At 37.3% G+C, this 72,089-nt stretch overlaps 1 protein-coding gene across 3 annotated transcripts; it reads right to left on the bottom strand.

The window, feature by feature from the left end:
- Positions 1–34,301: 34,301 nt before the first annotated feature.
- LOC131076407 (serine/arginine-rich splicing factor SC35) lies at positions 34,302–65,386 on the bottom strand. 3 transcript variants are annotated; one of them, XR_009113346.2, is made up of 8 exons: positions 65,121–65,382; positions 49,722–49,800; positions 49,511–49,590; positions 36,752–36,818; positions 36,270–36,341; positions 35,844–36,110; positions 35,269–35,688; positions 34,302–34,931 (listed from the first exon to the last, which is right to left on the bottom strand). XR_009113346.2 is itself a non-coding variant. In XM_058013571.2 (7 exons), the coding sequence occupies exons 1-7, from the start codon at positions 65,194–65,196 to the stop codon at positions 35,460–35,462; spliced, it is 870 nt and encodes a 289-aa protein (XP_057869554.2). In that variant the 5' UTR covers positions 65,197–65,382; the 3' UTR covers positions 35,006–35,459. The 3 variants fall into 3 exon arrangements, 2 of the variants coding, with proteins under 2 accessions (XP_057869554.2, XP_057869555.2); XM_058013571.2 differs by lacking the exon at positions 34,302–34,931 and having other exon boundaries at positions 35,006–35,688; XM_058013572.2 differs by lacking the exons at positions 34,302–34,931; positions 36,270–36,341 and having other exon boundaries at positions 35,006–35,688; positions 65,121–65,386.
- Positions 65,387–72,089: the final 6,703 nt, after the last annotated feature.

Below are 72,089 nucleotides of genomic sequence, written 5' to 3'. Positions count from 1 at the left end.
GAAATCATACCCAACCCCAAGGGAGGGGTACAAGCCAATCTTCAGTCGGTGATCCCTTATTGCTCTTCAATGCCTTCAAAGCCCTAAATGGATTAATGAAATTGATAGATGCTTGATGGATGGATGTTGAATGTTGTTGAAGTCTTCAAAGATCTGCTCTTTCGCTGCATAGAAGGTTCCTGAAAACAAAATTCGGATCCTTTCAAATAAAGAAAGAGAGCTCTTATATATGAAACCCTAGGTCTTAATTTCAACTTTTGGCCGACCTAGAGATTGAATCTCCCGCCAATTTCTTGGGGTTAAGCTTTATTTTATGATTGGATCGCGCTCCTAAAATTTCGGGAAAAATGTCCGGGACCGTGTGCACTCCGGGCGCCATGGTCCCGGCAACTTTTCACCAAATTTTCAGGGCCGTCGGATATGATGATTTTAGAGAGAATCCCGAAATTACAGGTGATTTCGAGATGTTTTGACCCCCGAAATCAAGCCCCCAAGTTCAAAATAGGACCTAATTAGGGTTTTTGATTAAATGATGTATTGGAAGAATAAAGTGAAAAGGGGCACACTTTAATGAAAGGGCCCAACTTTATGATGTGGAAGATGATGAAATAGAACCTTAGACCTAATTAATTTGATTAATTAAGTGCTAAAGGGGAAATGCAATGCCAATGCAAAATGCGCCAAGGCGGGTGCTAAACTAGGTGTGAAATTGTACTGCTTTAGCAAGTGCGTACAATTTATGACGTTACAAAAGTGTTGTTCATATTATCACTCCCTATTCATCACAAAGTGCTGCTCATATTTGTACTCCCTGTTCATCACAAAGTACTATCTTGGTACTCACTATTCATCACAAAGTGCCTTGATCTATTCTAGTCTTCCCTAGAGGACCTGCTTGAGTGAATCCTCTCAGCAGCTTATCTAATTGACTGCGTATGTTTATCACAAAACTGTCAATTTGGCGTCAAAGACATAAACACGCTTTCAAGACACAAACACGCACATGACGCAGACACGCCTTGACGTTTTTACCCCGCTTGACATTTTTTAACATTATCCTAAAGCGCATTTATTGCACTACCTAGCATGCATTAATGACAACAATTAATGCGGCAAAGTACAAGGATGTTTCAATGCAATACTTACTGGCTCTCCTGCATCTGTTGGCCTCTGAAATCGGCGAACGCAATCAAATCTGTGAATCAAAGCCATCGCTACTGACTGCTGCTGCTCTATTTTCTCTCGGCACTCTGATCTCTTGGATGTGTGGATGACAATAAGGATGTACTCCCCTCGTGGTCTATTTTATAGACTACCCTAGCCCTATCCCTAGCCCTCATTTCCCGAGTCAGTCTTCATTATCTCGTGACTCTATCACTTTATCCGGTCAGTCCATTCTATCCCGTCTGTCTTATCGAGAGATTGTCTGTGATCTTTCCAGACATATTCATCCAATCTCTCGAGGGGGCATATCATTTCCATCTTGGGGCAACTTTGTATCAGTTCATATTATCTTCTTTGAAACAATGCAACAAGCTGCATCGTATCAAAGAGGGGCAAAATGTAGACACCTAAAATTGTCCTGTCTAAATAAATAAATTATTTTATTTATTTAATTATTTTAGCCTAATTCTTCTATTAATTAAATAAATATTTATTTATTTAATTAATTCATTTATCCTCTTCTAGCCTTATTTCTCATTTAAATAAATACCTTTATTTATTTAAATTATCCTTTTCTTAAATTAAATAAATATCTTATTTATTTAATTGATCCCACTTCTTCTATTAATTAAATAAATCTTTATTTATTTAATTAATTCATTAACCTTTTCTACCTATAACACATTTCATTCATCTCTTAATTCATACACTACCTACCTTCTCATTATTTTCTTATTTTCTCTACCTACCCTTTAATCATAGCCGACCATTTATCTTTTACACCTCTCAATCTTATCCCTCCATTTCATTTAGTGCCTTCTATATAAGGAGATACTTCCTTCATTATCAACCCTAATCAATCAATCATTCTAATCAATCTATGCACCCTGACAAAAACTCAATGTCCATTCAGCCCGACTACGCTTTCGAACTTGCATATGCAATCAAGCCTACTTGCAACCACATTTCCGTTCTTTGTTGAGCTCTTGTGCACATATAAAATCTGAGACCAAATATATCAAGCAAGATCAATGGAGATAGGAAGAATGGAGATCCAAACCCTATTGGACATGTGATGGTATAATCTTTGTGATTTCATTTGATTTGCATTGTCTTAGGTAATCTTCATATGTTATGGTGGATCTTTGTTGTTGTTAGGCTAGGGTTTTGTAGTTGAATTCATTTAGTCTTTCAATATTGTTATCCATTTTCACCATATACAGGAATAAATTGGATAAAGAAGGAAAGATTGTAAGAAATAAAGCAAAGTTAGTCTGCAAAGGGTATGCTTAAGAGGAAGGTGAGGATTATGGTGAAACATTTGCACCTGTTGATATATTAGGAGTAAGAATTTTGTTGGTATTTGTTGCATATAAGGGAGTCAAAGTTTACCAAATGGATGTAAAGTCAACCTTTCTAAATGGGATTCTAGAAGAAGAAGTATGCATTGAACAGCCGGACGGATTTTCCTTGACCGATGATAAGGACATGGTGCGCAAATTGCACAAAGAACTGTATGGTCTAAAGCAGGCACCGAGAGCATGGTATGAGAGATTACATGCACATTTGATCAAAATTGGATTCCAACATACTACTGAGGACAACAACATTTATTTGAAGACTGATGGAGACAAGATGTTGATAGCAGAAGTGTTTGTTGATGACATAATTTTCGGTGGAAATGCTAATTGTATGGACTTTGCTGATATAACGGAAAAGGAATTTGAAATGTCTCTAATCGGTGAAATAAAAATCTTTATTGGCTTACAAGTTCAACAATTGTATGGTATTTTTATTTGTTAGACCAAGTATATCAAAGAGGTATTGAAGACTTTGGGTATGGAAGACTACAAACAGGTAGGAACATCGATGGTGATGGGCTGCAAGTTGTCAAAGGAAGATGATTCCCCTGATGTTAGTGAAAAAGAGTATAGATTTATGATTGGCAAGCTACACTATGTTGTCCATAGCAGATTAGACATTGCTAATGTTGTTGGTTTAGTGGCTAGATTTCAAATAGAGCCTAAAGAGAGTAACATGGTGGTTGTGAAGAGGATTTTTCGGTATCTCAAAGGCACAGTAGACTATGGTTTATGGTATCCCTATAAAGGAGATTTTACTTTGGATGTCTTTATTGATGTTGATTGGGCAGGTAATGTGGATGATCGGAAAAAAAAAACCGGTGGAGATTTTCTACTTGGAGGAAGATTAGCGGCATCGATGAGCAAGAAACAAACGTGTGTTTCTCAATCTACAATTGAAGCAAAGTATGTAGTTGCATCCATGAATTGCACGAAAACAATATAGATGAGACATGTGCTAGAAGGATTCAAGATAGATGTGTCTGAACCGGTGACTATCTATTGTGATAATACAAGTGCAATAAACATTCTAAGAATCTTGTACTTCATTCTAGAACCAAGCACATTGAATTGAAGTATGACTTCCTAAGGGAAATACTTCAAGAAAAAGAGGTGAAGATGGAATAAGTGAAGAGTAAAGATCAGTAAGCTGAAATATTTACTAAGCCCTTACCGAAGGCTACCTTTGAGTTTCTTAGAGATAAACTAGGGGTTAGACCCCTAAACCGGAAGAACTAAAATGATGGGGATCCATCAATCCTGTAGATTTCATGTTTATTTTTCACTAAGGATTGATGAAGGTGCAGGCTACTCATTTGGGGGAGCAAGACTGATGTAAAGTTCTGATTTAATGCTCTATTATATTTTTTCTCATTTGGGTAGCAGAGATGATGGAAGAGGCAACAGCAGGATTGAAGATAAGTGATGCATTTACATCTTTGGCATTGTTATCAAAGGGGGAGAAGAAAAGAAAAGAAATCAGATATGGGAGAAGAGAAAATATCAGATTGAGAGATGCATTGGTTAAGGGGGAGATGAAAAAAGGAGAACTGGTAGATGATGTGATATCAACAAGCAAGTTGCAGATGATGATGTTACTCTGATTTGTAATGAAGAGATTGAGATTCTATGAATAGATGACATGATCAATTATTTGTGTTGTCATTGATGGCAACTGATGTCAAATGATGTTCCTGATGTATTGTTTTGTCATCTAAGTGATTTGGTTTACCGGAAGACAGAGTTTATCAGTAGGGAACTAAAGTCTGTGAAATAGGATTTTAACCGGTAAAGCAGAGATGTTTTGATTGAATCAGTCGATCAGCGATGATTGGTGATTTCTGGTTTGGATGGTGAACTTGTATCATGGAAAGGTGTGTCTGATTAGAATCAGAACTTGTGAAGATTATCGAAAGGCGTGTTTCAAATTTCTGATGAAGTTTTGCTAAGGTTTTAGTAGCGTTTAAGATTGGTAAAAAAATCATCAAACCGATAATGATTTCTGGTATGGCGGTGATTGACGACAAGTATACATGAAGTTGGTAACACTGCACAACCCACGTGAAAGATTTGATTCATGTTTTGGCATGATTCAAGGAAGAATTTCTTGGGAATCAACGAAATGATTAGTAAAGTGTTTTGAGGATACAGATCGGATTTTTGTGATGGGTTACGATCAACCAACGGTTGATATTGCATTATAAATTGTTGTAATGATCTGTATATCAATCTATGATGATCTCTTATGATTTGAATTGTAAATTCAAGATGTAATTAGGGTTTTGTGGCTGACCTAGTTGAGATGGTTATTTAGGATGACACAGTTGATATTTATTGTGTCGATGGTCTTAGAGAATGTGTTAAGTCATCCAAGTGAAGTGTGAGATCTTCCTGAGAGTTGCAGAGTGTTGAGTATAACTAGATCTGATCAAGCAAGCAAAGGAGTTCAAGTAAATAGATAATTTTCTTACTGTTGCAGCAGGTTAAATCCCTTAACTAGGTAGGTCCTACCAGGCCTTAAACATTTAAGTCCCCTAATAGGACAGCTCTCAAAAGAGTGTTAAATCCTCTCACAAGGTTGATCCTAATAGATCATCAAGCTCCTAACTAGGTTGCAAGGAAAATCCCTTAATTGGGTGACTCCTAATAGGGTTTGCTCCTAACCGGACCTATTGTAAGCTCCTAACAGGGCGTACTTCAAAAGAGTACAAATATTTGTGGGTGCCAACTCCCACCATGGTTTTTCCCTATTTGGGTTTCCACATCAAAAACTTATGATGTTCATGTGTGGAATGTTTTTCATGTTATGTTCTTGTTTATGTTTCATTTCATGCACTATTTCTGAGACACCTATTATGATGTTTTATCAGAAGTTTATCAGAGGTTACCAATACTGATAAGGAGTTGTTTGAGAAAGTTTTTGATCTGATTAATAAGGTTAATGAGTTGGTAAATGATCAAATTTATATGATTTATTTGGTGGTGAAAGTATTGATAGTTGTGGTAAATGATTTGATTAATGTGTTAAGAAAATCTAATAAAGAGGTTATTAGATCTGATTAAAGAAGTTGAGATATTTGTTAAATGGTTTCAGATTTGAGATAAGTTTGTTTTTGGGTGTAAAGTTTCAATTGGTCTTAATATTGATTCACCCCCCTCCCTCTCAGTATTAACTGGATCCTCATAGGATTAACATCCCTGGGCAGAGCATTCCTCAACAAATCTTCAATTCATATAATTGATGATGATATTTACTATTCTTGAACTTATTTAGCCTTAAGTCCCCTATATACCCCTCAGGGTCATAATTCCTAGCAATTCTCACCTTGTGTTAATTCTATAAGGATCCGGTTAATACTAAGAGGGGGCTGAATCAGTATTAATACCAATTCTAAACTTTAAACCCAAATGAAACTTACAACAAATCCAACTTCATTTACCACATATGACAATTCATTAAACAGTACCAGTAACCACTGATAAATCTTTGATAAACTGCTATAACCAATGTATTCAGAAATAATGAAGAAACAAAAAATAATCAACAACATCACATGAAAACCATTCCACACATGAACACCATATTTTTTACATGGAAACCCAAATAGAGAAAAACCACAATGGGAGTTAGTACCCACAAATATTTGTACTCTTTTGAAGTACGCCCTGTTAGGAGTCACCCGGTTCAGGGATTTGGATGTGCAGCCCGGTTAGGAGCTTAATGACTTGTTAGGATCAACCTCATGAGAGGATTTACCACTCTTTTTTAGAGCTACCCTGTTAGGGGATTTACAAGATTAAAGCATGTCATGACCTACCCGGTTAAGGGATTTAATCTGTTGTAATTGTTAGAGAACAATGGTGAAAAAGTGATATGTTACTTGCACTTCTCAGCTTGCTAAATCAGATCCAATTATGCTCCACTATCTTCAACTCTCAGGAAGATCTCACTCTTCTCTGGTATGGCTTCACACTCTTCTCTAAGACCACTGACACAATGAACATCAACTAAGCCAATATAAAAAAATGCATTCCACTAGGTCTACCATAAAACCCTAAATTACATCATAGATCATCACAGATCTTTACAACTCATTACATGTCATCATATGGATCATTACAATCAATTACAAATCAATATCAATTGTTGATTGATCATAAGTCATCACAGTAAGTCAATCTGGTACAAAGTCAAACCCTTAGCTCATTCCGCTAAGCACTTTGCACATTTCCAATAAATTCACTCTCCAAACGAGCCAAAATATCTTTCAAACATTTCACGTAGTTTGTGTCACATTATCATCAACATGTAGACTTGATGTCGATCACTACCATACCAAAAATCATTACCGGTTTAATGATTTCTTCACCGGTTCTAAAACCCTAGCAAAACTTCATCAAAAATTAGAAACATGCCTTCCGATAGTCATCATAAGATGCAATTCCGGTCATATACTCATTACCATGATAAAAGCTTATATTCCAAACTGCAAATCACCAATCATCACCAATCATCCATTTCAAGTAAAACATCTCTGCATATATCGGTTAAAGTCCTATTTCACAATCTTTTGTATATTGCTAGTAAACCATGTCTCTGGTAGACTAAATCACTTAAATGACAAACCAAACATCAAATAACATCATTAATCATTAGTTGCAATCAATGACAAAACAAATAATTGATCAAGTCGTCTAATCACAAAATCTCAATCTCTTCATCACAATTAGTCTGCTATCCTCTACCAGTTCAGTCATCAGTCTTTAACTGCATCATCTCATCTGCATTAGTTATGCCAATCATGCCAACACCTTGAATCTGTAGTTTCTAACCAAAAAATATTGGATCTTTTCCAAGTTATCACAACCAATTTTAAATTCTTTGGATACAGTGGCTCCTCTGGATACAGTGGCTCTAGGGAGATGTTGTTGGCCATTTTGTGGAATTGATTATGTGTTGTATTGATGTTTTGTCATTGATGCCAACACTAGTTGTTCAGATGCTTTTGTCGAACATCTTTGATGAATTGCATAAGTGGTGTTGGTGTAGCTTCAGGTATGGTTTCTAGATGTTGTTGGTGATCATGTTCGAGACTTGGTGGATGGAGATCATTGTTGTAGCGTGTGGAACTATATTGGGTCTCAGTTGGTCTAGGTTATGGACCGGCTTTAATGAAGCATGTGGATTGGACTTCTCAATGTGTTTCTGGGATGTCTTATGTGTTGGATATTATTTGTTTGGTCTAAGGCCGACATGTTTTGTAATTATGTAATTGGTTTATTGTCTGGTGGCCGACCTGATTGTTTATCGTCGAGGGTTTATATGTGTGGTCATGGGATGGTAATGTTAATGGTAAAGGGATGTAATGTGTGAATAATGTAATATCATTCAGGTAGAGGATTTTGTCGATCATTGGAGATCGAATTGGATTTATGCAGAGGATTTAGTCCTTCGGTATTGAGCTTAATCGGAACTGCACTCTGGCATAGGAGATGTTATCTTTGCAGTTCAAACACATCTTTGGATTGTAGTCTATATTTCTATGTAGTCAATGAGGCTCCTTTTGTAATGAGAAGTACACTCTACGTTGTTGGCCTTCCTGCAAGTGCAGGCCCCTCAATTGTATTTCACAGACTTACTACAAAAGTATTATCTAACTGTGGGTAGGTTTCCCACCATGGTTTTTCCCTTTACCGTGTTTTCCACATATAAATCTTGGTGTCATGTGGATGGTATTTATTCTGTGATTATTGTTTATGCTTAATTGGTTTAACTATTATTCCGGTATTTGGTTTAAGCATTTTGGTATTAATGTTTTGGATTTCAGTATTCAAGTTTTAATTGCTAATGGTTCTGGTAATCTGAGACAACTGATTCACCCCCCCCCCCCTCTCAGTTGTCTTTCGGTTATTTGAACTGTCTAACAATTGGTATCAAAGCATTGGTCCTCTCTGCAGAAAGATTAACCACTTGAAGAAGATCCTATGGCATCTAACAGTTCAAGTTCATCTAGTTCATCTAGAGCTATCTTTCGGAGAGATATTCCTAGGCTTGATGGAACAAATTACACATTATGGAAGATTTAGATGGAGACTCATCTAAGATGTCTTGGCAAGGAAATTTGGGAGATCACACAGAATGGTGTCACACCTCATATTCTGACATCTAGCAATCCTCCTCTGGCAAACCTGGATAAGGAGCTTGAGAATGGATAAACAATGTCAAATGGGTAAACAAGTTAGAACCTCTTTTAGGAGTATACAAGATAAATCTAATGATGTTCTTGATCTTATTCATACTAATTTGTGTGGCCCTGCTAGAGTTAAAAGTTTTCAAGGTGATAGATATTTCATGCTAATCATTGATGATTATTCTAGAATGATGTGGGTTACTTTTCTAAAATAAAAATCTGAGGCATTTGAAAAGTCTAAGATCTTTAAGGCTAAAGTAGAAATTGAGACAGGATTAAAGATTAAATGTTTGAGGTCAGATCATGGTGGAGAATTCACATCCGGTGAGTTTAATAAATTTTGTGAGAAGCATGGTATAAGGAGACAATTTTTTGCCTCCCAAACACCTCAGCAGAATGGAGTTGTGGAAAGGAAGAATAGAACTATCTTGGATGTTGCTAGAACAATGATGATGGAAGCTAGTCTACCTCATATCTACTGGAGAGAAGCACTGAGCACAGCGGTTTATACATTCAACAGAGTACATATCAAAGGAGAAACCGGTAAGACACCTTATTAATTATGGTTTGGCAATACACCTACAGTTAAGTATTTCAAAATATTTGGTAGTAAATGTTATATCAGGAGATTGCAAACAATTTGATCCTAGATGTGATGAAGGCATATTTCTTGGTTAATCTAATGAAGAAAGGCATATAGATGTTATAACAAGAGATTGCAGACAATTGTGCAGAGTGCTAATGTCAAAGTGGGTAAGTTGAATAGAGGTCAAATCAGAGTTTATGAGAAGGAACCGGCAGTGGAAATGATTATATCTAAACCGGTAGCACCTTTACTGAAACAGAGTGTTGAACCAGTTACTCTAGTAGTATCAGAGAATTCTATAGTAACTGAAGAATGGGGAAGAGGAACAGAGAATCAGATGACTCCTAGGTATGTGAGATTGAATCATTCAATAGATCGGATCATTGGGGATAAGAACAATGGAGTGATGACAAGAAGAAGACTGGCAACTAATTAGGTATGTTTAATTTCACAAGTTGAACCGCTATCAGTAATTGAGGCATGTAAAGATGAATATTGGTTGAAAGCTATGGAAGAAGAATTAGGTCAGATTGAGAAAAATAACACATGGACTTTGGTTCCCCGGCCTAAAAATAAGAATGTTATTGGAACTAAATGGGTTTTTAGGAATAAATAAAATGAGGATGGTCAAGTTATAAGGAATAAGGCTAGATTGGTTTGTAAATGATATTCTCATAAGGAAGGAATTGATTATGGAGAGACTTTTACACCAGTAGCTAGGATTGAAGTTGTAAGATTATTTATTGCCTATGATGCTCATAAGAACTACAAGGTTTATCAGATGGATGTTAAATGTGCATTTTTGAATGGAGATCTTGATGAGGAAGTTTATATTGAGCAACCTGATGGTTTTTCACTATCAAATGATACAAATATGGTTTGCAGGTTAAGGAAAGCTTTATATGGATTGAAACAGGCACCTAGAGCTTGGTATGCAAGGTTGGATAAATATCTTTTGAAGCTTGGTTTTACTAAGGTCAGTGCTGATAGTAATTTATATTATAAAATCATTGATGATGATATACTTATTATTGAAGTATTTACTGATGACATTATTTTTGGAGGTGAAGATATGTTATGCATGGAATTTTCTAAGAATATGGAGAAAGAATATGAAATGTCTATGATTGGAGAGATGAAATTTTTCTTAGGTTTCCAGATTACTCAGACTAATAAAGGTATTTTCATCTATCAAACTAAGTATGCTAAGGAATTGAAGAAGAAATTTGGTATGGGAGATTCTAAACCGGTAAGTACTCCTATCGTTACAAGTGAGAAATTGACAAGAAAAGATGTTTCTGCACCGATAAATCCTACAAGATACAAATCTATGATTGGATGTCTTCTTTATTTGACTCAGACTAGGCCTGACATAATGAATGTTGTTTGTATTGTATCAAGATTTCAGAGTGATCCTAAAGAAAATCATAAGTGTACAGTGAAAAGGATTTTTAGATACTTGCAAGGTACATCGAAATATGGTTTGTGGTACCCTAAGGATGATAACTTTACTTTATGTGCATATACAGATGTTGATTGGGCTGGAGATGTTGATGACTGGAAAAGTACTTCTAGTGGAGCTTTCTTTCTTGAAAAGAAGTTGGTTTCATGGATCAGCGAGAAACAATCATGTACTTTTTTATCTATTGTTGAAGCTGAGTATGTTGTTGCTGCTACTAACTGTATGCAAGTTTTATGGATGAAGAAAATGTTGAAGGATATAAAGGTGGATTGTAATGGACCGATAGTTATTCATTGTGATAACTCTGCTGCTATTGATATATCAAAGAATCCAGTATTTCATTCTAAAACAAAGCACATATCTATCGAGTATAACTTTTTGAAGGAAAAGGTGGAAGAAAATGAATTTAGACCGGTTTATGTGAACACTAAAGAGCAGATTGCAGATATTTTCACTAAACCTTTGCCTAAGGAATCATTTGAGTACTTGAGAGACAGATTGGGGGTTTCTACCCCTCCAATAGAGACTTGATTGATGCGGTTTGGCATCAGTCAGGTATGCATTATCAGAGATACTATTCATTCTGGCACTGATGTGGGGATGCTATTTCTCAAGGGAGTAGTCAGCTTTGTGATTCAGTGGTTTATGTTTTTGCTTTGATATTTTTGTCATATTTCTGGCATTGATGTCAAAGGGGGAGAGATATTGTTGTAAAAAAGAAAAAGTAAAGGGGAGAGATATTGATAGTGGGAGAGATATATGTATAACTCAGAGCTCTACAAAGATATTATTCACAGGGGGAGTTTGGTCTTTGTTTTGGAACCTCATTGCTACATTTGTATGTGGGAGATCGTTGGTTGTCTTCCATTGGGAGAGACTTGTTTGGCATTTCTTGGCACTTAGATGTTTTTCATATCTAGTGTTGCCATCAATGCCAAAGGGGGATATTGTTGGCCATTTTGTGGAATTGATTATGTGTTGCATTGATGTTTTGTCATTGATGCCAACACTAGTTGTTTGGATTCTTTACCGGCACCCTTCTGGTCCCAGTAGGTTGAGTGGTTTCTGGTTGATTTGGATCCGGCATGATTCGATAGGCTCCGGTATGATTTGGTTATGGAATTGGCTTGTTCATGATACTCATGTTCATATTCAGTAAGTTGGTTCTGGTATGGTGATCGGATTCTATCTTGTTTCCTTAGAAGCCTAGTTTCTCGTTCAAGCGATGGTTTCACCGGTAGAGCTTTTGTTGAAGATCTTTGATGAATTGCATAAGTGGTGTTGGTGCAGCTTCCGGTATGGTTTCAGGATGTTGTTGGTGAGCATGTTCGAGACTTGGCGGATGGAGATCATTGTTGTAGTGTGTGGAACTATATTGGGTCTCGATTGGTCTAGGTTATGGACTAGCTTTAATGAAGTGTGTGGATAGGACTTCTCGATGTGTTTTCAGGATGTCTTATGTGTTACATATTATTTATTTTGTCTAAGGCCGACATGTTTTGTAATTATGTAATTGGTTTATTGTCTGGTGGCCGACCTGATTGTTTATGGTCGAGGGTTTATATATATGGTCATGGGATGGTAATGTTAATGGTAAACGAATGTAATGTGTGAATAATGTAATATCATTCAGGAAGAGGATCTAGTCGATCATTGGAGATCAAATTGGGTTTATGTAGAGGATTTAGTCCTCTGGTATTGAACTTAACTGGAACTGTACTCTGGCATGGGAGATGTTATCTTTGCAGTTCAAACACTTCTCCAAATTATAGTCTCGATTTCTATGTAGTCATTGAGGCTCCTTTTGTGATGAGCAGTGCGCTCTAGGCTGTTGGTCTTCCTGCAAGTGCAGGCCCCTCAATTGTAATTCACATACTTACTACAGAAGTATTATCTGACTGTGGGTAGGCTTCCCACCGTGGTTTTTCCCTTTACCGGGTTTTCCATGTATAAATCTTGGTGTCATGTGGATGGTATTTATTATGTGATTATTGTTTATTCTTAATTGGTTTAACTGCTATTCTGGTATTTTGTTTAAGCATTCTGGTATTAATGTTTTGGGTTCCGGTATTAAAGTTTTAATTGCTAATGGTTTTGGTAATTTGAGACAGCTGATTCACCCCCCCCCCCCCCTCTCTCAGTTGTCTTCCAGTTATTTGAACTGTCTAATAGATGCCTCCCCTTCCTCTCTGGGATTTTATCCTTTTCAACCCACATCATTTGCCACATGAATTCTAAGAATGCAATCCTAGGAGAAACAAAAATGGCCAACCTATGGGGAGCTTTTTCAAAACCATAGCACGTAATGATGGTGCAGTCCTAATAGAAAAAGAAGTCTCCAAAATTATGGCTAGAAGGCCCCTCTACATATTGTACATTGGAAGCTTTGCATGCCTGAATTCTCAACACTTTAACTATATGCTCGGGCAGCCTTGGCAATTCAACACTCAACATATCCAAAATCTTCTTGACAATATAATCAAAGAATAAACAATAGTCTCCAAACAAAGAGTCCTTGTCCCACACTTGTGTCCATCTCTAAACCGGCCATGGCAACCCTGTATGTGGATCCAGCATCCCGATATTCAGCTTTGGGGACCAGACTGGCATGTTCTAATACAAAAGGAGATGGCAGACCAAAGAATAGTGCTTGAAATTCGGTGCAGTATTTTCATCTTTTTCTTTAACCAAGCTCTCACAAAACTTGGTTTGAAGAATGGTTGTAAAGTCAAAAAACACATTGGTAGTTGAATGTTGAATGAATATTGCTAGCATCATGTAATCCACCGGCAACAATGTGAGCCCACAATCCTCTCCCAAGAACTGACACAAGGCATAATATGTTATTATAAAATATCTTTCAAATTTGTCCAATGCAAATGGCTCTGTCTCAGATGGCAAAATGTAGTTGGGGGTGAACTTGGAGAGCTTTCTTAAAAAAATTGGCAGATATTCTCTTCTTATCCTTCCCTTGTTCTTTTCATATATTTTCAACAAGGCCTCCTTGTTGATCCCCTTGATGGTTGTCCCATCCATCCCAAAACATTATGTGATAGCTTTATGAGATATGTCCAAAATAACCTGCCCCTGAAGGTTTCTGACAGTGAGGCTTGAAGTGTCAAACTTCTTGGCCAATTCTCTGATCATTATTGGCTCCACAAACACATTTGGGACCACCATCTTCCCTATGTTTAGCTTCCATGGGTTGCAGATTCAGCTTGGTTAGTCTCTATTTTCATAAAACACATGAAAAACATCCCGCCCCATGTTCCCTATGATGGCATCTCTGCACCCAACCGCCTTGTCTCCCCATCTTATCTTTGTCAACTCTAATATGCTCAAGTCGGGGAACAACTCCAGCAAATCTTGGCTTAGGACCTAGGTTGCTATGGTTTGCTTTTGGGCTAATTCCTCTAATCTTATCACAGTGTCCCTCTCAACCTCAGCAGTTGTTTCGGGAGGCTTAGTTGAGGCAATTGTTTCTTCATGGGACTGTTGGGTTTCTTCTGCAATGGAGATAGACTCAGCCTTATTTTTGGGAAGGGTATTCTTCTTCACCTCCTTTCTCTTTAGTGTTTATTTTGCCTTCCTCAGTTGGCTTCTCTGTAACTTCCTCCTTCTCAGTCACTGGAGGGGTCTGTTATATGGGTGCTTCCTCTACGGAAGCCTTTGCCTCGCCATCTTTATTTGATTTTCTCTTCTTGGGAGTTGGCTTTCTTTCCTTTGGGGTCAATGTTTCCTCTGCAATGAAGGTAGACTTTGCCTTCTTTTTGGGAGGGGTCTTCTTCTTCACATCCTTTTTCTTTGGTGTTTCCTCCTCTAATCCCTCCAACACCTCAATTATCGCCTTCCTCAAACCCTCTTCCTTTTTTCTTTCTTTGGGGGAGCACTAGTCTCACCCTCCTTAGTTTGGGCAGGAGTTGCTTCAGACTTGGGCTCAGGGTTTGATTCTACAGCAGGGGTATCTTGCAGCTCTTGCAATGGGGAAACCATGCTTATAGGAATGGTCGAGGTAATTTTTGGGTCACTAGAACTGGCTTCAGCTTCCTCGAATTTCTCAGTAATGGAGCTAGCAGCTTTCTCAATGGGGAGGCCATGACTAAACTTGTAGAGAGCAAAAAATAAAACCTAGGGCTCTGAAAACACTTGCAATTCCTACGGGTACTTCAACTAAAAACACACACAGAAAAATATTGAATTGCACTTATTGGTTTGCTACTCATGATTGGACACCTTTGAACTGGTTGAATTCTCCCTTTTCCTGCTCTGCAAATGCTCTTTGATCACCTGAATGCTTCACAAAGATGAATGCGGCAGAGTTCTTTCTTTTATTGTGACGCCATTTAATTCCTCCATGCGAAGCAAAGTGGTCGTTAGCTCAGAAGTTTGAATTTCCATCGTTGATGATCAATCGAATGGCCATGATCATCCCTTGACTCCCTCTAGACCACTGAGTTTCCACCATTCTCTTTCGCCACCTGAATTTCGTGTCAATCACCACGAGGGGCAAAAAAAGCCTTGAATTCGCTGTGTTTACTTATCCCACGCGATCTTTTGCAACTTTACTCACTACTCCGGGATAAAATTTCACTATCTCTGGCTTTTTTTTTATCCCAGGGCTCTTCTCTCTGTCTTTCGCATCTCTCCGAGATAAAATTTACATTGAGTTTCATTATTTTCTTATCCAGGAGCAGAGCTTTGTCTTTCATTTATTTATTCTCACTGAAACCCAAAATCCAGTCGCCACTACACCTTGTGCCTCCCGAAATAACTTTTCACTTAGCCTCGTTTGTTATTTTTATCCCGTAGTTTCTCAGGATACCTTTCTCTGCCCCCAGGGATAAGCCTTCTTTTGTATTTCTCTTCACTTCTTTATCCCGGATCATCTTCCTTTGATCTACGCTACCCTCCAGGATAAAGATTTAACTGCTTATTTACTAACTCCCTTATCCCGAAGCCTCAATTACCATATGCATATTCTCACTGAAATCCAAAATCTGGCTCTGTGTATTCTCTCTCCCTCTGGAGTAAATTTTTCTTAGTTATCCTTTATATTATTATCTTGGGTCCACCAAAAATGCTTTGCTAACCGCCTCAGGATAAAGCTCTCTTTGTCTCTCGCTTTACATTTTTTACCCTGGGCCCCGCTTTATTTTCCTCTGGAACCTTCCGAGATAACCTTTTCCCATAATATTTTCTTATCTCAAGGCACAGTCTTTAACCTTGAAAATTCCATCGGGGAAAGGAAAGCACTCCACATCTATTTGTATTCTAGGCCCTTTCGGAACCAACTTGACATCTCCCCATGGCAACTTTTATTCGTTGACTTGACTCTTAGGAAGTTCGACTCTCTAGGGCAAGATATGAGATAAGCAAAAGCGCATTGCTTATCCTGGGGGACTAGAAGGGTTAAAGAAATGGGGCCCGGGATAAGAAAGCAGAGTAAAACAAAGAGAAAAATCTTATCCCGTGGGGATCATAATGATACATGATGAGTCAATAAAAAATGGTGTCAATAACATGATGTGTCAATAACATGACGAGTCAATAACATGACGTGTCAATAACTTGACGAGTCAATAACATGACGTTTCAATAACATGGCATGTCAAAACTTGACGAGTCAATAACAAGTCAATAATATGACGTGTCAATAACTCAACATGTCAATAACATGACGTGTCAATAACTCGACGAGTCAATAACATGACGTGTAATAAGGGTCTCCAGTATGTTGCCCAGAATAAGAAAATATTGGAGCAGAGAAGGAAAAGTTATCCCAGGGAGCGAAGAACGACATCCAAAGGTCGTCTGGAATAAATCTTATTGAGAGATCACGAAGAAGGAAATTTTCCCCGAGGAAGTCTCTAGTCAGTCCCCATAGGCCCCAAGATAATTTTACAAAGGAACGAGGAATGCTTTCCTTGCCCCAGGCGGCTTTTCAAAGTCAAAGACTGTGCTCTGGGATAAGGAAATACAAAGGAAAGGGTTATCTTGTGGGGTTCAAAGAAAAGGGAAAGAAGAGCTTGGGATAAAAATATAAAGCCATAGGCACGGAGGAAAATACCCCAGATCGGGTAGTGAAGTATTTTAAATGATCCCAAGATAATGATAAAGAGGAAATCTAAGCGGAGAATTATCCCGGAGGAAGAAAATATACACGGAGTTAGTTTCAATATGCTGATGTCCAGGATAAGGAAAAGGAATAATAAACACAAAAAGCCTTATCCCGAAAGGCCGCAAAGACTAAAATCAAATGGCCCAGGATAAGGAAGCGAAAGAAATACAAAGGAAAGCTTATCCCGAGGGGCTAAGAGGAGCATCATTTGAGGCTCTGGGGTAAAGATAACGAAGAAAGACAAGGTGAGAGTTATCCCAGGGGGCGAAGGGCGTAGTGTTCAATAAGTATAAGTGACAAAGATGAAAGCAATGCTCTGAGATAAAAGAACGGTGATTTCCAAAGTAATTCTTATCCCAGAAGGATGCAATAGATAGAGAAGAGGGGCTCGAGATAAAAAGCAAAGCTAGAAACGATGAAAAGTTATCCTGGAGCAATGAGAAAAGGTGAAAAGCGACGCCTAAGATAAGGAAACACGGTGATTTCAGAGCCTTTATTGCCCCGTGTGGTGATTGACACAACGTAAAAAAGAAGAGATGACAATTATGTGAATTCCCCGAAGTTTAAGTCTTTTTGGCTTAAAGAAAAACTAAGAAATGCAGCTCTGGGGGAAGAAGTAAATATTGACCCCAATAACATGACTGGTCAATAACATGACATGTCAATAACATGACAAGTCAATAACATGGCGGTTCAATAACATGACATGTCAATAACTCTACGACCCATTAACATGATGATTCAATAACATGGTGTGTCAATAACTCGACAAGTCAATAACATTACGTGTCAATTATGTCTCAAAGTTGTCATGTGAAAGTTGTCAAAAGTTGTCAAGTTTGGTCTCTGACGTACATTTGGTTTGAAAAGTGGTTAAGGGAAGCTATACCTGCCATCAAAAGGCTTCAATAGGCCTTGGATGGTCGTCCATGAGGAATTGTTGAAATATTTTTAATGTATTGAAGAGCAATCAATAGAAAACACAAACATTTATGGACTTTCCTTCTTGTTATCTCGTAACAGTTTGATCTAAGCCTTCAAATCATTTTGATTCCTCATTATTTTGTTGTGCAAATCAATTGGGAATGATACATTTAAGAGTTCTCTACCATTTTCTATTCGTTTCCTGTGATTTGGTTTTAAATTGAAAGAGATCTAACATTTTTTGTCAAAACTGTTAAAACCCTAATCTAGGGTAAACAACAACATTTAGAATCTGTATCTTTCATGTTTTTTGGCTAATAAGCCCACCAATGGGCACAAACCTGTATTATGTTGTGTTCTATCATTATCTTAAAATTAAAGGGGTATTACAAATAGATTGCACGTGGGTTTGAAGAGATTTGATGATTGTTCTATCTCTCAATCAGAGAAAGAGCAGTGTTGAGAGGGTTTGGTGTCAACGTGTGTGTCGGATGATCATTGTGTGTGGATGCTCTGCATCATGATGTAATATAAAAAGGCAGTAAAAATATCCATGAAAGATGTTTAAATTCCCTGAATACGATAAAACATTCAAAATGTATAAATCAGCTCATTCTAATGCATTGAATATTGTAACCATTCAAGGTGTTTAAATGAACTCAATCAGATTTGTAACTAGTGAATATGTGTAAATGTAATCTATCATATTTCTTTTTAATAACAATTGAAAATGTTCAAATCAAAACAATCTGTTTTATTGAAAATAAGCATACAAAAAACTAGTTAAGGTGTTCAAAATAACTCAATCTGATTTATTCAAAATTACCATTGAATATGTTTAAATGAAATCAATTTGTTATGTTGAAAATAACCATTCAATTTGTTTAAATTAACTTCAATATGATTTACATAGAATAACCATACATGATACAATAAACATGGGATTCATTGAAATATAACATTCCCATATCAATTCAAAATGTCTTTTTAATTTTTGGCAAATAGTCTGCATCATTTCTGACGTCTTATTGAAGAGAAGCCAGTCATATAATCTAGAAAAATTTTATAGTAGACAAGCCTCTTATGAAGGCTAACAACAACTAATTAATAAAAAAAATTAGTCCCCCACTCCTCACGGTAACAGGAGGCACACCCTTTTCATCAACTTCATCGCTTGCCAGACCAGTTGTCTCCTTCAACCTTTGTTTCCAGTGTTCAATGTTTGTCTCACATGCATCCAACATGTTATTAAACTGGTCAACTAAAAATGTGTTATGTTACGTTATCGCCTCACATGCTACCTCCACTTTCTCCGTCAACATCTGGTGTTTACACACTTCCATCTCCAACTAGACATTCCTATCGGTCAACTCCATGATATTCTTCGTGAGTTCACTGCATCTCCTTTCCAGTTCAGTAACCTTCTCCTTCATCCTTTCACTTTCAGCGTCGATAATTTGAACCTTGTTCATTAGCAGTTGTACATGTAGGGCGTCAAACTTCAGATTGGCCATGCAATGAGGGCTCTGGAAATCCTTCGACTCTGGCAAGGGGGGTGTTGCTTTTGTTGTCATCTTCCCTAAACCATGAGAGGTGATAACATTGGAAGGCCCATGCTTGGGTGTTGCTTTTGTTGTCGTCTTCCCTTTCTCATCAGAGGTGCAAACATCCGAGGCCCCGAGCTTGGGTGAACTCTTTGCAGGCTTTCTATCCACCTCAAGATGTGTTTTAGTGACCTTTCTTTTGCCTGCCCCTGCTTTTCCCATTGTCATTCCTGCAAACATTAACAAAAGAAGGCATATTAGTAGACAACAAAGAAAGAAAATGTAAAAGACAATGAAAGATGCATGAAAGAAAAGTGTAGACAAACATGAAATGACCAAGTTTGTCTTCCATTTTTGTCTGAAAATGAGAAACTATAATTCTGAACTAAAGATGTGATGCTCAGTGGCCCAACAATCAGGGTTGCAGCTACTCTGCCTCCAAAATCTTAAAATCGTACATCGTGTTATTGACATTTCGCAAAATCACAGCACTTACACATAAAATCAATGGGCAATAATGCGCGAAAAGGTTAATAACATGATGTATGATTTTAACATTTTGGATGCAAAATAGCTGTCGGGGGGAGGGGGCAGTGGGTGCCATGTTACCTTGCAATTGGGAATGCACTTCTGCGGAAACTGACTCCATCACTCACTGTTCCTTCGCCTGTTGTTTTCAATCGACTCATTAAACTTCTTTTTCATGAAAGTTTTGTGTTGGTCTCATAATTTTGTGTGTTTATATTGTTAATTTAAATTATTAATTCGTTTCAAATGGTATGTTTAAAAACAGTCAATAAGAAAAGTTTATTCAACTGTCATAACTTACAACAAAAACAGGACATGTTTGACAATTACAACAAACAAATTCAGCATACACTTGGACAAAAGAAGAGACATGGAAAACATGGCAGTAACATATATGAAAACAGATTATAGCAACACGGAGAAATTTGTGAAGTACGATAAATTGAGAAAAAGGATATGTTGCATTATATTACAAGGCAGATTAGGATGTTGCACCACGGTATCCCCTGGGATGCATTACAATATACACACAAACAATGAAAAAATGCACAAATAATTATTCACATGTGAGCACAAACAAAGAATAAATGCAAAAATAATTGTTCACAGATACACACAATGATTAAACAAATTTCAACTTCCAAGCAGCTGAGATAGGGTGCAAATGGTTTATGAAGAGTATTCTTCCACTAGAGTATCTGGCTATAATTATTACTGTCTATTGTCTGAGCTTTCAAGCTTCTATTTTGAGTCCCATAAGGGGGACAGACACAGGAAAAATATATTTATCGCCTCCTCTGCCTATTTTGTGCAACGGAGTTAACAGAGTAGAAGACTTGATGCTTCTTCAGGTTCTTATGTAACTCAAGAGGGGTGATGCCAAGTATTTGTAGCCTCGCACTTGTCCATCTGATCGCAGGATTGCATTTAATATCCCAATTTTCTGGCTCAATAGTTTTGACAACTATAACCTACCACATAAAAAGCGACATCAAATGACTGCTACCAATATTGTTGCATTCGAAAAAGTTAAATGGTCGCATGAGAGAACAGAGGAAAGGATCTTGCAATCTAAATGCAGATGGGACACGGAGAAGGTCTTTGATATCCCATACCTCCCACGACTTAAGGGAGTTCGATAATGACTCGGAGAAGAAATGTGGAGAAGGCAACGAGGCATTGCCATCAAACACATCCACGATTCGGACTTTAGCACACCCTCGTTGGAGCGGATTGTCATAACATCGCACACCCCTCCCAACCCCATCAATAATACCTTTACCAGCAACTTTCCCATCAAGTTGAAGGTGCACTTCATCTCCAACAGCAAGAGTGGGCCCATCTTCATCGATACAGTATTCCTCGTCTTGCACAGTTGGTTGCATGAGTAACGTATCCATGTGCTAATGTAAATAACATATTTTTATAGTTGGCCATCAACATTACTAAATCAATTCATGTCAACGCAATAGAACGATACCAAAATAGGTGGCTGACACAAATTATCCCCTTCATCCCCATCGTGGTCTGCAGTTGCAAAGTCATTGTCGTTTCTCGTGGAATGTTTCTTTCCATCAACGTTTTCTTCTGCGGCAATATGCTGCAAAAGAGCGCACATTCAAAAGGAGTCTAACTACAGAATGAAACCATATGAAACCATATGAGGGAAAACTAGCTGCAAAACTGTCCATCAATAACACGAAAATCCGAAAACACGAAATCTTTCAAAAATTAGAGAACCTTGATTTAGCAGCGGCTTTTTTTTTGGAAAATATTTAGAAAAGTGAGTAACAAGAGATTTATATCTCCTTTTGCAACCAGTTTAGCTGCATAAAACTGCCTGTATTACCTGTTGATATTTGCTTGTATCCTCCAATGTTTGCCACAAATCAGGAGACTACCCTACATTCTTCTCGTCTCTAGGTGCACTCAACTTTTTGTTCATCATCTCCTTTTGTCGCTTCGTCCTAATGGACGTCTGAGGTTTGCGGGATACTTTTTCTGGCCCACTACATACAGTGTCAGCCAAAACTCCAGACAACTACGGGCTCCCTCCACTAACCCCATCAACATCTGCCTAACATCACAAGGATGGAACAATCAATGTAGAAGCCTATGGAGTACAAAGAATAATATGCAATGCAAACACATATATGAAGAGACATTCACCTTTGATGACAAATATTTGACCTCAACTGAAGTCGACCTTTTTTTCATGGCAGTCTTCGTCTTCTTTTGCCTCCCCAACGAAGAAGGTGGACGGTCGTTGAGTCACACATTTGTTCCAGCCAGTGCATACAATCCCATATTCACTTCAATATCGGCTCCGCTGTTACAAACCACCTGCCCAACAACCTAAGATAGCTCAATTATGCGTACTTTGGAAAATTACATCCATTATAGTGAAGTATAAAATAAAACAATCACTAGGAATTACCTCTCTTCCAAGATTCTTTCTTTCCATTAACTGTAAAACCTTCTTCAATCTCTCCTCCCTCAATAGACTGCTATTGTACACCCACATTGCTTCGTTTATCTCTTCCTTCGCTTCGGCAGGAAGCTCATCAAATGTTTATGTCCCATAATCTTTGCACACTCGATCAGTGACACGCTTTTTTTGCATATTGTATTGTATTATCATATGGTACTCGACATCACCCACCTTCTTATTCACGTATCTTCTTGTTGTCTCTACGTGGTGCTGGCTGTGTTTATTGGTAGCGCGCGGTGCACAACCACATCTTAGGGCCTCCAATAACGGGAGGTTGTGCACTAACAATCTATGCAGGTTCAACCTCCCCATATCCCAAAATCTACGGCCTCCATTATACGAACATTCGCCGAAGAGACAAAAGTAGAACAACCTGCCATCGACATATTATCTTTTGTGGTCGGAATTTTGTTGCACAAACCGTACACGACAAAACATCACGTTCAATTTTGTTGGAATAAAGTAGTATAGAAATGATACGAAATATAATAACAAATAGTACACCTCAATATTGCCCCCTCGTTATCCTTGTTTGTGACCATCAACACCCTTCCCTTCGTTGTCCCCGATCGTAGCCTCGTAATCGCTACGGACGTCCTCTTTTTCACTATCACCACAATCCTCAACCATATTCTCACACTTCTCTACATTCCCAATGGCCTCATCTTCCCCACCAACAGACATGTTATCATGTTGTTGTTAAATTAAAAAGAAGACATCAGTAGTGCTTTTAACTCCATAAAGTAGTCTATTTTTCCACTTATGAAGCCCTACTTCCAGTAATCATAGCACACACGTGGAAATAAATTGTAATACAAACAAGAGACATGATTACCGATATGGTCATGCAGTCAGTTTGAAGACCACCTTGATGGCTTCAAAATCGAACAGCCAACTATCGCCTGCTTCAGATTTGAAGCCTCGGCTCACTCCTGAGTATACAAATTCGACCTCCCAATCACAAGACTTAAAAAGGATGACAAAATCAAGAAAAAGTACATGTCTCATCGATTGAATCTATTGCACTTACATGCAAGCAGGTGTCATATGACACAACCAACCGGGCAACGCGGCCAACTCTTGGTGTGTCATCTGGTTTAGAGAGAGGTGAAGCAATAGTAGTAGCTTCTTTGAACATAGCTATTGAACGCATGTGACGGCTAAGAATGTCATGTTCATATAGATAAATATTTTATTTAATTAATTATTATATCCTAAGTATTGTAATAATCATACATTTTAAATGGCTTGTTCTTTCCAGCAGCGTGGCTTTTAGCTATTTTAAAGAAATGAGGTTGTATTTATTGGTTTGTCTTGTCAAAGTTGAGTTGACAACACAAAGATGGTTCTAAATATGTTGGCATTCTAAGCCCGACTCACATAGAAAATTGTAATCGAGTGCTTTAGATTTGGGATTAAATTTTTAAAGCTTTGGACAGAGAATTGCAAAGATTTTTCCTGGATTTCCAGTATGTTCTAGATGTTCATCGGCCTTATATAGAGAACAGGTTGGAGAGGACAGGAGCATACAAGTTTTTTATAGTGCAGGAGCCGAAGAGAGGGCATAGAAGATGGTGAACTTTGTACGGCTCAATTGCTAGAATTGTGAGGAGCTTCTAGAAGTCCAAATCAGAGATCCTATTGTCACAAAAAAATATTTATGATGCAATGTGTGGCATGGTGGAAGACTCTTTGAACGTAGATAGGCACTGGTGTGATGGGTTTATATATGAGGTTTTGTTGGTTCCTCTGGTGGACATATTAGAGTCAAGAGAAAGGTGTGTCGAGTTAATGGAGGGATTCGTGAAAGGAGTTAACGGAGATGTTGTGGCGGAATCCAGTTTTGAGTTGCATGAAGGGGCTAAAGAGAGTCACCTGAAAGTATACTACAACGCTGAAAATTATTTCTCCTTGGATTTGGATGAAGGTAGTGAATCAAGTGGGTCTGAAGAAGGCAACGAGGAGGATTCAGACGATAGTGAGAAAGAGAGGGTAAGAAGAGAGAAGAGGGAAAGGGAGGCTGAGAAGGAGAGGATAAGAAATTTTGGGGAGGAGGCATGGGAAGTGTTCAGATGTGTAGTGATGAATGGCAACGTACCTCTTTTTCGTAGGCTCGAGAACTCAAAGGATTGGTGGATTTCAGAGGCATCTACAGAAAAATATCTTCAATTTGAGTGAGTATGCAACGCTAATCCTCCAGTTCATGAGAGGTTAGGAACTGTTTGAATGCAGACTTTCGTGTGGGCTTTAAAATGTAGCGGCTAAGGCCTGAATGCAGAGTATTGATGATAGGATTTGTAAATTGTGTTATGTAAGTGTGTCTTAGAAGGTTGTGTAGTGAATGATAGTGAGGTTGATTGTGTGTTTAAGTATGTTTGTGTCTAGTTAGGGAAGGATGGTCGGTATTTCAAACTGCTAGTATGAGTCAAGTTGAAATATGTAATTTCTTTTTTGAAGCAATATAGGGAGCTATCCCCATTCTATAGATAGCATTTATCTCAAAAGAAAAAATATTATAATTTTTAATTTATATAATTAATTCATTTTTCCTCTTCTAAGCCTTTCATCATTCAAATAAATATTTTATTTTGTTTCAATCATCATTTTCATAAATGAAATAAATATTTTATTTATTAAATTGCTCCCACTTCCTCTATTAAATAAATAAATTTTTATTTTGACAATTAAATCATTTACTTTTCAGTCTATGACACATGACATTTATCTCTTAATCTTCATTTGCCCAACCCCTTCATTATTTTATTATTTCTTCTACATGCCAGCTTATTATTTAATCATTTTGTATACGTACCCTTTAATCCTAGCCAACCATCTTAATTCTATCCCTCCATTTTCTAAAAGGTCTTGTATATAACAAGATTCTTTCATCTTCGTCAATCCTAATACGCAATTTAGTAATATGCCGATCTAGCATTGGAGCCTACTCTATGCATTCTAGCATTTTTTTTTTGCATATGTCATATTTCATAGATTCATTGACCATAGATTCTTGTGCATGTGCTTTTCAGAGCATCATTTTTTTAACACAAGGCCTTTGGTGATATAAGTGCAATGGAGTATATTTTACTATATGTGTGTATTGCTTACTTCATTTGTCTTTGCATTGTGTGGGTATTGCAGGTTCTCTATTGATGATGATCAAGTAAGTCCATATCTTGTCTCCTAAATTTTCAAATATATTTTTCTCTATACACCTCAATAACATTGCACGTTGAAGACAAAGGTCGGAATGGCAACACAACCGGTTATTCGCACATTGCGAAATGAGGCTCGCAGATGCCTATGTTATATACGACCAGCAAGCAGTGATCATTCTAAGTATTTGTATGCCTGCCACTCGAGATCATCGTTAACAGTAATAAGGAATGGTTTCATTTCATTTGCAACAAATAATGGATTATGATCCATCGGGCATCCATCGGGCATCTTCTCAAAAAGGGTGCATGTGATGTCCCCATCCAAATTATAGTACAGTCACTATACTTCGTTAACGATCAATAAAAAAGCATACAAAACACTGATAATCATTCCATCACAATCTACTGCATAGCGATTCAGTTCCTCCCTCTTTGACGCTAATTTTTTTTTAGTCGATAAATAGCTAGATAGGTCAGCACCTTGTATTGATGTGTAGGAAAAATTTACAGGAATCAGAGGTGTTTGTATGTTGTTAAAACCTCTGTCAAAGCAAAAATGCCCACAGACTCCTCATGCAGGCTATATCCTGTAGATTATAAACTTTTAGCAGAGGTGTCTATGTACGGTTATCCCTCTATCACACACATGATAAAACAAATAGTAAGAAACCATAGCATTTCGCCTGCTCAAAGTGAGCATAGGGAACAAAAAGAGAGCCAGTATGCTCCATATCTAGTAGTAACCGCTTAAAGTCCAAAGATTACAAAAAACTTTCTAAAACCAACCAACAAGAAAAAGTAATAGATCTAAACACAGGGAAAGAGAGGGCCAGCATCATTCCTCGTTGCCGGAGGAGTCAGATATAGCTTCATGCACCATCTGTACAGCATGAGCTTCCACGATCAACGGGCAATCCATTATGCAGTTCACATGGGTCGGACCAGCAACAATTTCTTCAATGAGTCTCATGTCCTCTGGTATCCACATTTCACCTAGGCCCAAACCCCAATTGTTTCCCTCCTCAATCTGACCATCCTCGGTCACACCAATATCTTGCCTCCCCTGAAGATTTTTATGACAAACAAACTACCCCATGTCAGAGAAATCCAGGTGCGTTATACAGTCTGCTACATAAAGCAGGAAATTCAAATTGTGTTGTCTTTCCAGCCTGTTCCGGTTGAAATCCTCTAGTTCCATGGTGTGAATTAATTGGAACTTCCTAACTTCATTCACTCCCAACATGTAATACTGATTAGCCATGGGGATACGTTTTTGATCATCAATGTTGTCCAACACCGAGTCAATTTCCCCCAAAAAATAGTGGCGAAAGAACTTCAGGCACAATACCTTCGTTTTGGGTTTCCTGACCCCCCCATTTCGATGCATAGAGCCAAAACATAAAGGTAATATTCGTGTTCACTCAATATCTATGCTTGGCACGAAGAAATTCTTGCCCTAGCACCTTTTCAATGGCATGAAGAACCAGAGGATGATTTGACACCAGAACCATCAACAAGCGCTTGTCTGAAATATTCCCAAGAAAAGACATTTGTTGCTTTGTGGATTCCAGCAGAACAGGAGTGTCCATCACGACAGCGTCCAAACTCAGAAAACACTCTTTGATGCTTATTAAGGTCAATAAAGAGCACCAATTCATTATTGGAAAGACATGTCTCTTTCGAAATAAGTATCTATTCTAAAGATTCTATCTCTTACTTGTTATGGGGATATTATTAATAACCTGCTATGAATGATTCAATGTAGAAAAAAGAAGAACAAGGATGATAGACAGATGAGGAGGGCTCGATCAAGGATCTCCACAACTGCAACAGCATGCATACAATATCCCCTCATCTCCCACCGCACTCCACATATCATTTCAAATCGGTATTGAAATGTCAAAAACACATGGTACTCTTCCGTTGAGGAACATTGCTAAGCTATATTTACGCAAACAGTCAGATGAATGTAAACTCTCTTATCCAGATGAATATCATATATACGGAATAGTTGTTGCAATGCACACATCATCTGCAAGAATTCGGATATAGGGTTCATGTAACTAACATTGGTTTCATGAGGCCAATTTCCATAAATAACATTTCTACGGATTTCAAAACGGGGAATAATATCTTATTATCTAAGATGCACATGTACAAAAAAGACTATAAGGCAGCACGCAACTGCATTGATGGTTTTCTTCATTCACTAATGTGTTAATCTAAGGACCATCAATATTACTTGATAAAATACATGAATTTTATTCAAACATTTCTACCGAATGAAAGAATAATATGCATCAATATATATAAAAAAAAACCTCTTATAAGAAATTACACAAGCCCTGAACATTATTAATAAGGAGACAGTACAGTGCAAGTAATATCAAAGCACGTAGCAGGAGCAAAAGCCTAGAAATTTTGGACGTTTCAATGGACTTCTCAATCGTCCTTCGAAATGAAGAACCCACATGGATAACTAGTGTTAGTGGTAGTCTACAGTGGGAAGTAAATGCAATTCAAGACACATAAAATAAACCTACATGCTCAAATCTGAAATTGCATTTAACATTCAATATAAACTAACACTAAGTAATGCATATTGACAAAATTATGTGTCGGTTAGCCATAGTGCCAGAGTTATGACGAAGATAGTGTACAAATGCGTTTGGTATAAGTGCTTAAAACATAATACAAATCTAATGTGTCCTAATAAGCTAGCAGTGAAAAAGACAAATATTATTAGTCCATGAACAATGAATACAACGAATAATAAAAAAAGTAAACACAAACATAACAAGACCATAACTGTCTCTATGCAGCCCATCTTGGATTTTCCTTCCCCACTTGCAATGCAGCCAGTCCTTTGCCCCTGCAATCATGCAAGCTTGTGCATTGACAATCCATCCACATTCAACTTCACCAGATCCCATAATTTACAGACTCCTCAATTTCTAGTCACAACCCTGACGATTTGCAAAAGACTCATTGCGTGTTATACGCACCCAAAAATTCGACAACCTGATATACGGTGTGGACGTTTTTTATGCCGAGTCCACATCATCAGGGCCCATGTGATGTCCACATCGTCACTACACATGTGATGGACATTCTTGCCTTCCAAGTTAATGGCTTTGCATGTTATTGACCACACAACATGAAGAGATAAACATTAAATGCGTTGTTATTGAAGTAACCCTAACAAAGTCAAGTCTCCAAGTTATTGTCTCCAATTACCTGTGTGTTATAGTACGACATCAGTTGTGGGAGACAGTTCTCTCCCACTACTTTCCCGCCCGCCCAACAAAGCACTTTGCGATCTCCTAAGGGTTTGACCGATTGCGTGTTTTACGCCCCTCCAAACCAAGAAACATGACGTGTTGTGTGGACGTCCTTTCTGGCGAGTCCATGTCGTCACAACCCTGATAAATTTATAAAGCACTGAGAGGGGGGAGTGAATCGGTGAAAGCAAAAATAGTAACACTTTAATTGCAGACTGGTAAAAACATTTAACCAATTTACCAATGACTTTGCATATAATCCATAGTGTTATAAAAGTATTCACCACAAGCAAAATATTCACCATAACACAGATTTCTACGTGGAAAACCCAACTGGGAAAAACCATGGTGAGATGGAACTCACGAGTTAACTATCTGCAATATAGATAACTGACCAGTTAAGGTCTACAAATGCTCTGTTAGGAGCAGATCCTGTTAGAGATCTCAAGCCCTGTTAGGAGTTATACCTAGTTAAAGGTAACCTCAGTGGAGGATTTAGATCCAAGTTAATGAATCACCTTGTTAGAGGATTTATTCAAAGAAGCTTGTTAGAGGTTACCCAATTAAAGGATTTTACTGTTGTAGTGGTTAGAGAACAACAATTGGATTGATCTAAGAATAGCACTTTCTGCTAGTTTAGATCCTTTTCTGCGCATACATTATTGTATCACCAACATACTCTCCAATTCCTTCAACAAATTGCATCAACTTCAACTCATATCATAACTTGTATCTTCTATATAAAATAACTCATCACAACATCTTTATATAGATATTAGATTTCATGTCGGCCCTTGAACCTTGACACAATTTCCTAAATTCAATGAATCAAGACAATCTTCCTTAACACAACACAAATCACCGTCATAGTGTCGGTCGGTGGTAACACATCACAATCGGTGATAACTCATCACACAAACTGGGAAAACCGGTTAGAACGCCGATATCGGTTCAGTGTTGACCACTTCAAATAAAATATTAACTCACATACCGATTCACTTTGAATTCATACTGGGTGATTGTCTCCACGCTCCTCCTTGACTTTATCTACTGCATCTCAAAACCGGTAACTCTGGAACTAATCAAAACCAATTGACTTATCTACATATATCAGTTATCTACATATGCCGGTTTAGACATCTTCATACCGGTTAACAATACAATGACTCAAATATACCGGTTTACCTTAACTGGTATACAAAGATGACTATGACAATCAAAACAGATGTGCCATCAATGACAATACATGAAGTCATCAAATACAAAAATCATCATCAAGCCAACATTCTCCCCCTTTGGCATTGATGGCAACACTTACAGAAAATGTTGACAACTAAGTGTGCTTACAAAAATGTAGAGACTTTAAAGACTCCCCTTAGCATAAGATTCTCCCTTGAAAATCATACATGATTACATACAAAATTTTCACATATATTACTCCCCCTTTGACACCAATGACAAAGGTATGCAAAAACATGAATAGATAAAGCATCATAATCGGTGGTCACTGTGAAACAAATGTCATTCTCAAAATGTTTGACCACTTCATCCGATGACCTCATTCTCATACTCATTTTCTTCTGAAATCCATTGAAATAATTGTTCGTAACAATTGGAAATGTGTTCTTAACAACCTTTATACAATTTTTGATCTGAGTTGAAACATGTGTATCTTTCGACCATTGATATCTCCAATACCAGGAATAAAGTTCTAAAAATAGAAAAACAAACCGATCAAAAGTTGCCCAAACTTGAACTTAGGATTGTTATCCTTGATTGATTCCAGATTCAACATTAATTGACTCTGCATTGCCTCACACAGATCATAATCTGCATTTTCCTTTATCATCTAGCAGGCAGCATGTACGACAATCAATGGCACACTATTCATTTGGCTAGAATGAAATACCTTGTAATGGATAACCGTTGTAGCATATTTTACTCCTTCGTCTTCAATGCCATTCACAGACATTGCACAACCATCACAAGTGGCCTTTGTCAGTTGAATAACAATATTCTGCGAAATTTTCCTCAACTTGGGAACTTCATCGGTTTGGCATAATCCGATCACAGCATGAATGGCCTCTTTGGTGATAGTAGGTCCTCCTTGACTTTATTTGTTGCATCTCAAAACTGGTAACTCTGGAACTGATCAAAACTAATTGACTTATCTACATATACCGGTTATCTACCTATACCGGTTTAGACATCTTCATATCAGTTAACAATACAATGACTCAAATCTACCGGTTTACCTTAATTGGTATACTAAGATAACTATGACAATCAAAACAGATGTGCCATCAATGACAACACATGAAATCATCAAATACAAAAATCATCATCAAGCCAACAAGCTCGTGCATGGGCCCACCTGCAATTGGGCATGGGTATGCATGTATGTTATGCATGCCATTGGTACAACACTAACATTTTGGAGCCCGGATAGCTACCTCATCTAGGGCTAAAGTGGCTCCAAAACCGCACGTCAATAACACAAAAAAATTAATAATGCACAAATTTTGAAAAAGTACAGATCGTTAATAGTGATCAACAGAATTAGCTAGCTTTGATTTTTAAAACAATTTCGAAAAACTCAATAACATGAGTTCCATAACACCATTTTCGACCTAATTTTGTTGATCACAATCAACCATCTCAAATCTTTTGACAAATTTCGGGTTATTGACTTTTCCTGCCTTTTTCGAGCCAGTTTAGCCGGGGAGTGCCTGGAATAAGTGGTAAGAAACTTCGTGTTATTGACATTTCCAAAAATCACAGATAGTTATTTGTGATAGGCAGAACAAGATATTTTTAATGTTCCTAGTCATCCAATGATGCATATGTCTGTGTCTGTGTCTGTGTTTGTGTCTGTGTCATTCTCCGTATATATAACATGTAACATATAATTGTCTATGTATATATGTATGTTAATGTATGTGCGTGCCCATGTGCATGACATAGAGAGAGAGAGAGAGAGAGAGAGAGAGACATATGCATAATTGGCTGAGTAGAGAAACGGAACACTAGAGTACTAATGGATTGAACAGGAAGGTTAGTCAGTTGTTTTGGAGCACATAGGCAATGGCAAACACACATTATACGAACAGTGGCGACAACAAGGGCAAACGTGCATTATACGAACGGTGGCAACAGCAAGGGCAGACACGGGTTTGTGCATGATATATATAAACAGAGACTGAAAGACATACAATCACACAAATATACACACATACATGTGCATAATTGTATGACTACAAAAATAGAACACTAAAAAACATGGCACATTACACCAAGGTTACTAGGTAGATTGAATCATTTTTCGTGCCAAGCTTTAATGTTTACTAAGTAGGCTGTTAATATGAGATTTACTTGTCTGTACCGATGAGGGATTATGTTGCATAGGTGAGGTCGTCAGAAACTTTGATATTTATGTGTATATATGCATGTTAATGTGTGTGAGTGCATATGACATATAGAGAGAAAGAATCACAGACACATAAACACATATACACACAAACATATGCATCAACACGATTTTTTTGTGGCATTTTGTTTCTTAAGTAGCAAAAATTAAAGAACATAACTTTGATAACCAACACAAGGATTGAAGAGGAATGTTTCATTTGTGTATATATGTATGTTTATGTGTGTGTGCATGATATATAGAGAGAGAACAACAGACATAGACACATATACACAAACATATGCATAGTTAGTTGACTAGATGAACATAACACTTACAAAGATGAGGCATTACAACAATTTCAAAGTTATACAAAGCCAATATAACAAATAAAACAACATGTTGGGCCCCATCATCTAACCTTTCGACAAATAAAACAACATCGCTCTATTTGGTTGGCACAAGGAAACAACAGACACTTTCCAAAAAATCCAATTTTAACATACAGAAAACGAAAAAAATGGCATTTCATCTTTCACAACTCCGCTCACTATGGAAAACTAGCACATGTGATTAGGCAAATATACACTCCTTTATACTCTTCTTCACCCAGACACCAGACAATCATGCACACTTGGCTTCCTCACACCACCACTTCAATGATGCAAATTACAAACAAAATTCACAATGAACAAAGTAAATGCTAGAAAACAAAAGAATGTCATGTTATCCATTAGGGTTTCAACTACTTTCACAGAACATGAAATTCACTGTGAACACGGTAAGGTAAATGTTTAAAAATTAAAAAAATGTCGTGTTGTGTTATGGTTTAAACTATTTTCGCACAACTTGTGTTACTCGAAAAGATTTTGCACAACTTGAGTAATACTCATGTCATCTGTTAGGGTTTGAACTTACCACTGTCACCAAACCCAAATCGTCGATCTCGACACCTACCCAAACCTGCGCTACAATGCCTCCTCCCTGCACATGAAAAACACACGTGTTAGCAGGTGATAACAATAATCGCATACAACTTGCCTTGTTGTTGTGGCCGACTTTGTCCTCACCTTCACAAATACCTCCACTGGATACGCAAGTCCCTCACTCCGTGATTCAACGGCTTCCTGATTCAATCAAAGACATTCAACCTAAACGATCGAGATGATCTCGACATCCCTTGCGACGCAGCGTTTGCGTCGCGCATGCAGCATGCATACAAAAATAATCCGAAAATTTCAAATGACCGTGTTATTGACTCTTTCTACCGGTTGGACATTTTTAAAAATATAATTTTTCAGCATACATGATACAACGCCCGTAACCGCGAGAGCGACGAGGTTTAAATTTTAGTTGCGTGCCTGTAACCTCGAGGACAACCAACGAAGTGGTACCTACGTGGAAGTTTTTCTGTCGAAACAAAAACGGCAACATTATCCACATCATGGGACCCCAAGTTCCGTCCACGTCAACGGTGGGTCCCAAGTAGCTACAGCCTGATTGCTTCAATGTGTTCACCAAAAATCTGTAGCTTAAGCAAGCTGTAGATCGCAACTCTACTCGAATGTGTTCAAAACAACCCTTTACTTAAATTCATCAGCATCTATATATAAAATAACATAATAAGTAAAATAATGTCTGAACATGTTTTGAATAGTTACAAAAATTAACTATATATTAAATTTACAATTACATAATTAATGTACTATATATACCTCGACATGTTTTATATAATATATTTAAAATCTCCCTTAATTGCTTATGCGAGTGCTCTACTCATTTAATTCGCCTATCTACTGTTTAAAAAAAAATTCTGTTTTGTTCTGTTAATTACATGCTTAATAATATTAGCGAAGTCAAAATTAAATTACCCACCAGTTCACGATTAACTCTGATCACTACATGCATCAAAATAAAACAATATCTGAGAGAAAAATAAAAATTACGATCGGACGATAGCAATGATAACAGTCAAATATCACATTTCCTCATTGTAAATCAAGGTATTTTAATAAGTATAAATGCAAAAATGGCATATTAGAGATTGAAATATGCAATAAGTAACCCTCACCAAATAAACACCAAGATAAAGGTTGCTAAACATCAGTCCAGCATTCATCCAAAAGGACAACATAAATTAAATTATCCACAATCTGCTAGAATAATTTAAAAGACAGAGAGGCCTGATCTAGACTTCTGAATTTTCCTGCACAGGGACTCTATTCCATTAGAAAGAGCTAATAAAAGAGAGACTGCAAACCAAATATTCATGAAATAGCCTCCACAACGTTCGAAGTATTCACCATCCAAGCAAAATAAAAACGCGCAATAGTAGAGTTGCATAATAGGCCAAAAACAATTATAAATGTTTTTTTTTGTATAATAATCTTTCTAAAACTCCTAGCCTTGTCACTACATGCTCAGCAATGTTGTCCAGCAAGTAATCCAACAGAAATGCAGCACTACATCTAAGAGTTACTGTCATCTCACACCGTGCAAAAGCTATGCATCCCAACATCACAGGGAACCCATCCCTCAAGAAACCTTTGCCTCATAAGACTGCACCACAAGATTTTAAAAACAGGATCAAAGTGAACAGATAAAATTTTGTTCAACCTACAACAGCATCACCAACGGTCAGGTATACAAGGATCGGCTACGACACCATCGTCATGGTCAGGTATACATGGATCAGAGCACCATCACAGGGAACACAGCTACGAGCAGTTTCCCGACCCCACATGCAATCACAGTGCATGGCATAATAAAGAAAAGTCATAATTAGGACATGTTAAACAGCATAACACAGGTCCTTTATTAGTTTTCAAAATAAATTCAAGTAAAAAATCCCACCAATTCTTAGTTAATGAATATTTTGAAGAAATAACATATATTTCTCGAAGATGCAGTTGCATTCCCCTGATCAATAGGCTGCACCAATTCAATTGTACTGACAATATCTGTGAGCATCCTAACCCTATCATACTAAGAATAACTGGATCTAGGTAATTGAGATCAGTCATAAAGCATATTAAAATATGTAGTATATCTAACCAGCTGAGTGACGCTCTCAACCAGCAGCACCAGCACATGAAACCTTGGGATTTAAATTAACAACAGATTCACTCCACCAGTGCAAGAATAAGAGATGACATGCTTCGTTTAATAATCCTGCACAAGAGGGAAGCCCAACAACATGATTATGGATGTATTAATCAAAATAAGAGTCATTCTGAGGTGAACGACTAAAATGTGTCTTGTGATCGACTGCGAGAATCTGCGTCTCGACGGGGTGAATGTGGTGAATGACCACGAGAATCTTCATGCTGACTTGGAGCTTCTGGTGATCGACTACGAGAATCTGCAGATCGGCTTTGTGCTTCTGGAGACCTTCTTGCAGTCCCAGGTGACCTTGCTGGTGGGCTTTGAGAAGCACTCCGAGGCGAAGGAGAGGCACTTCTGGCTGGAAGTGGACTGCAACAAGAAAAATATCCACAAACAAGAATAAACACATTAATTGTAGTTTCAATTTTCAATAATTTTTTCTGCAGCAGCATTAAACAAAACCATGCCAGCCTCTGTGTATTTTGAATTTAAAAACAAATTAACTATACCGTAAGGATGAATACCTTTCTACAGACCGACTTCTTGATCTTTGCTTCTCCGTATCATTCATTCTGCTCCTACTACGACTTCTGCTTCGGCTGCGACTGGAGCTATAATGACGGTAACCCTTGGACTTCTCATGGTGTCTTTCACCCTCATATCTATCACGACTCCTTGATCTTGGTCTTCTATAATCTCTATCTCTGTAATGATCGCTTTTGTAATCCCTGTCTCGATAGTCATCAGACCTCCTGTAATACTTGTCTCGGTAATCATCATCATACCTCCGTCTGCAAGACATCAGTCCATGAAATAGACAATCAATGATATGATAAAGAAAGATTGGCTAGTAATTGCAGAGTAAATTAGCACAATTAACAGACAAGCTTCACAAAACAAAAAATCTGCCAGGCATCAATTGATTGCAAATGAGACAATGCACTTCTGACCTAGACAATGAGGGACTGAAACTCCTAGATCTGCCCCTCCTTGAATTCTCCACAGCAATTCTTCCCCTGTTACTGCAATTTGTTTGAAAAAAGTGAAACTGAATTGAATTGAATTGAGCTACATTAATCAAAATATATCCAAGACATATAAAATTTGCATTTCCTCACTTGTTTACCCCTAGCACCTATATTGAGCGACATAAATCTAAATACAAACAGAAAGTTACTCCGCCCCATTATAAAAATTTTGTCAAGACAAGCAGCCAAAAAAGAATCTATATCCAAGTCATAGCCAAATCAATTTGCCTGTTTAGAAAACATGTTTCAAAAAGTTGCTTCACTCCAATATATCCAGCTCGCATAATTTAAGAATCTATACCCATGTCATAAGCCAAAACAATTTGCATTTTTAAAAAACATAATTTTGAAATGTCGATTCAGGCCAATCAACAGACGATAAGGAATTACTAAACCAAACTCACATTTTTTCTGCATTAGGCCCATATTTTGCAAACTGTACCATGATATTTCTTCCATCCACATTCCTGCCTGCATATAAACAATGTATGCTGGATTACTAAAAAATGTTCACATTTCTTTTCTTGACCACACTTCACAAACTAGGTATTATGTTTGGCCGTAAGAACATTATCAGCCATAACATGAACACAATAAAAAGGCCTCAAGCTACAGATGTGCCTCATCAAATCAGGGATAAAAATGTCAAATACAAACTACGAAGCAGTTGTTGAGTAACAACACTGAATCATAGGAATGTCACATGAATAAAATATTGTAGCAAATCATATCTACAGTTACAATGCGTGGCCAAAGAGAAACATGAGCAGGTGACTGTGTGCAAATAACATTTAATTTCTTAATGTCTGAATAGATGAAAACGACTATTCATTTAAAATTGGTTTCTGGATTTTATCCAATAGACTAACTGTTAGAAATTAATCCACCAAGCAAAAGATTGTCTTGCCTTCCCATATGGTTTAAGGGATCCTTTGCAAATCATATACATGAAAAATAAATTGAATGAATGATTCAATAATCGGATAATCTATTCAACAATATACAAGCGTATATAAAGAGATTACAAGGATGATGTTCTAAATTAAAAACAAGTCGTTTAAAGTGAACTACTAAAAAGCTAAACGCTAAATAAAGCTTAAAAGCTAATTAACTAAAAAGAAAAGGCTAAATGCTAAATAAAGCTTAAAAGCTAATTAACTAAAAAGCTAAATGACCATTAAACAAGGAATTAAATATAGGTGACTAAAATATAATTAAATATTCTAATACCCTCCCTTAATGGTCATTCTATCTACTAACTACCCTACAGAAGACACTGCGGGTTTTTTGATCACAAATGAAAAGAACACTCTGCTGCGGTAGAGACCCTCCCTGGATTTGAAAAGTGTTAATGACCAAGAATACCAAAATCCATCCAACTTGACGTTGGGTAACCAAACAAAAACCTAAAACCATGATTTTGAGGAAAAATCGGCAAACCCTCCAAAACTGAAGATACAAATCATCATTTTTGTGGAAAAAAATGGTAAAAACTCTTGAAACGTCGCGCGGTAAACCCCAAGCATCATGTGGTAAAACACTAGTCATCATGCGGCAAGACACCAAACATCACATGGCAAAAAAGCAAACATCATGTGGTAAAACAGCAAACCTCACGCAGCAACATAGCAAACATCACGTGGTAAAACAACACTCCCTGATTTTTGAGGAAAATCAAGCAAAACCCTCCCATGATTTTTTGTGGAGAAAAATCAGAAAACCCACGCAAGCTTTGCGGATGACAGGGAATAATTTTTAAGGAAAAAATTCGGAACCTTGCGAACAATTTCTGAGGAAAAACAAATGTGAAAACCAACCAAATAGGAAATTTGCTTATCACAAAGCATAGAAGGCTGACTCCTTCTCTCCAAAATGCTTTGCAACATGAGCCTGCTCCTATTCCTGATACCCTCCCAGCCTAGATTGCACGGATGCCAACAATTTTCTGCAATCTTTCTGATACCATGAAAAATATAAACGATGTTTTTTTTTTAAAACGCAAAAAAAAAATAGATGCAAAAACCCTAGGTCGAATGTACAGCATAAACAGTGCCCAGAAAACACCAAAATTCCTGACGTCCACAGAATTAGCAGAAATCGAAGACTGATTTTAAATTCCAAGGTAAATTCACTGGCACAAAATTTGAGGCACGAAAAACAAGGCATCCAAAAAAATGAGACCAACTCAGAAAAGATCTCGAAAAACCCACCAAGAATCTAAAATCAGAATGTAGATCCGAAAGCTCAAAAATTGAGGCACGGAAACGATGCACCCAGAAAAATTTGACGATGACCCAATTGAGGTCTCGAAAAACCCACCAAGAATCTGCAATCAGAATAAAATTTTGACTTGAATTGAAAGGTCAAAACTCTAGTTGAAAATTGCAGAAACCCTAGGAAAATTTTCAACCTGCAAAAAAAAAATACGCCCAAGAAGAGAAAAAGAACCTGCTCTTTTTTTTTTTAAAAAACAGTTTTAAAAAAATCTCTTAAATAAAAACTTCAAAAAATTTTAATGACAAACTTTCAAAAATTTTAATTTCCATGCTCTGATACCATGAAAAATAAATTGAATGAATAATTCAATAATTGGCTAATCTATTCAACAAGCGTATATAAAGAGATTACAAGGACGACATTCTAAATTAAGAACAAGTTGTTTAAAATGAACTACTAAAAAGCTAAACACTAAATAAAGCTTAAAAGCTAATTAACTAAAAAGAAAAAGCTAAATGTTAAATAAAGCTTAGCTAATTAACTAAAAAGCTAAATGACCATTAAACAAGGAACTAAATATAGGTGACTAAAATATAATTAAATATTCTAATAATATAAGGCAATAGAAAAAGCATGTTTGTGTTTGTAATCTTGAAACTAAACATGCACCAAATACCTTGAAACGTGTGAAAAGATCCTTATTGCATTACTACAATTCACTCCCATCACTTTAATTACATCCATGAAAACTACTCTCTACAATATTAGAGGGTTGCTCCCTCTAAGCAGAGAGCAAATAGATGCAAAGGCTTACAAAACCTCAAGTCTAATGCGAACAGAAACACAACTAGATAAAAAATAACATGATCCAAATACCTTGAAACATGTGGAAAGCTCCTCATTGCATGACTACAATTCGCTCCCAGGGGTAGTGACATTACAACATCCTGGTAATTCCAAGTTATGTTTATTTGAAACAGGTCAACAGAAGCCATGGATAGCAGCTTATCACTCAACCCTCTTCACCCTGCGTTGAATTTGAGCTTCTATCATTTGCATATTAGCTCTGGATTTAGAAGCCAGTTTCATCATGTTGCAATAGTCATTGGAATGAAGAACATAATGTGTGTAGATGTGGGAAATGAATCTGTCCAATATTCCAACCTTCTGGCAAGGCAAACATTTATCGAATAGAAACTACATACAGAACAGCAGAAGGCATAAAAAGCAGCCTATTACACAAGTCACTTATAACACACTAGGTGAGTGGCCATTATTTGTATGTTAATTCTAGGGCACAAATAGATTATCAGAAAGTATTTCCGACAAATGAAAGAGCTGTAACCCAAGGTATTTAAATTGACAACCGATTTAAAGTCACCATTGCATATATGATTGTCGACTTTGTGCTTGTGGTGGTGCTTCCCAAAAGCAGGTGAGTTTGTAAATTTCAACACAAGACAATAACTAAGATTTGCATGAAAATGGATATGTAAACAGATAACAAGTATTTTCAAGGCCGTGAATATTGATATGGCTGGATATTCATAAAACACACACATAAATGCATATAGGTGTGCATATATTCATAAAGTTAGATTTGTGCCTCTTACCTAATCCCTCTACCTTTATAGTGGGTCAGACAGGTCTGGCTGGATCTGTCTCTCCCTTCCATCAGTAGAAAGATGTTGAGACATTGTAGTAGGGTAATCTCTCCCTCCCTCCAGTCGGTCTCCTAGGTGGGGGTAGAGATATGTATGTCTCGCCCTGCCACCCACAGGTGGATAAGGGGGTCAATAAAGAGAGGTCGGGTAGAAATTAGAGCCAAGGCAGGCAGTCAAGACCATAAATACAATCAAAATTTCATAAAATTATAAATTGAATTGAAGTATCTAATCCCTCATTCCACGGGGACGCGTCCCCCCCCTTATTGGGCGCGTCCCCCCATCAGAAACGTCTTGGGGACGGGGACGCGACGTCCCCCGCCGTCCCGCCACCGCCACCCAAGCGCCGCCGGGACGCGGAGATATCCCTGCGTCCCCGCGTCTCCCAGGGAGACGAGGAGATGTGGAGACATCTGGGCGTCTCCCAAAGAGACATGGAGACGCCTCCACGTCTCCTTGGGAGACGTTTGGGCGTCTCCTCGTCTTTCGAGAGACGTGCAGACGTCTCTCCAAAGACGGGGAGACGCCCAGACGTCTCCTGTCGCCCCCATGTATATGCAATATTTAATATTAAATTTTTTTTTTAAAAAAGTGACTTTTTAAGTTTTTTGAGGGTTAAGGGGTAACTCTAATTGGACGTGGGCCAAAAGAAAAATAACACCCGACGCCTTTAGAAAATAATAAAAGTATTTTTGGCCTCGCGGGGCGCTGCCCCTCGACCCCGCCCTGTATCGCGACAGGGAACACGCAAGGGGCGCTGCCCCTTGACCCCAACTTGGGGGCGCTGCCCCCAAACCCCCGTTGAAAAATATAGGGGGAAACCGCGCCGATAGAAGTAGGGAAAATCTGATTAGGATCCATATAACAACACAACTTAGAAATCTTGGTATTTAGATTTAGTATTTCAAATTCCCCCTAGTCTCATTTGAAATATAATTCTTACACTGTAATACTGTCATACATCTTTTCAAAACTAGTTTTTCAAGTACTATATGTATATGTATAACTATATCAGCACCACCACCCCGCGACCCCCCCGCCGCCGTCCCCCCGTCGTCCCCAAACTTAGGCCCTTGGTCCCCCGTCCCGGAAACGCATCCCCCCGTCCCCAACGCCCGTGGAACACTGATCTAATCTTATATTATCTACTTTCCACGGGGGCATGTCCCCTGTGCTGGTACCCCCGTTCCCATACCGAGGACCGTATGGGGACTTGGGGACGGCTTTTAGAAGTACCCTAGCCATCCCCAAATCGAGCAGAGTTCCAAAAACATTACTAATCTTCTCCGATTATCCTGTCACTGTAAGTAGTTATACTAGTGTTGGGCATTCATAAATTTTAATATAATTTCTTTTTTCTTTTTAAATTTTTGTATCTTCTATTAAATACACACAAACCCCCAAAGATGGTGTCTCCATTTGAACGCTTTATCTCAATCTCGGTAAAACCTTCCAGCAATTCCATTGTAATGTTCACTTTTTATCAGTCTTCCAATAGGAAGATTCAAATCCAGTCTGGGAGTCTTGGAACCTCCCAAAGACTTGATGAAAAAATATTACACAAGACAAATTTGTTGACCTCTTAACAACATTCTTCTGATGTCAGAATAAATAACATCAAAAACAAAGAAAAAAGTTCCATATTTAAAATATAAAATTAATACTAGTACAATATAATACAACAAAAGGTTTTGTGCATAATTCTATAAATATTAAAAATATCTATTCCACACGCCTTATATGTTTCAGATACATGTCAAATCTTTGTGTTGCATACCAATGGGTGCTACTAAAATCTAACACGATGCATTAACATCAAAGGTGCTTCCAAAGTTGACTCACTTGAAATTTTTGTGTTCCAACATCACATGTTTTGACAAGCACACTGTTGAATCCAAAAGATAAAAGCCACAACATACTCTTGCCAAGCTCAGTGGTATCCATTAAGGATTGACTGCAATTTACACATCAACAACAAGTGAGCTCTCCATAGCATGAATGTGTATCATCGGGGCAATCCCACATACCTCCACAATAAAACTTGTATCATCTAATTGTGCAACAGCTAATTTTTGCACTTCTTCACATCCTTGCAAGAAACCCACTCTTTTATCCAATGTCATTGCAGCCACCAGAACCATGGAACTACAAAATTTTGAAAGATGCTTGTTTGCGAGGCTACATATTCATGACAATTTTTCTCAGCAAAATTGCTGTCAAAATAAGATTTTTAATTTCATGGTTGAAGCAATAATTCTTTCGTAAAATGAGCTACCATGAAAACAGCATAAGCACTTCATTGTCAGCAATCATCACAATCTTTTTTCAGCAAAATTGCTATCAAAAATTAGATTTTGATTGCATCAGTTGAAGCAATAATCCTTTCATAAAATCAGCAACCACGTAAACAGCATAAACACTTCATTGTCAGGATGATCAAAACTCCTTCAGGTTGGGATGTACCTTCAGGAAATGTCAACTATTATTAACTTCCACAAATTATCCTCCGTTACGTCTAGTTATACCCTCCAGTGCCATTTACCTAACATGGACATTTGTGAAATGAGAAAAAATTCTTTTTTTGATTTTTTTCTATCTTCTACTAATTCAAAATCCCCCCAAAATAGTTTCCACATTTTAACTCCCGAAGTCCAATCTCAACAAAATCTTCCCATAGATTGACTATAATTCTCCCCCTTTACACATCTTTCAATAGAAATATCTGCATCCAGTTTGGGAGTGCCTTGATTGTTTGAAACTTCCTAAAACCGATGCCCTGTAATAAATAAGCATATATTTGAAAGAGTGAAGTTTTGCTAATATTTGTCAGTGACTGAATTAACTAGATAATACTTGAGTAAATCAGATACGGTACAAAATTCTCCAACACTTAATATGCTAATTGCTTTCAGACTGCACTTCCAATACTTAAATATTGACCAAATAAAAAAAAAAAAAGTAATGATAAATATTTACAAGAAAAGTGTGAGATTATGCCAAGATCAAGGGCACAATGAAAAGCATAAAGAGAAACAATAGAATGACAAGAACAAACTGTATTCTCATCAATATACAAATGATCAACTGGATTAACCAATACAATGAATATGAGCTTGCTTATATAGGCAAGGCCATATGGATATACGAACACACAATCATGACATGTGGCTCAATGAGAAACAAGGGTAGGTAAGAAATATTAGGGGCCGAATGTGGAAGTGTAACAGCAAAATAAGACCACAAAAGGTGGAATTTCTCCTACAAGCTATATCCCTATGTGCGCCCTTCCCTAAGTGTCTCATATCCAAACTACGAAAAGATGCATTATCCTAAGTTAACTTAAGTAAAGTGTAATAATATCCATGATGAATATTTTTTTACACCAACACCCCCCCTTAAGTGCAACTTAGGGGAATGAAGACTCAAGTCAACAATGCAAGATGGGTCCTGGCTACTAGGCCATGATAGGTACCCATGTACAATATGCAAATGCAAGCAAAACTATGCAATGCAATCTCTCACAAATGAAAAAAGGGAGAAAACCCGATAGGAAAAAACTCCCCCCCAAAAGAGAGATGAATGTACAAAAGACTCTCAAAGAAGGACAAAACCTCAAAGGAAAAAGTCCCCCCCATAAGAGAGGAAGGAGAAGTCAGCTGACCCCCCCCCTAATGAGACATCCTGCACCCCCAAGAGAGCTCTCAACTATTGGAACTTACTCTCGATGAAAGGTTTGGTGAATATGTTTGCAACCTGCTCTGTTGTAGAACAATACTTCAAATCAATGACCTGCTCCTGAATCAGCTCTCGGATATAGTGCATATGGATCTCGATGTGTTTGGTCCGCTGGTGCTGGACCAAGTTCTTCGAGATTGCAATAACACTCTGATTGTCACAATGTAGAACTGTCGAGCGTGGAATCGTGAACCCAAACTCTATGAGAATTTGTTGAAGCCAAATGGTCTCAGTTGTTGCGTTAACAGCTCCTCAATACTCAGCCTTAGTCGAAGAGAGAGCAATAGCATGCTGCTTCTTGCTCTGCCAACAAATGGGGCCCGAACCAAGGTGAAAGTTATAACCTGAAGTAGACTTACGATCATCAAGATCGCCAACCCAATCAGAGTCTGTGTAACCAACCAAGCGAAGTCTTGTGCCCGCTGCATAGTGAATCCCATAGTGATGTGTACCCTGGATGTAATGAAGGATGCATATGGCGGCTTTCCAATGAAGCTCATGTGGTTCCTGCATGAAGCGGGAAACCATGCCAACTGCAAATGAAATATCAGGGTGGGTGTGAGTCAAGTAGATGAGACTACCCACAAGCTGTCGATACAATGTCGCATCAATTGGTGGAGAAGAGCACTGAGCCTCAAGCTTGACTCCTGAAAGAAAGGGAGTCGGTGAAGGCTTACAATCAGCCATATGAAAGCGTGCAAGTAGATCAAGAGCATACTTGGGTTGCAATAGTGTAATCCCGGAAGGTGACTGTGAAATCTCTATCCCGAGAAAGTAGTGCAAAAGACCCAAGTCAATCATAGCAAATCTATCATGCAAAGCAGATTTGACCCTGCTAATGATGGATGCGGTGCTCCCTGTAATGATCAAATCATCAACATAGAGCACAAGTATCAAGTGAGAGTCATCTTGTCGCAAAATATAGACATTCGGATCGGAATGACACCTGGTGAACCCTGCTGAGAGAAGAAAGGAATCCATCTTGGCGTACCAAGCCTTAGGGGCTTGCTTAAGGCCATAGAGAGATTTCCTTAGTCTGCAAACCAAGGAAGAATCCTAGATGAAACCCTGTGGCTACTCCATATAAATCTCCTCATCAAGATCCCCATGAAGAAAAGCACTCTTCACATCCATCTGATGTACAGCCCAACAATGAGCTGCAGCAATAGCAAGTGTCAAGCGAATGGAGTTCATCTTGGCTACGAGCGCAAAGGTCTCAGTATAATCAACACCTGGAACCTGAGAGAAACCTTTCGCAACAAGCCAAGCCTTATACTTATCCACACTACCATCTGCTGCAAACTTGGTCCAATAGATCCACTTACATCGAACCATATTTCTCCCCTTAGGGAGAGGGACTAACTCCCATGTGTTGTTCCTCATCAAGGAACTATACTCTTCCTCCATAGCTTGGTCCCACTCAGGAACCCCCGATGCTTCCGGAAATGTCTGTGGATCGGAAACGGTAGCAATGAATGCATGTGGAAGGTCCTGATGCTGTGATCGAGTCCTCTGTTTATCTGAAGGACCCCCAACAAGAGAACCCACTGAGACAAGTGTTTGTCGAGCCCAACGAAGTCTAGGTGGAGGTGGAGAACGAGGCTCCTCAACTGCAAGTGGACCCTACGGACGTGTAACCCTACGAGTCGGAGTTGAAGGAGTCTCATCATCTGAATCACTAGCATTACTATCCACAATGGAGGAAGGTAGAGGAGGTAGCGAGGCTAAGCTAGGAGAGCTTTCCTCAAAGTGAACACTCCTCTCAATAAACACCTCATGTGTCTCAAGATCCATCAAGCTATATGCCTTAACACCCTCAGGATATCCAACAAATATGCAAGGTCTACTCTGAGGTTCCAATGCCTTGCGTTTCTACCGAAGTATGCGAGCCCATGCTAGACACCCAAAGACTCTGAAATGTCTCACAATCGGTTTCCTACCAGCCCAAGCCTCAAAAGGAGTAATACCCTACAAAGCTTTGTGAGGAACCCGATTCTAGATGTGTGTGGCACAACTGATAGCCTCTACCCAAAAGGCAAGATCAAGAGAACGTGCATGTATCATACAGCTAGCCATTTCTTTGAGAGTTCTATTCTTGCACTCTGCAACTGCGTTCTGCTGTGGAGTGTATGCAACAGAATGCTGAAGATCAATCCCCTCAAATGTACAAAAATCCTCAAGTCTTTTGTTCACATATTCCCTTCCATTATCTGTGCGAAGAATCTTGACCACTTTCTCAGATTGCTTCTCCACACGAGTCTTGAAGTCCTGAAATCTGTCAAATACTTCACTCTTATGAATAAGAAAGTAGACCCAAGTGAAGTGGGAGTAGTCATCAATGAAGGTGAGGACATAGCGAGCTTTACTAAATGAAGGTGTTGGAAATTGACCTGCTACATCGCTGTGAACAAGTTAAAGAACTTCCAAAGCTCTCCAAGCTTTCCCCTTATCAAACTTCTCCTCGGGATGCTTGCCCATGGAACAACCTGAACATACACCCTCTGAAAAACTGATTCGAGGTAGACCTATGACCATGTCTTTATTGTTGAGCTGTTGAAGATAGCGGTAGTTGAGGCGACCAAATCGCTCATGCCATAGCTTACTTTTTGAATTTGAATGAGTAAGCAAGGCTCTAGCAGGAGAACTTGGCACAAAGTGGGAGAATGAATAAAGCCTTGAGTTGTCATTGACTTGTCCCACTGCGACCAAGGCATCATCATCAAGTTCCTTTACCACAACTGAATCAGGTGTAAACTCAACCTTTTTCTCATTCCCATAGTGAGTGATTTGGTAGATAGAGAGAAGGTTGGTAGACAAGTTAGGAACATAAAGAACATTCTCAAATGTTCCATCATCCATGTCAACTGAACCTTTCCCTTCAACCTCAACTTGAGTGTCATCTCCTATGTAAATGTGAGGTACCTTTGATGGCTCCAATGAAGAAAACTGCTCCTTTGTAGAACCCATGTGATAAGAGGCACCCGAGTCAAGTATCCACTTCTGTGAAGAACCTGTTGTTATCACAAATGCTTGCCCTTTTCTCTTAGACTGGGAGGAAGAGGAAGGAGATGAATCCTTAAGAAGATTTGTCAACTTATCAATTTGCTTGGTGTGGCATCGATGCTCATCATGACCATACTTCTTGCAATAAGCACAAGTTGGCTTATCCTTCTTAGGTGGAGTCCCCTTCTTGGAAGAGGATGAAAAATCGGCTTGTGATGGAGAGGATTATTGCCCTGTTTCCAGATGTGGCTTTGACTTAGTTTGCTTCTTCTTATTGGAATCTTTGCCTTGACTCCCTTGACTCCCTTGATTAGCCACCAAAGCCTTGAATTTGAAGACTTGAGAAGCCCCATGTTCAACAACTTAGATTGTTCCAATATCCACATTTTTGTGAAAGCATCAAATGAAGGCACAGTGTACGAACTCCCCATTGTCAAATGATGAGTTTGGAAGCTTGAAAGAAATGCTGCATATTCTGGTGCAAGCTTGTCCAACAAGTTGAATATCAACTGAGCATCCTTTTTTGTCAATTCCACAATCCTTAAGCTTTGCTCTTAGCTCATTTGCTTTGGTGACATAATCTTGGATTGTATCAAAATTCTTGGGATCCAAGTTGGTGAGCTCATTGTCAATCTTGTAACCTCTGATTTCATCAACTTGACCATACAATTTCTAAAACATATCCCAAGCCTCTTTGATTGTAGTACACTTCTCAATGTGAAAAATGAGGTCAACTGATACATACTTACGCAAAGTTCCAAGAGCCATGCAATTCTTAGTGAGACATTCTAACTGAGCATTAGGATCAGCCTTAGGATCAGGTGGTGTTGCTATTGTTCCATCTATGGAATGCGTGAGACATTTTTCCATTAATTTGCTCCATACTTTAATTTTCCATGATGCATAATTATGTGGAGTTTGGAAATTTATGAGGACTCATTGCAACAAAAACGAAAGAGTACAAGGAAAGAGAGGCGCAATCACACAAGACACCTCCCAAAATTCACTCAATCAAAGAATCCCCCCCCCCCCCCAAATGATAATTTGGCACTTTATACTTAGTGCGTGTACAATGGGCCACTTGCAAAAAATGACAAAGTGGACTTCTGATTTCAACTTTACAACTGCCTTAATAAGGCCAAAGGAGACTCAAACTAATAATGCAAGTGATCTAAACAAAGATCCAAGCAAATTACAAGTACCAAATAAGCCAAAAAAGACCAATATCTGAAAGTACAATATCCACTCAAAATCTTTGAAAAACTGATCATAGATTATGAAAATAGACAAAAAAAAATATGCACTTTCAAAAAAAAAAGGCACCTGAAAAGGAGGTCGTCTAAGCTCAAACGAAGCCTTTGAAGTTGCAAAATTGAAGATTGGACAAGTAAAACTAAAGAGAATCTGAAAATTCCAAAAAAACCTATGCACCAAAATCAGAAAATAACCACACCACTGCGAAGAGCACGAAAAAGTAGCCCAAATCAAAAAAAAATTGCACCCAAAAAGGAGCAAAATTGAGCAAGTTATGAACCTCCAAAGTTGCCCCAAAAATCCAAAATGCTCTGATACCATGTTGAGACATGGACCAGCATGGACTCGAACCTAGGACCTTCCATATGCTGTTGGAGTGCTCTACCAGCTACTGGCCCCTCTTGGACCAATCCATCATCGATCCGAGTGTGGCTTATTTCCAACACCAACACCCCCCCTTAAGCCACACCTCTCATGTGCTTGGGGCTCCTAGCCTGGACCTGGCTTTGATACCATGTGAGATTTTGCCAAGATCAAGGGCACAATGAAAAGCATAAAGAGAAACAATAGAATGACAAGAACAAACTGTATTTTCATCAATATACAAATGATCAACTGGATTAACCAATACAATGAATATGAGCCTGCTTATATAGGCAAGACCATATGGATATACGAGCACACAATCATGACATGTGGCTCAATAAGAAACAAGGGTAGGTAAGAAAACTAGGGGTAGGTAGGAGAAATAATATAATATTCCACAAGAGGTGGATGATCCACCGAATGTAGAGTGTAACAGCAAAATAAGACCACAAAAGGTGGAATTTCTCCTACAAGCTATATCCCTATGTGCGCACTTCCCTAAGTGTCTCATATCCAAACTACGAAGACATGCATTATCCTAAGTTAACTTAAGTAAAGTGCAATAATATCCATGATGAATATTTATTTACACCAACAAAAAGATTAATACTTGTGCAGTCTAATAAATAAACAATTCTGCAATGTAATCTATTAAAACAAAAGATTTTCTCCAAATTTATATAATGATAAAAACCTATTCTGTGAGCTTCCAAGCATAATGCATCTACCAAGGATTTTCCAAGCTTTTCGCATTACCAAAATAATAAAATATTCAACATGCTTTCCAGATCAATCCAACATGTGACTTTTTCAACTAATAAAAAAAAAAAAAAAAGTTGTCCCCTTTATCATGGGCAACAAACGCACATGAAATATGCATATACAATAAAAATTTGAAGAACGAATGAAGCCAATGTTCCTTACCATCTAGCCTGTCAATAGCTTTTTGAGCCTCATCTGCATATTTGTAGCGTACAAATGCAAACCCACGAGACTCTCCAGTCCTAGAGAAAAATGAATAATGAGCAAATATAACAAGAAAAGCAATTTGACCCTATCAAAACCACTAATCGGTGAAGTTTTGATGTATGAAAGAAATGAAATGAACAAATTTTCAATTATGGCTTTGACAGACCTCTTATCTCTTGGAATGAAAATATCAACGACCTTCCCATATCGATCAAAGAGTGGAAAGAGATCATCTGCACTAGTTCCTGTAAAAATAAAATGATTGTCAAATGCTAATTATGAAATAGCATCAGGTATATAATGAGAACAAAAAATAAGTGAAATACCCATTAATTACCATATATTATATGAGAACACGTATTAAGTGAAATACACATTAATTACCTTCCATCATTAATTGAGTAATAGTTATGTAAATACCAATCTTACAGGGTAATATTATGCATTCAGTTATTGCTAGTTTTGTATTATCTATAGCAGCTTAACTTCTTCACTACTCTATAATTAAACTTCTTAATATTGTTTTCAAAATACTATAAATTTACCAAAGCATGGGAAATCCAGATTATACCATCACTCAAAAATTAAAGTAGCATTTGAAATATTTCAAAAGGTGTTTATGCATGCACAGTTTTTCTTTTCTTTTTTCAAGGATGGCATATCTTTCACTCTGTTGCCCTAATTTTGACACATCCATATGTCATTTCAGCCCAAAGACATCATTTTCAAACCCTGTCATGATCAGACATGTAATGTGTCAGTCAAAGCATAAAAATGAATGAATCTTGAAAATTATAACGTGTTGAGGGAAATCACTTTATGAACATTTACTAGGCATCAATTTAAACCCTGTCATTTTCGTCCAAACCCAGTTCATGGTTTAAGGGATTTTGATGCTTCAATTTTCATCATCCTCCGTTCGGAATACATTAAAATCTTGCATTCCGGACTTCGTCATGAAGAGAAATCCTTGGGTTATGCTCGTCTAGCCCCCTTTGATGCCCAGTTAAAATTTCGGAGCTCAATTCCATCCTAATCAAAAGTTATGAGTGTTTCCTAAAATAGGACACTAAGTTTTAAAATGGGAAAAATATTAAATTATTTAATAAAATAATTTTAATATTTTCAATTAATTAATTTAATATTAATCCCATTTTGATGATTTGAAAGTTAAATCTTTGAAAAAGTCCTATTCCCTCAAGAGTGCCTAATGGTAAACCGCTAACATTGTTTTGCGTAAAAAGCATAAAGCACTTACCCACTCCCAAAGTTAATAGTTCATCTTTTATCTCGTTTTGCGCAAAAGATTAAAAACGATTAACCTATTAACTAGTTAATAGTCAATCCTCCATTTTCTTTGGTGTAAAAAAATTAAAATGATTAACCTCTCCTCATGAGTTAGTGGTCAATCTCCTCTCCCACTTCCCGCAAAAAACTTGGAACAATTAACTATTCACCAAGTTAATCTCCTATCCTCATTTGCGCATTTCTCCAAGCCTTATTAACCTCTTTGCTTACAACTACTACTTTTTGAACTTTCAAGCAAATGCCATTGGCAGGTACAAAGCCAAATTCTACATTCTTTGACAGTCGTATCATCACAAAGGATTTGGAACAAGGTATGGATATCCATTGAAACATAATGGAAGAGGATTTTTTTACTAATATTACAGTTGGAAATGCTCTCGCAAACATGAATGCAAAATGTGGAAGCTCAGATAAAGAAAGTGAATTTGTTGACATAGTGCCTCGAATAGATGTCAATTTCTAACATGAATCTACACCAGTTCCTCTCTTGACATGTGAAGTGATAGTGGTTGCATATCCATCGAAGCACATAGAACAGGGGAAGTTCATTCATGAAATATTAAGGCTGGAAATGCAAAAGTAGACATGCATGCACAATTTGAAACCATGGATGCGGAATGTAAACCTGCACATACATAAAATGGATTTCTTGAAAAGCCTAGAACCTTTTGAGAGAAGCAATTGGCAAATGAAGGTCCAAATCCAGTTTTTGACGACTCCTTACATTGCGCTTGTGGTGGGATACAACGGTATGGGAGCCATGGAAAAAGTTTTAGGAACTTAGTGAATTCATGTGTATAAAGTGATCGATTTCATTAAAACATGCAAAACATGAAATCATAGACAGCACAGCAGAATTGTTTGACAAAATGCCTCAGTGAGACGCACAAAATTAGTTTGCTGAATGAATTTGTTGAAAAAGCTTTAGAAACGATCAAGAAAATAGAATTAGGAGGCATCAACATTTGCCGGTACCGTCACCACATTATAAGATGAATGTAGAAGTATGAATAAGGAGCGCAAAGCAAACTGTCCTCTGTTCCACAGAATGCCACAGATAAATTGTCTCATTGAAGGTAATGATTGCAAGTTATGCATGAAATATGTGTTAAAAAAGCTAAAGAAACTCTAACAAATGCAATTGGTAGGTATAATGCCAGATTCAATAAATTCCGCCATTGTCTTGCAACACTGCATTTCTCAATAAGCATGCGAACTGTGGATTCACAAACAACGCATCTGAAATGTTTGACAGAATGCCTCAAAGAAATGTCATCTCCTGGAGTGTAATGATTATTAGAAGTGCATTTGATGAAAGAATGATTAAAGTTCCGCCAGCAAGAAAGCAAGGTTATTAAATGTGCGAGTGACGGCCCATACATGTGTAAAACGTGGAGCATAGACAAAGGCATGCGAATGCATCAAAGACACGGCATCTCATCAAAGGCAATGATTGCATGATTTGCACAAAGGACCTATTGAAATCATTTTAGCAACTGTCAAGAAAATGGAATTAGGAGGCGTAAAGCTAAATTCTACAATATTGCACCAGTGTCCTCGCCATTAATGCAGTCATGGTATTCAGAAACAGTTTGTAGAGAAATTTTGTTGGATGCTATAGTCACTACATCCCTTGCAGTTAACCACGCAAAACATAGAAACAGTAACAAGGCAGATGAACTGTTTGACTGAATGCTCCAATGAGATGTCATCTCACAATTTGAACTGACCGTAGAATCTGCAGAAAGCTGATTTGTTGAAAATGTTTTAGTATTTCCATGGCCAACTTTATAATAGTTTGAGTCGTCAAACACTTTGAAATCCAATTCTTGATCAAGCAATCGGTGAAATAAAGAAGGTTAGCAAATTTGCAACAGGTGACAAGAAACAAATTGTGAAAAGCAATTTTCCTTTATTTGCAACTAGTGACGAAGAATTTGGGTAGAATGAAATACAAATATGAGGGATATGATTACGCTCCAATCCTCGAGTGTACACTTCCTGAAATAACAGATACAAAGTTGGGAAATGTTAGAGATCCATAGATTTTGGAAGTCAATGGAAGGTGAGCAAAGGACCCCAATAGCACAGAAACTATTGGATGGTGGGTTAGCACATGCAGCAGGCTATCCTGTATCAGTTCAATGCCTGGAGTTAGTGTTGGAATGAATGCAGGCATATGATCCAAAAACTCAGGAAGAGTTGATGGTGGGGTGGTGGCGAAGCTTGATCCAATTCTATTGCAATTGTATATAGGTCCCCAGTTAGAAATGAGTTCACAGATGTCAATAAGGAATATACTTAAGAATATTTTGCTAACAATAAAAGCCAATGCCTCAATGCCATAGCTAAAAATTGGCTATCAACACCAATGAAAGGAAAATCACAATTGTCAAAGTCAATTCACAGGTCCTTGTTGGCAGAGGATATTGCTAGTATGGTCATCTTTTTGAACAGATTAATGAGTAATAAGGATTCTCATGACTTTGAGGGATGGATGTTCCTTTATATCAGCATTATATGTGAAGTTCATTGATTGGGCAGAAATCATCAGTAATAATCTACATGACCAGCTAATCGGACTTGAAAAATCAATACTTCTACATGACATCATATGATTTCTATGCCATCACAGATTCACAGGAATGAAAAGATGGCCAGGGCTCAATAAGCGGGGCATTTATGATGAAACAACTTTGATTTATGACTAACATTCACAATTGTGATTAGAACAAAGATATCATTATTTCCAAAGGGTAAATGACACTTTCACCATGCTAGCGGTGAGGGAACTTCAATGAAACATTGGGCTCAAGAATATCTCCAGAGGCAGCCGCTCTTATTCAGCAGTATGAGAGTTACTCCACAAGATTTCCGAGGTTTACTTATATCTGAATTGGAGGTTATGACAGATGTCCCTTCATGCTACCAAGATTTCTAGATGATAGACTGGTCCTAATTGAGGTATGCACGCAAGTTAGTCAGATCAACAGGATGTGCGCAAATTAACGAAAGGACGGCATGCCTTTCCCAATTGGCATTGATCAATATAGTTGCAAATCAAATTCAGATGCCCAAAATATTGAGAGGTCAATCATCAAAATCAGTTTATATCCTTGCACCGTGAGATTCCCCTTTGACAGCAAGGGGTATGTTACAAAAAATTAAATCTCAGCCCAAGTTTTCGTCATTTCCCAACATCGAGGACTTCTAGGAAGACTACGAAGATGATTTTGAAGTTCGAAGAAGGGATTGGATGAGGTGTTATTTTAAACCCTAGGTATGTTAACCAGATTTATCTAATTGATTATGCCCTAGGTTGTATTCAGATTTGTAGTATTTTAGTAAACCAACATAGATTAAATTGTGCTCTAGATTGTAATCAGATTTGCAGAATTTTAGGAAACCAACATAAATCAGAAATAGAACAGAAGACAAACAAGCATACCCTGGGAAAACCTCCAAGGAGGAAAAACCCAGCATGAACGACCCACAGGTCAGATTATATATTCTCCTCTAAAATATAAGTACAATACTTAGCTCGAATCTGATCTTCACATATCAGATCTGTCCTTGTATGCTTCAATGTCTTGCATCAAAATCTACTATGTCCCTTTGGACAATTTTGCACCAAGCTGAATAAGTTCGCACTTTTCCTTAAGTTCGCACAGCAGAGCTAAATCGCCTTTTTGATATGATTAGACTTGATGAAATGACTTGCAAATTGTCATTTACTTATATGCATCTTTATTCCTTTTAAGTCGGCCTCCTTGTCAGTCGGCCTCCTTATTATTTTTGGCGCTAAAGTTATTTTGGAATTTATTTAGCATGGCATGGTGAATAAGGATGGGGTCACGTTAATTTAGGGTAGGACCCGGTCCTAAAAGGGGTTCGGATGTTGCCTTAAGGCAATCCGAACCCCTACACCCCTAGTTACAATCAACAGCTTACAATCCAACAAATTACTGATTTCAGATTGGAATTGGATGTGACCGGCATTGAGGATGATGGATCAAATTTGATTGATCCTTTCTATTTTGAAAAGATTCAAGTGCTGCCACTACCACCTATTGTTCGGTCACTTCAAGAATTGATAAGTGTAGATGAAAGAACAGCTTATGTTGTCAAAAGGGCAAAAGGAATGGGTTGAAAGGAAAATCTTTGAAGTCACAGCCACACAGCCTTCCAGTAGAGAAAACACTCCTCATGATGATTTTACTTCTCTTGAGATGCCAGTTGGAGATGTTTCCCATGATGAAAATCCTTTGCCATTTGTGCCTAACGCTCCTATGTCATTGGACTCATCATTCATTGGCATTCGAGAGCCTCTACAGACATCTTCTTCTTCATGGTTGTAGCAGACATTGCAAAAGAAAAAGAGAATTAGTGGCTCCCGAATTTGATATGATTGCCAATTTACTCCAAAAGACGGAAAAACCAAAGAAGATCAAAGTTGCATCAAGGTTAGCAATTGATTCTTCATCGGGTAATCTATGTGTTGAAGTTGCTCGACCCACTTCAGAGAAGAATATAAAAGAAGCAAATGAAGGTGACTTTGATATCACCAAGGTGGACCTTGGCCCTTCAACACATGAAGGAGATATGCATAATTTTTAGGTATCCACAGTTAAACTGATGCAAAGAACAGAGAAAGAAAAACGGTCGAAGGATCAGCTCAAACAACAAGTACAGGTTTTGTCATCCTACATCAAATCTACTGTAGAACCTTCTTATTTGCCCATAGAAACAACAACTATTTCAGCACTCACAGATTTTGAAGGGATTACTGAGAGAGGTTACTGAAGACATACATAAATATCAGTCTTATGGCAAGATGATTGAGGGATGGATAAGTCAGCTGAAAGCAGAATCTTTGGACTTCATTGGTAAGGCAAAGGATATTTATGAGAAAGTTGATTTTCAAGATAAGGAACTAAAGGGTGCCAAAGAACAAGAATTAGTCTGGCAAGGGATATTGAAAGAATTTCAAGAGATGAATGAGATTGATATCAATGTGTTGCTGAAAAAATAAGCCAAACATGTGGTCCAAAAGTATAAATTGGAAACTAGCAAATATCAGCCAAAATTTGGTAGAACAAGAGAAGTTATTGAAAGCTTGTGAGTGATTAAAAATGAAGGTTCTGAATGATCTCACAACAATCACTGCAGATGTATCAGTGAAGAATGATTTTCAAAACATGGACACTCAAATGATCCAAAGCAAATCTGAGAGTACGATCGATGCAGAGTTGGCCAACAAGCAAGCCACTGGTGCTGACATAATGAAAGGATTAAGAATTGTGTCTATTACTTTGGATGCTTCCAATACATTTGGTTATCATCAAGATTGATATTCAGGATAATCACACTACTTCAAAAATGAAAATGAATAATGTGATTATTCCTAGATATAAATCCATAACATAAGCTCTCAAGTCTTATAGAACCTTCAAGGTAAAATCTTCAGTTCAGCAAAGGCAAACCGCAAGTCAAAATATTTCATTAGGAGATGTCAGAGGCAACACAACGGAATAATCTTTAGATGTTTTCATATGGATCAAGTTGTATATCTTTACTTTGTGTAACTAGCTGTAATAGGTCACTAGTTATAGTTTTTGACATTACTTTTGTAATTGTGAACTTTTGTCATATTTTGGTCAAAGTTAAGCAGATGACTCTTTTTGCGTGAAAATGTAATAGTTAATAACTTCATTCTAGTAGTTCCAAAGTGGTTATCCTAGAAATATATGTGAAGGGATTTTATAGCATTGTAAAGGACTTTCGGCTTTTATGAATTTTTGGGAGAACAAGAATTTTGAGTTGTACAACTCTGCAAAATAAATGCGATACATTTTTGGAGGTGTTTCATGGTGTTAAGTGTTCATTGTTGTTAACTTGTCCTATGTTAATGTTGATAACATCTTTGTGATCTTTAATCCCAATTTCATGAATGGCAATGGCCAAGTTTGAATAAGTTTCACCATAGCATATCCTTCTTTAGTATCTTTGTCCTATGTTAATGTTGATAACATCTTTGTGATCTTTAATCCCAATTTCATGAATGGCAATGGCCAAGTTTGAATAAGTTTCACCATAGCATATCCTTCTTTAGTATCTTTGAAGTGCATGTGTTTAATCCAAATCATGTCCTGTCAGTGAAAACTCAATAACACTTGCACATTTATTGTTAAGAGTTTCCTTTAAAGTTTTAAGCATTGCTAATCATTAAATCCTTTTTGACTAAAAGTATATCAAAAATCCTAAAAAACTCCCATCATACGAGGGAGCTGCCCCTCTCATATGCAGAGGAAGATCTCAGTTATTGAGCGACCTATTTGTTACATCCCTCTTTTCAATAAAGATTGCTAAATGAAGAGGCAGTTGTGATTGTTATATCAGTTATACTTTATTACATGCATATGTGAATGTGTAATCATTAATTGAGTTCTACTATGGTTATGAATGATTTAATTAGACAATGATATTTCATATATTTGTGAATCTCGAGAAGATATGAATGGTCTAGCCATTTTTATGTTACCAAGTGGATGCAAGATTAGCAACGCTCTCGAAGGGAGGAAGAGTATCATCAAGGAGAGGTTTGTGGACTTCAGGATTGATCGAACTTGCCATCAAACCTAGTGGCAAATCGTTGTGAAGTTAAGTTGTCACCTTGCCTTTTAGGGTGGTTGTACCGTCTTGTCAATTAGTAGGAAGTTGGTCCTTGCCTTACACGTCTTTTGGAAATAAGTGTCTGTTGATGCTCTTGGCTTAATAATTTTTATAATGATATTAATTGGTTCATAGTTATTCTTTTAGCAAATAATTTAATTTATTTAACATATAAATATAAACTCAGATATGAACGTATTTAACATATAAATATCCATATATATGTATGTTATATGATTCTTAAATGAGGTTAAGTTTTCTTAATAAAATCAAGCAATTGAATATTTAAAGTAAAAATCTTATTTTCGGCTAAGCCAAGCCTTGCTTATTAAATATATGTGAGGTGGCGATGTTAATTTATTCACATCACCTCGAGTTGTTAATGCTTGCTCCTTCATTTAAAACGCTTTCTTGATTAGTGTTTCTTTATTTCTTTATGTGATATTTGTTGAATCTGGCAGGAGAACTTGGGGGGGAGGTGTTGGCTTAAGAACATTATTATTATTTCACAGGGAATGAGTATGCTCGAGGGATGGAGCAGAAGAATCAGTACCCTGTCGGCAATATAATTTCATAGCATATAGATTAATTCACAGGGGTAGAAAGTGAGAATCGTACTTTAGTCATCAAAGGAATCACTGGGATTGCTTATCGAAGGAGAGCACAGAAGAGTAGGTCTGATCAAGGCTAGATTGAGCTTACCAAAAGCAGTATCACTTTTTTTTACAGGCACGAATCTTCTTTATCTGATAACTATTACTGAATCCATAATTATGTGTCATTTTTCGTCATTGTGTTCTATCGAGTGTGAAACTGTTAGAAGCATTTGCATTACTTTTCAAGGCATCTTATATTGTATTGTCAAACTCGCAATATTTTGTCAAGAAGCACAGCAATGTCTTGGCCTTAAATATGCGATCTACTGAGATAGGTATCACTATATAGGGCACTTGGCTCAGCTTAAGTTGCACGTGGGCGGCAGTGATAACATTGTGCTGGTGCCATCTTGAGAAGTAATCTGCCCAATCCTTCTGCATACCTTAGCCATGGTATCGCAGAATGGTGGTGTAGAGTCACTGGCACAAATTAAGATATTAACTAGAGTTTATAAACTACATGCTAGCTAAGCTATGTAAGATATGAATTCAACAAAATACCCGATAATGATCAGTTATAATTTTTCATTAACTTAAGAAAGATTAGTGAGTATGATAGGTAACCATCTGAGGATATGGATATAAGATCCATTCACCATAATTATAGTAAAAACCTGTAGGCTGTTATTAGATGATTAATTCAACATTCATGTTAATTGGAATTGTATTTCAATGTTCAGCAGAGCAGTGTGCAATGAATAACTTAGCTAAAGGTATCCTTGTGACAGTTGAGTTTGTTAGGAGTTGGTAGACAACAGTAAGCTGGCCATTAATGTCATGTTACCATGAAGGTCATCAAAGGCTGTTATTGTCAATTGACAAATGACTGTTATGAAATCAGTTGATTAAAGATTTGGTGGGTCAGTTGAACCTTAATGGTATATTTATCCAGTGAGTCAGTTGGGCTCAAGCACGTTATTATCCTAAGGAGGTCATTGTAGGTTGTTAATATCAGCAGACATGAGACAAATTTGTTACTAAGTGATTAAAGAATCAGTGGGTCAAAAGTTATGTAACCAACAAATCAATTGAACTCAAGTATGTACAAGTCGAGCAAGAGTGGTGAATATTGACAGCGCATTTAACGTGCTTGCAATGTTAAAACCTTTGCCAAGGTGGTGCTGTTTTATGCAAACGACCGTCAATTCACATGAACCAGATACACCTACTAGTCGGATGGTTATACTAGTTAGGGGGTACCTACAGTGTATGATCGGCTAGGTAATGTGTAGGTTCTAAACACCAGGCTCAGATGGCAAGATGGCATCTAGATCCAATCCTTCGTCTGCACCCTCGTGAAGGGTCGGATCCTTCGTCTGCACCCTCATGAAGGGTCAGGCTACTTCTAGTTGGAAGGGGCACGAGAGATTGCCAAGTCTATGGTTGGGTGGAAAAGCCCTTGATGATGCTCTCCCTCTCCCCAACTATGCTGAGGCTTAATACAGAAGACCTCAAGTTCGGAAGCCTATTAATTGTAATCTTTGTACTTTTATCTCTTCCTTTGAAAATGATAGTTACCACATTGATTTCTTTATCTTATTGAATAGCATAATGATATATGTTCCATGCGATTGTTCAATTAAAAGATTAACTTACTTTCAAATAAATCAGTTAGATTCTTATTATGCTGAAGAGTAGTTATTAGTTAGTTTTCAATTTCAGCTGAAGTAGTTATGTTTTATTTTGAAATGCTCAGAGATCCATCTTAATTTAGAGAGCAATCTATTTTCTTCTAAGTATAGAATTAGTGGCATGTTACACTATCCAACTGTTGTAAAGAGTTTCACTTTTTCATTGGGCAAATCACACCATTTTCACAATTACAAATCTGTTTACCAATACACTCCTAATTTATGCCCCCTGCTCTACATGAATCCGACCAGACCCTAGGAAAGTAAGGGGTCTTGCATCAAATAAAATTTTATCTTGTTTGGACCTCTCTTTTAATTTGAAATTTTATTTTGTTTGGTCAATGACACAGTATTTTTGGAAATTCATACAAAAACTGCTGCCATGCCCATACAAGTAACACCCCTCTGTTAAAATCAAAAGAAGAAAAGTATAAATGTTAAAGAAGATGTGAAGAGATTCTGCCATTCTGAATAAATTGAATCAAAACCTGTCGAATGCTGCCATGGGAAGAAATTTTTGAGGCAATCACGAAGCAGGAGGAGAAAAGGAGAGTCATTAGAATCACAGAAAGAGGAATTTCAGTATTAACATTGCTGCTACTTGAAAAGAACTTTTATTTATTTCTGCTGCAAAGAACAAAAATAAAAGACGTAATTTTGCTGCTACTTAACAAGAACTTGAGAAGCACGCAATGCAAATTCTTAATAGCTAAACTATAGGTTCTTGTGGTTCAATTCATCATTGTGTTAAATCAAAATGTTGACTTATGAGTACATGTGAGCATCTTGTGTCAATTCGTTATATAGATGGTACTCACATTAGCCTTAGGTTGGGGATTGGGTGGTTGTTCCTAAAATGGGACCCAATTATCCATTTTCTTCCCCATCTATGCTAAGGACTCATGACCATTGATAAGGAAGCATGGGAATCTATTGTAACTCAATAATACAAGAATTCTTAACTAAATGATAATAGAATGAATATGTTGTATGTCTTCTCATATAAAATTTGAAATTTTCTATATTTTTTAATTTTACTTCTCTTTTTTTACTGTTATCCCCTAAAAATGGCCTCCTAAAAAAGTCGCCCTGAAAATACATCCCCTCATTCATCACTTATCGTCATTGTCCCAAAAACTTGGTTGAACATAGGTTAAACCTTCATATTAGTTACAATCTAGGATGCATTAACACTTCAGAGGAAGTCGTCCAGCATACAACATTTCAAATACAAGCCTATTGTGTAGCCTTTTTATCAACAAGAATTGAAACGACAGAAAATGGAAATAATTTGCAAAAGAAATAACAAAACTAACTAACAAGGTTGGTAACTCTTTGCCCATGCAAGTGAAAAGAGGCTACTCCCTACAATCCTGAATTACTAACACTTCTTTTGGAGGAAACACCAATGAATTTTGTTGATTGTAACTAGGTAGAATGCGGATTCCAATTGCCTTAAGGCAACATTGGAATCTGCCAAGGGCTGGGCCCTTTTTTCTCTCACACGCTACTCTTAGGGCTGGGCCCTTCTCATCCCACACGCCACTTTTAGGGCTGGGCCCTATACATCTCGCATTCCTTAATACTACACTACATGCTTACATGAATACGGCCGACCCTATCTAATAAAGGGTTTCAGTTAAAGTGATACAATTAAATTAAAGGTTATTAATTCATCATAAGCCGACTTGATTAGGAGTGGTTGCTCTCCTATAAATAAGTCATATACCTCTCACAATATCATTATGTAGTCAGCAAGCAAATGTGAAATATATTCTCCTTGTGCAGCTAACTCCTTTACAAGCAATAGGTCACAGCAAACTACATATATGCGCAGATCTAAGTAGTGATCACAGCGAACTACATGAATGAACAGCAGATCCAATTAGTGATCACAGCGAACTACATGAATGAACAGCAGATCCAATTAGTGATCACAGCGACATGAATGAACAGCAGATCCATTTAGTGATCACAACGAACTGAATGAACAGCAGATCCAATTAGTGATCACAGCAAACTGAATGAACAGCAGATCTAATTGGTGATTATGAATTCCATGAATCTCCATTGAAGGCTCAAGCAAAGGACTGCAACTAGTTGAAAGGTGCATACACAGCAAGACAAGTTAGAAGGACTGTAAAACATGATCACTGTCAACAAACTAGCTGTGTAGTCTTCCATACCATCTTCCTTGTGACTGCAACTTCTATACTCCAGATAAGTGTGTAATTGTCAATTGAATCTAAAACCATAATCAGATCTGAGGATCTTTTCTGGCTGGGTTTTTCCTCCTAGGAGGTTTTCCCAGGGTAACTTTGTCTTGTCTCTTTTGCATTCATTTCTTATCATGCTTAAATCTGAAAATCTAATTAACCTAGTTGGAAACAAATTCTGATTTTCTGAATATCATCTAATCTGAAAGTGCTAAAATTAACAAATTTAATGTCAACACAAGCTTTAGGGAAAAAAAGATGGTTTCTTTCCTGGGAACTATCCTATTACCCCACATCAGTGATGCATAACCACTTGTCCCATCCTTTCATTATCGGGTTTATTATATCATCTACATTCAAATATTTATTTAAATTACTACAATACATTGAATGATTATGGGACCCAACAATATTGCAAAACATAATTTTCTTTTATTCTTCAAGATACTGCACACCCCATACGATCAACCAGTAATCTTTTGTACATCATGCATTTCTACTCATGAACATCTTGCCTAAACATAAGTAAGGAAAGATAATTCAGGTAGGGTTTGTGTGTCTCTCCTGCAACAATGTAGAAGGTGTCCAGTCTCTCTTGCAGATAGAATTAGTGTGCACAATATAGTCTTTCATTAAAGAAAGCATTCTTAGTCCATTATATCACACTGAACCACTATTATGTGCATAGAAATTAGAATTGAAAGGATTGTTGGTTCCTCACATCAACAATTCTTTCATATCAACTCAAAGAGCTAGGTATGCTGCAGATGTAGAGCAAACTTGGTATTGTCAATTGTATCTTCAGAAATCCCTCCTCCGATCCCCTTCCTTTCTGAGAAACTATCCATGAGTCAATCTCCAAGACAAGAAGGAAGCAAGCAAAGATTCACAAACACTGGAGCTGAACAGCAGCTGAATGTATACTATTGCAAAGGAATTTTGGCAAAACTATAGAACGGTCAAGCTAGAAAGATAAAAGCCAAGTAATGGCTGCCAATTACAAATTTCCAAGACCCTACAAATGACTTATATTCGAGATTTTGTAAACAACAGATGATCATGATCATGTATAGGAATAGCCAATCTTAATTGAGGTTGACTGAGTGAAAGAGAACAAAAAAACTTAAACAGAACTCACATTGAAAAATTCAAAAATAAAATCATGTGTACAAACAAATTAATTAAATCAACCACTTCCACACAAATTTTCCATGTTACCAGTTAAGAATTTGCTAAGGCAAATGCTTAACTGCTACAACTCACATTATAATACTACAAAGAACAAATTAAATTCTACAGTATGTAGATAAATACTGCAGTGCATGGCAAAATACAACAGCAGAAGCTGAATTAAAGAAGCAAACAGATAAATAATGCAGCAAGTCACTTTAACATATGGAAAGGAAAATGACTTATAAGCAATGTTCCACAGAGTTTCCAAACACTGGGATGTGGGAACCAAGGGCCTCAGTTTGGAGACGGCAGCAGAGGGGTGGCACGTTACATATAGTACTTGAAAAAATTAGTAATAAGAAGATGTTTAAGGAATAAATATGAGAACTGTAAATGCAACTTTGCTACGCTATGTGAAGTTTACACTAATAAACATTAAAAACATGATAATGATTGCATTGAAACTTGAACATTAACAATAGTGGACAGAGTTTTAGAACTTTGGGAGTGAACCAAGAATAAGTATAAGAATTGCAAATGAAACTTTAGCATACTAAGTGAAGTTTAAAGATTAACTAATAAACATAAAAAGCATGTCAATGATTACATTAGCAATTAGAATGGTTAGTGTAGGTTTGGGGTCAAGGGGTAGTGCCTCTTGCCGGGGTCTGGGAGCAGAGCCCCCAGTGGGGTCGAGGGGCAGCACCCCTAGAAAGCATAAATAGCCTCCAAAACCTCGCAAAACTTCATTACGAATGTTATTTTCACAAATTTTTGTTTAGGGTTAATGTTTCTAACTGGGAATGGCAAGAGACTTTTGGGAGTCCTGAAATCTGAGCTGAACAGTATCCCCATATGAGACATTTACCAAATCATTAAAAAATAAAAAACCCACCGTGCATAAATTGCCTTCAAAAATGGTTGAAAAAAAATGAAGTTAATTGTCACGGATTTTAAAAAACAAACCCACCATTCCCAAAGGCTAATACAACTGCAAAAACAATTGCACTTGCTGGCACCTAGCCACATGAAAAGAGAGAGCAGAAAAATAAGAGGTAAAGAGATAAAAACACACTAAAAACAATGTAACGGATTTAAGTAAAAAGGACCACACATGAAACTAAACGCCTACACCAGTTATTCCTCTAATATTAACTGATTGAAGATTCTACCAATGTCCAGGCAATTTTCAGTTTCCCTGTAGTTCTGCAGGTGCACGTGTTCAGTTTTGTGTTTATCTCGATTTTCCTTGACCGGTTTCTTATATATCGTATAAAAGGCGATGGCTATAGATTGTCCTCAACGTCAACCTCTGAGAACCCCCTACTCTTCTATAGGCAGTTTGGCTGTCCTATTGTCTACTCCCTCGGTCCTGTATTTGTGAAGGCTCCTACCGGTTCTGCGGGGGTCAAGTACTCCAGTGAGCCCAAGTCCAGTGAACCAAAAAGGCAATGTTTGTGGGTCATACGAGATACAATTTGGTGTATGAAACAGTCCCATGAAAAAATTCCACATAGTAGATGTTTTTTAGTCATCTTATTTTTAATTTAGTGTATGGCTCTACCACTTCGCATATGAATATTTAATCTCAATAATAGACTAAGAATGACTTATAGTGTAAAACCCTACCCTCGGGATTCGAACATGTAACCTTCATTATAGAGTACAAAAACCTGCCCTATAGAGCCAACTCAGTCTATCTTATAAAACCAAGTAAATATTTTGGGAAAACAGTTATTAGTGTAAATCTGATGGTAGACCCTCCTAATGAAAGGAAAACAAAATACCAGTATGAAGAACAGAAAATTCTAAATTACTCTTCAGAAATCATTCAAAACCAGGAGGGCGAAATTGAATTTAAAATCCCCCACCCTGAAAAAAGAAACTGATGCAAAAATAAAAATCTTACGGAATGTAATGTTGAGGACGAGTAGCGAGTAGGTGTCTCTGATGTCTGGAGGTCCAAATCTGCCAAAGTGTGACATTTTTATTATTAAAAAATTTGTTATCACCACACTACCGTAGTTTCAGAAAGCAGAAAAAAGATCGAGGCTTTTCGAGGAAGGAAAAAGAGGGTATTAACGTTTTTGGTGCTGGATGGGAAACGAGTGGAAGTTTCTAGCTGAGGCGGTTGAAATTTATATGAAAGGGAAGAGTGGAGCAATATCACATAGCTTCCATTTAAGTTTTTTTACTTATAGGGCCTTACAATCCTTTTTTCCTTTAATGAACAAAATGAGGAACGCTTCAAGATCCTTTTAAGGAATAATTAGGTAGTGATTTTATAGGTCTGAAATTTTATTTTTTATTTTATATATATATATATATATATATATATATATATATATATATATATTTTAAAGAGATTTATTTAATTTATATTGTCTTAAATTTGTGATATTTAAAAAGATATTTTGGGAGGGTGATTTTCATCTATGTTTGAGAGCGGTAAAAGTTTTGTAAGGTGGGAGTTTTGAGATTTTTATGTAATTTTAATTATAGAATATAAAGAGAAAAAAGAAAATATAAGGGGAAGAGTGAGAAATTCTAGATAGATCAAATACAAACAATTATCATGAGTTTTCTCAACACAAATGGAGAAGGGAAAAGCATATATAAAAATGAGTAGATAATAAATTAAACTTCCACATGCAATAGTAATCAAAGAAGAAAAGATATGTAGATTCCTCAAATAGAATCCAAAGTTTAACAATCTATAGGTAGTAATGTATAAACTTGGGTAGTGATGTATAAACTTGGATAAAACTTACAAATTCTAAAGAAGATCTTAAAAAATAATAGCAACATAATCCAACATAAGAAAAGACAATGCTTCGATAACAATTAAAATTTAGTCTTGTCAAGTGTCAATTTTCAATAAAGTTGTAAAAGTACAAAGTATTTTATCTTCATGTACAAAGTATTTTATCTTCATGCACACTATGTCTTATTTTGTATAAAGTCATAACTTATAGGCAACCTTAGTAACCCTTATAAATGATAAAACCTTAGAATAAATAGGGAAGAGTTTTCACTTTCTTGTACATCAATGTTATTTTTCCTTTTTGATCTTACAAAATATTTATAAGTATAAATCACAATTTTTTTCTCTAGCTATGGAAACTCCACTTTTAAGATATTTAACTTAATTTGTTGAAATATTTTGTTGTAAACATTAAAGGTGGATATTCATGATTAAATAATGAGTCCTCATTGAAATTTGATGTGTAAATGATTGTCACAAAATTTCATCAAACATTTGGCATTTGATGGGTGTAAGTGATCATTCTTAGAGTTAATTTCTCAAGTAATGTGTCTCCTCTTTTTTAATATTGAGTTGTATACCTATTGTGCCTAAATATAAACCACCTTTTTTCATGGTAATTGTAAGAGTTGATAGTTAGCTCCTATATCTCAATATCACTTCAAGACAAAATAAATATCATTCCTTGATAAAGTATGGAAAGAGAGATGCAATAATGTACAATGATCAATAATGGATCAATGATAGTACATCCTCTATTTTTTATGGTACAAAGTATACAAGAGTCCTTGCTTGTTTATGTCACAACCCTCCTTTATCACTTTTTTATTTAAGTACAATTTTATTATATTTTTGGTTAAACTATTTAAAATGATTGAATAAATGTTATAAAAGAATAAAAATAAACACACACACACACACTTGGAAAATATAATTATTTTATTTTTATTTATTTTCCCACTCCCAATTATGGCACATGTTGTAGGAGGAATTAGAAGCTTCTAGAGGAATCTCCACCACCTTGCATGTAACTCCCCCACTAAGTTTTTAATCAATTTGCATGAGTCCAATATTGGAAAAGAATCTCTTTTTTAATTAAATTCTCTAGATAGTGGAATTGAGGGATTTTTCTTATAAAATTGTATGCAAGTTTCAAAGAAGGGAGTTGATTATGTTTTGAAGAAAATTTCTCAAGTTTTAGTAGTAGGATCTTCTTTCGTAGTCTCATTTTGTTGCAGGATTTTTAAGTTGTTGTTTGAAAGATTTCTCTCAAGTTGTAAGGAAAGATCAAAAGGATAGCTAGAGGATTCAACATCAAGCTTCGATAAGTCAGGTTCTCTTCTTGTTATTTCACATTCACATATGAGAAATGGTATTATCCAAAATATAGTTTCTAGATCTTCCCTTATTGTAAATCTTTTCTTCTTATTTAGGAATAAATATTGATAAAATACTTTCACATAATGCATGTAAAAGATAGCTTTATTATTTATTTTATTTTCCTTAGGAAATATGCACATGATCTTGCTTTTTGCTTTTCCAAAGATTTTAGATCTATCCAAAAATCATATTCCCCTTATTTAAAAAAAAAATTCTGAGATTAAAAATCTTCCCTATGTGATTAAATGATATAAATCTTAATATTTATTATTCTCTTGAATTCAATTCTCTGGCTCTTCGAATGGAAATCTGAAAGTAAAACCTCATCCTTTTAATTAAATTTTACTTCTCTGTGAACAAAAAAATCTGATAATAAAATATAAACCTCGCTGTGTTCATTATTCACTATGGGAAATATTATTCTTTTCCTCTCAGAAAGCTCTCTCTCTCTCTATGAACATTAGTTGAAATTGAGGAATATATTTCTCTATGAATAAAGCTCTGTGTTATTCACCCCTGTGAATAAATTCTTATTCTCATTTGATTACATAAATATATTTTTATCTGGTTATATACTCTCTCTGTGAATGAAGAAATCTCTCTCTCTCTCTCTCTCTCTCTCTCTCTCTCTCTCTCTCTCTCTGAATATTAGGTGAAAAAAAAAGAATAGAATATAAATCCCTCCGTGTGAATATTAAATCTTCTTGAAAAGCTTTGTATTTCTCAGCATAAACATCTATCTACTTCTTTGATATATTTGTTATCTGTGCATCGCTGGAGCAAATTATTTCTCTGTTTTATTTAAAACTATTTCTCTGTTATATTTCGTCCCTGTGATTAAATTATTATTCTCACCCTTGCATTAATATTTTTCCTCTTATACATATGTCTGTTCATATATTCTTCTTTTATGCTATTTAATAATTTGGAATGAAAAACTGTATGTGTGTGTGTGTGTGTGTGTGTGTGTGTGTGTCTACACACACACACACACACACACACACACACACACACACACACACACACACACACACATATTTGTTTTGGTGCACGAATCAGTACTCCGTACGGAATATCAGACAGTCGTAGGTGGGGAACGGAGTTATTACCTCCGCAGGGGAGTGGTACCGTAACGGTACCCTCCACTAGCCTACGGTCACTGCTGCGGCAATGGCCGCAAGGTAGTGGAGGGGACAGCAGTGGCCGCAGGGTAGTGGAGGGGACCATGATGGTCCCCTCACCACTTGGTCTTTGCAAAGGCCATTTCAAAAATCAAATTTAAGGCAATTGTTATTTATTAAAAAAAAAAATTATATAATTTTAGTTTAATAAAATTTAAACTTAGGTAAATTTTTAGATTTATAATTAGTTTTAACAAATTTATAAATTGTAAATTAAATTATACCAAATTTTATATTTAGATCCTTTTAAGATTCTCTTAGCAATTAATCCATATTAATATGATTTGAAGTGAAATTCTATTTTTGGGACTAGCGATATTCTTGCATGTAACTTACACTACCTTTGCCTCATGCAAATTCTTTACATTGATTACATTTATTAGTGTTTCCATCTCCATGCAAGTTACACGTTTAATTTTTAATATGCAAGTTTCCTAATTGTCATTATTATGCAAGTTATATTTCAAGTTTTGAATAATAAATAATTTTAGTTATGGTTTTTATTCCATGTAATTCATCAAGTAGTTATTTCAATTAATTGAGCTTTGTAATGTCTAATTATACGCGTTCAATTCATAATTATTTTCCAAGCATGATGTTTATCATAAGTTAGAAAATTAAATAAAAGAAGTCAGGAAACCAAAACCTAGCAGCGTTCGGTATATACAGTAACACTGGGTCACGCTTACGGGTAATGTCGTCGTGTTGAACTACTGCACTTAACGCCTAATAAAGTTGCATCAACGACATCTGTGGCATCGTCCCTATAAATCGTCGGGGAGTAATAAGGGACACTTGGAAGTTAAAATCCAAGGGGCGGGTAATCCCCCTTGGATCGATAATTTAATAAGATAATTCTAAAATGATCTTTCATCCGCTAAGTTAAACCATAGTAAACCCCTATAGGGATGATGAGTGAAATGCTTTTATGAAATTGATTTAATCTTGAAGAATTATTGTCGATTGGCAATTGGTCAAGGGTGACGCTCATGATAAGAATTAGGATCTAGTTGTTTTAGGCCACAAGCAATAGGCCATCTTGAGCCTTTGCTTAAGCGCTACCATCGTGGGTAGCAACCACAGAGAAACTGTCTGGAACATTGACCCTAGAAAGGGTTGCGTACCCACTAATCAGTTTACATCAAACCATAGAGTAGAAAATAGAACTACATACTTTACGCCTTGATCCCATGCCGAAACGGGTATGTAGGCAGTCTTGGGACGGAGTTGTCCCCAGTACTCAGGCGTTCGTGGGTGGGGTCTAGGCTTGGTAAGAAGAAGGATTAAGTAAGAATCCTAATTTGAAAGATAAGTATAATATAAAGGAAAAATTAATTCATTGCATACTCAGAAGGAATCTTGTATGGATTCACTTGACTTCCCGAGGCTTTAAGCCAAATTTCGAGGCAGAATTCAAGCTTGTATTATGTTATTTAATTACTCCTAAGGACAGTGACCTCGGTGCACTCCTATTAGAAGAGTGTAGTACTTAGTGAGTGGCTCAGGACCCGAATGGTCCCGATGAGTCTAAATCTCTGGCTAGAGCACCTCCTATCCCGATTGGATAGATGCCTACCCTGTATGGGTAGATGCCTATCCCGTATTGGATAGATGAAATCTTATGTCCTGTATGGATAGATGCCTAACCCATATGGTTAGATGCTCATCCCGGATGGATGAATGCCTAATCCAAATGGATGGATGCCCAGAGTATGCGATTGAATCAAACACAATGATTAAATTAAGCACAAAAAAAAGAGGTCACATTTTGTTGAGTTAAGTATGGTGGGTTATTACATGTGGTATTAGAGCAAAGGTTCAACTATAGGCCTTGTGCTCACTTCAATTTACACAACTAAGGGAATGTTTTGCAATAGTAGAAATTAAATTTTAAAAAAATCCTAAATCAAGAACTAACTACATAATTTAACTTTCAGGTAAAACCCTATAATGGCTAGAGGAAGAGGAAGAGGAAGAGGAAGGGATAATGGAAGACATACTACCACTAGGAGACAAAGGGAAGCCAACCATGAGGAAAACCATGAAGAAAACCATGAAGAAAACCGTGAGGAAGACCCTGAAGGGGATCAACATAACCCAGGAAATAATGAAGATGGGGTTGAGGCTATAATCAACCTTCTAACCGAACAAAGAGATAAAATCAACTTCTTGGAACGGTCAATGCAGGACCTTAGGGCAAGGAAGAATGACATTGAGAATCAAAGTGGTACTTGTAAAGCGGAAAATCAAACCCTAGGTGTTCTCCCCCACTCCAAGGAGAAGGGGGGTCACTAGGATTGACGGTTTTCATTTAGGAGGGACTTTACATTCAAAAGAGGGGTTGAAACCCACAAGATCCAATCCCACACAATGCAAGATTGGATTCTAAATGAGTTTCAAGGGTTGAGACATCAAGGATACCCTCTTTTGTAAAGAATGTAGATAGAAGATTGAACTAGGAATGTATGTAGAAGCAAGAAAGATTTGCTTATAAACTGAGATAGGAATATAGGATGAAGCTGCGGACCTGGAATTAGCAGTAAAATGTCGAGACGGCGCTGTCCTGCAAATTTGAGCGAAAGTTGACGGGACGATGGCGCCCGGCGTGCACACGGTCCTTCGAAAAATCCGTGAAACGAAGGGGGATCTGTTCGTCTCTGCACAAGGATTCCAGATCTTCAATTACAGTCGCGTACCTGCAACCTACACACAAAAAAGCGGAGACGATTGGGGGGTTAGGGATTAGGGGTTTGCCTTTAGGTCAAACCCCAGTTTTGGAATTAACCAAGAAATGAGAATGCTATAAATGTAAATGTTTGTAATGTAAACAAGTACTTGATACCTTGTTGTAAGAATGTTTGTATTCTTACATGCGAAGGTGTAAATGTTGTTGTATGTTGTATGTTGTATGTTGTATGTGATCTCCTCTTCAATGGTTGAATCTTTGTCTTGAATGCAACACTTAGCCTTGAATGGAGACTTAGAATGATCAATTGCTTGAAGGAATGCTTGAATGCTTGAATGCTTGAATATCGTTTCCGCCTTTTTCCCCTCTTCTTAAAATGGGAGAGGAAATGTAGTTTATATACTTGCCAATTAGGGTTGATAGACTTATTTTTCCGACCTTAGGCCGACCTGGGAAGATTATTTTCCAATTTGCAAACATAAAGACCCGAAGCCCCAAAAGAGACCGGGCCCAAAATAGGGCTAGGGACCAGGGTGCTGGGCGCCATGGTCCTGGGGGACCAGGGTGCTTGGCGCCCTCATCCTGAAGGACCAAGGCGCTGGGCGCCATGGTCCCACCTCCAGGGACAGCAGGGTGCAAGGAGGATCAGGCCAGGGTGCTGGAAAATGCAGTTTTTGATGTCATGAACAAGTTTTGGGGTCTCCATTCAGGTTCAGTGTTGCGTCGTCGTCGTGAAGACCCAAATGCGGTCAAAATTGCAAGTGTCGCAATTTTAGGACGCTACAGTACTGAAAATGGAAACCCTGGTAGCAATCAATGGAATATGATGGGCAATGGAAAAGAAAGTAACATATTGGAACTCTCCAA

This window comes from Cryptomeria japonica, chromosome 7, assembly GCF_030272615.1.
Source record: "Cryptomeria japonica chromosome 7, Sugi_1.0, whole genome shotgun sequence".
NCBI classification, from domain to species: domain Eukaryota; kingdom Viridiplantae; phylum Streptophyta; class Pinopsida; order Cupressales; family Cupressaceae; genus Cryptomeria; species Cryptomeria japonica.
This window is presented reverse-complemented; position numbering and strand designations above follow the sequence as displayed.

What these genes read in the sequence shown, in the direction of transcription:
- LOC131076407 (XM_058013571.2), bottom strand. Translation starts at nt 65,196, where the DNA reads ATGTCACACTTTGGCAGATTTGGACCTCCAGACATCAGAGACACCTAC. An exon ending in TTCATTCCAAGAGATAAGAG is followed by an intron (nt 49,591 to 49,721) that starts GTCTGTCAAAGC and finishes ATTTTTCTCTAG; the next exon opens with GACTGGAGAGTCTCGTGGGT. An exon ending in TTCAGTCCCTCATTGTCTAG is followed by an intron (nt 36,111 to 36,269) that starts GTCAGAAGTGCA and finishes GATGTCTTGCAG; the next exon opens with ACGGAGGTATGATGATGATT.